Here is a 67,400-nt window from a genome sequence, read left to right as displayed (position 1 = left end):
ACTTTTGTAACCCAAGAAAATCTTTTTTTATATATAAAAACGAAATAAAGGCCTTGGTCTCCTTCCATCAGACTTCCCTTTAAGCAATGCAGCCCCTGTATCTCAGGTCTCTGAGCAGCTTAGGATGCCTACTTGCTGTGTCTCTCCATGTCGAGAAGGAGACACAGGCGGCTTCCACAGAAGGGTGTGTGAGGAAGACTTAAAACACTTCAGCTGCCCAAACAGCTTTGTCCCCACTGACCCTCACCATGGGGTCCATAACTGCATCTTCCATACCACTGGGAAACTGACCATTCCTGTGCTGTTCATAAATGTGCTTGAAATACTATATTGTTAGTGGATAGGCTATGATTAGTCCATCTTAAGACCTCTTATGGGATGCGGGTGGTGCTGTGGTTAAACCACACTGCCTAGGGCTTGCCATCAGTTCGGCAGTTTGAATCCCTGTGATGGGGTGAGTTTCCGTTGCTCGGTCCCTGCTCCTGCCAACCTAGCAGTTCGAAAGCACATCAAAGTGCAAGTACATAATTTAATTTAATTTAAATTAATTTTTTTCCCTTACCTGCACTGATGATAGCCATTGTTTGGATGGGGGGCTTTTATACATTTCCGCAATAACACAATCAATCAAAAATGAAGAACAAGCCACAGTCACAAAAACGAAAAAATAGAAGGACCATATAAGCTCCAAATATAAACTCAGAATACTGCAATCGGAAATGGAAGGCTTTGATTACAATGGGAGGATGCAAATTAGCATCACAACAGGAAAAATGTGAGGAAAAAGGCTTTGAGTAAAAACAGAAGCTCAGGAGCATGTTCGCCTTCCAAAGCAAAGTTTGCAAACCGGAACACCAACTTCCAGGTTTGCAGCGTTCGAGTTCAAAGTTGTTCGGGAACTAAGCTGTTTGAAAACTGAGGTATCAATGTAGATAGATATGGTTGCCATACATCCAGAATTGTAAGCAGTGTCTGGGTGGAAATTGCTGGAATGTCTGGGAAAATCCGGACGTATGGCAGTCCTTGTCGGAAGTGTAGATTTCTGCAAACTTCACTTAAAATAGATACCCCGCCCCCAGTTCCTTCAAGCACTCCTCATAAGGCTTGGTTTCAGACCCTTCATCATCTTGGTTGACCTCCTCTGCATCATCTTCATGACGTTTTCCCTTAGCATGTAGCAAGCTGTAAACCTTAAATTTACTTTCCACAGTTGTTCCCATAAAGCAAAGTCAATGTTGTGCCCTACATCTCTGGCCCAGCTTATCATTGATGATTCCATCATTTCATTCTTTGTATCCCACTCAAGTAATATGTTATACATTTTAGATAATATTTTAAACCTGGAGCCTAATAACTCCTTTCACACTGTGAGTTTTGTTCTGCAAATCCATTTTTAAAAATCTAACTTAAATGTTGCATTCAACAGGTGGTAACTTGACCAGTCTCCCTCCCACCTACAGGAAGAAGTTCCCTTTATACGGACCCCACATACAACACGACCCTAAACCTAACCTCCCAATACATCTACCTAAGCGGGTAAACTATTTTTTTTTTTAAGATATTTTATTATTTTCACATTAAACAACAGAAACACAATACACAAACAAATACATAATAAAGAGAACATAATAAACACATTAGAAAAAACAACAACAAAAAAAGAAAACTTATACATACCTACATACACAGGAACTATCATTATTCAATTCTAGTTTCTCTCTTCTTTAGAGGGGGGACTTCCCCCGTACCCTTAAACTGCGTTCAATATTAATATACTTTAGTAACTTTGTATCTATTTTCTTAACATTAACCACACTTCTTAATAGTTTTCAAGATATTAATTAATCAAATATAATTCATTACTTAAACTACATATCCTAAAACATTCCTTAACATTTATATTATTCATAACAATACTTCTTATATACTCTTTTTATCTAACATCAACTAGCTAAAGCCAATTCAACAAGCTAATTCTGCTCAAATATCCAATTTTACACAATTCTTTAAATAATCCTTACATTTCTTCCAATCCTGTTGCACCTTCTCCTCCCTCTGGTCTCGGAGTCTCGCGGTCAGTTCAGCGCGTTCCATAAAATCCATTAGCTTCATCTGCCATTCTTCCACTGTCGGGATCTCTTCACCTTTCCAGTTTCTTGCAAGTAAAATTCTAGCAGCTGTTGTGGCATACATAAAAAACACTCTGTCTTGACTGGGTATCTCATGATTGGTCATGCTCAAAAGGCAGGCCTCTGGCTTCTTACTAAAAGTAATTTTCATTACCTTCTTAAGTTCATTATAAATCTTCTCCCAGAACGCCTTGACCTTTGGGCATGTCCACCACATATGGTAAAAGGTACCTTCCGCAGTTTTACATTTCCAACACACATTACTTGTGACATGATATATCTTAGCTATCTTCACTGGTGTCAAATACCACCTATATATCATTTTCATAATATTTTCTCTTAATGCATTACAAGCAGTAAATTTAATACCTTCCTTCCACAACCTCTCCCAGTCATCCATCATAATATGTCCAACATCTTTTGCCCAGTCTATCATTGCAGATTTAACCAGTTCGTCTTTTGTATGCCACTCTAGCAACAAATTGTACATTCTGGAAAGGTTTTTAGAGTTCGGTTCAATTAACTCTGTTTCCAGCTTTGATTTTTCTATTTGAAAACCAATCTTTTTGTCTAATCTAAAAGTTTCATAAATTTGATGATACTGCAGCCAGTCGGTGACTTCTTATTTCATTTGATCGTAACTTTTCAACTTAAACGTCTCACCTTCTTGCTGCAGTATATCTACGTATCTTGGCCATTTTGCAGACATATTAGGTCTTTTATAGGCCTTGGCCTCTACAGGTGAAATCCATCTAGGAATCTTTCTCTCCAATAAATCTTTATTTCTCATCCAAACCTGAAAAAGGGCTTTTCTAACTATATGATTCTTAACAGCTTTGTGGGCCTTTACCTTATCATACCAAAGATACGCATGCTATCCAAACACATTGTCAAAACCTTCCAAGTCTAACACATCGGTATTGTCTAATTTAAACCAGTCCTTCAACCAGCAAAAGGCTTAAGCGGGTAAACTATTGGTCTGCTGTGTCAAAGTTTTACTGGACGTTTGGAAAATATTGGCGAGAGCACCTGTAATTTCACAGTCACCACTTCCCCTGGAATAAGAATCACTTCCGTCCAAACCAGTAAGTATGTCTATAATTATGACAATCTGACCCATGATTTAAGCCCTATATCGGACTCTTTTCCACGGGTTTCCCCCGAATATATATATCTATATATATATAAAATGCAAGTGTCTCTGCGTCCAGTCTGTGTGTCTCTGGGTTTGCGCTACTGCGCATGTGCCCCAGGGACACAGGGATTGGATGGAGAGACATGGCTGGGAGCAGCAGCGACAGTTGAAGCGGGGCGGTTCATTTAGAACGCTGGCTCTCCAGTGGCCCGGGGAGGCCGAGAAAGGAGGCCACGCTGCTGCTCCTGCCGCGACGAGAGCCTGTTGCTGCTGACCCCCTCCTGCCCCATTGGCCTGCATGGCGCTGCTGCTGCTGCCGCTGGCTCTGAGGGGGTTGGCAGCAGGGGGGGCGAGCCTGGCGGAGAGCGAGGGGGATGGGGAAGAGTTGAGGCCTGCTCTGCCCGCGGAAGCCCCGGGCTCTCCTGCTCCCTCCGCCCACACGAGCCCACTGTCATGGAGACATGGCCGGCGGAGAGGTGAGGCCAGGCAGCAGGAGCACTGGCAGCAAGTCAGCAGCCCCACAGCGGAGGCGCCTCTTGCGCCGGGGATCCCGGACGGAGGAGGGCAAGGCGCGCGCACAGAGGGTGGCTGGCTCCGGATTTGTCCACCCCCCACCTCCCGCTAAAGCAGGCTTTGGCGGGGCGGGCAAGCAGGGCTTCTCCGTTAAAGCGGAGAAAGCACTGTTTGCCTCCTCCACCCCCGACCTCCCGCTAAAGCAGGCTTTGGCGGGGGGGGCGGGGGGGGCAAGCAGGGCTTCTCCGTTAAAGCGGAGAAAGCACTGTTTGCCTCCTCCACCCCGACCTCCCGCTAAAGCAGGCTTTGGCGGGGGGGGCGGGGGGGCAAGCAGGGCTTCTCCGTTAAAGCGGAGAAAGCCCTGTTTGCCTCCTCCACCCCCCGACCTCCCGCTAAAGCAGGCTTTGGCAGGGGGTGGGGGGCCAGCCGCCTCCACAAATGTTCTAGCGCCCGTTATTGTAACGGGCTTAAACCACTAGTGTATATATATATATATATATATATATATATATATATATATATATATATATATATATATATTCCGATACAAATCTCCAATTACCAATCAAATTACAATCCAAATTAATTATACAATTCCTAATTAAAGCAATTCCAATTATGCCAATTTTTAAACAATTTTTTGGACTCCCCATGACTTGGACTCCGGAGCGATCTTCACCTCTCTTTCAGTTGCATTCATAGTCCTAGTACTTTCACAGCCTCTGATATATGCCAGCAAGCAGACGAAATTATAATGAATAATGTCTCTGTATGGATAAGGTCACTCTTCTTCCAAATGCCACATTCCGGCCGTCACCATCTTCTCCTCCTGCTGCAAACCAAACTTCTTCGCACAGCCTCTCTCCCCCGCTCGCATTGCATCCACTCCTTTCCAGGAGAGCCAGACACCTCTATAAAATCCAATATCAATCATCCACCAGAGCTGGCTTCTCCCTTTGAAGTGGTGTTCAGCTTCATGGGCTCTCCACAACAATCAATCTTTGCTACGCCATTACCAGCCGGAAGTCCTCCATTACTATTGATTCATTCCAAATCTTGTTTCAAGTCCACACAGTTTGTATAGATAACGTCCAATGCTGCCTAATTCACTCTCAGTCTTTAAAGTCTGCTTGCTATTTCCCCATGAAAGTGGATTTTCTGGGGGAGGTTTCGCCCATGTTAAGTAAAATATTGAGGCAAAACAAACATAAGAGTCCAGGGCTCCCCCCTTCCTTTCCCTCTTTCACATACCAGTGAAAAGTCCATATCTTCTTCCGATTTTCATTCTTAACAGCTCAGGTATGAATCTGTTAGCAACATTCTTTCCACCCCTTTGTCCGAGGCATGCCCAAAACCTTTAACCAAATTTATATTTCCAGTTCTGGGAGTCGTGCACAAACAGGGCCAGTATCCAGGAGCTCTGATCCTCCATGAGCCCTTTGCGCCCAGGCCCCCCCATTCGGTCCCGAAGGATCAAAGTGGGTTGAGGGATGTCTGTGGGTGAGGCAGCCCTCCCAGTCATCCCGGGGAGGTAAGGGAGGCTGCTTACTCCCATCGCAGCCGCCAAATTCGCTCGTGATGGATGGCACAGATGTTACGGGTAAGCCATTCTCCGATCATGCACGACCGGAGGTCCAGTGTTTCCCCGAATATAGAGAATGGTCCCATCCCCTGGACAATCTCAGACTTACAGAAGTCCTTCTCAAGGTCATGAAGGAATCTGAAGAGGTGATTCAAGCAACACAAAAGGAGATTCCTCCTAAAGATCAGGAAGAACTTTCTGATAGTAAGAGCTGCCAGTGAAAAGGAACTCCCTCAAAAGGGGGTGGAATCTCGTTCATTGGAGGTATTTAAGAAGAAGTTGGATGGCCATCTGTCATGGATGCTTGAAATTAGATTTCTGCATTTGAGGGGGTTGGAATAGATTCCGAATCTGCCTTTCTATTATATACCCTGCTGTGAGTTCTTCAATTGACTTTTTGATGAGTGAAATTCTATCCACATTCCATGCGCTGATATGCTTTCAACCCTGTATGAATTATTTGGTGGGCCGTGAGAGTGGCACTCTGACTGAAGCTTTTCCCACATTCCAAACACTAAGGAGTTTTCTCTCTTGTATGAATTTTTTCATGGGATGTCAGATGATGGCTGCGACTAAAGCTCTTTCCACAGTCTAAGCAATGATAGGGTTTCTCCCCTGTATGAATTTTTCGATGGGAAGCGAGACCCCCACTCTGACGAAAGCTCTTTCCACATTCCAAGCACTGATAGGGTTTCTCCCCTGTATGAATTCTTTGATGGAAAGTGAGAGACGTGCTTTGACTGAAGTTCTTTCCACATTCCAAGCACTGATAGGGTTTCTCCCCTGTATGAATTTTTCGATGGGAAGCGAGACCCCCACTCTGGCGAAAGCTCTTTCCACATTCCAAGCACTGGTAGGGTTTCTCCCCTGTATGAATTCTTTGATGGGAAGTGAGAGCTTGGCTTTGACTGAAGCTCTTCCCACATTCAAAGCACTGATAGGGTTTCTCCCCTGTATGAACTTTTTGATGGGAAGTGAGACTCTGTCTGTCACTGAAGCGCTTTTCACATTCGAAGCACTGATAGGGTTTCTGCCCTGTATGAATTCTTTGGTGGGAAGTGAGACTCTGCCTGTGACTGAAGCTCTTCCCACATTCCAAGCACTGATAGGGTTTCTGCCCTGTATGAATTCTTTGATGGGAATTGAGAATCTGCCTGAGACTGAAGCTTTTTCCACATTCCAAGCACTGATAGGGTTTCTGCCCTGTATGAACTTTTTGATGGGAAGTGAGACTCTGCTGGTAACTGAAGCTCTTCCCACATTCCAAGCACTGATAGGGTTTCTCCCCTGTATGAATTCTTTGATGGACAGTGAGTTGTTGTCTGACACTGAAGCTCTTTCCACATTCCAAGCACTGAAATGGTTTTTCCTCTTTATGAATTCGTTTATGGGTCGTGAGATGGGAGTTTTGACTGAAGCTCTTTCCACATTGCAAGCACTGAAAGGGTTTTTCTCCTCTATGAACTATTTTATGGGTCGTGAGACAGGAGCTTTGACTGAAGCTCTTTCCACATTCCAAGCACTGATAGGGTTTCTGCCCTGTATGAATTCTTTTATGGGAAGTGAGAGAGGTTCTTTGACTGAAGCTCTTTCCACATTCTAAGCACTGATAGGGTTTCTCCCCTGTATGAACTTTTCGATGGGATAAGAGACTCCGGCTGTGACTGAAGCTCTTTCCACATTCCAAGCACTGATATGGTTTCTCCCCTGTATGAATTCTTTTATGGGAAGTGAGATTATCCTTCTGCCTGAAGCTCTTTCCACATTCCAAGCACTGATAGGGTTTCTCACCTGTATGAATTCTTTGATGGGAAGTGAGAGAGTTGCTTTGACTGAAGCTCTTTCCACATTCGAAGCACTGATATGGTTTCTCCCCTGTATGAACTTTTCGATGGGATAACAGACTCCCCCTGTGACTGAAGCTCTTCCCACATTCCAAGCACTGATAGGGTTTCTCCCTTGTATGGATTTTTTGATGGGAAGTGAGAAGGTCCTTTCGACTGAAGCTCTTCCCGCATTCCAAGCACTCATAGGGTTTCTCCCCAGTATGAATTCTTTGGTGGTAAGTGAGTTTCTGACTGTGCTTGAAGCTCTTCCCACATTCGAAGCACTGATAGGGTTTCTCCCCTGTATGAACTTTTTGATGGGAAGTGAGACTTGGCCTCTGACTGAAGCTCTTCCCACATTCGAAGCACTGATATGGTTTCTCTCCTGTATGAATTCTTTGATGCAAAGTGAGATTCCTACTGCAACTGAAGCTCTTTCCACATTCCAAGCACTGGTAGGGTTTCTCTCCTGTATGAATTCGTTGATGGTAAGTGAGGCTATCCCTCTGAATGAAGCCCTTTCTTTGATGGGAGGTGGACTGGGAGCTCTGACGGATGTTCTCTCCATACTTTGAATATTTATCTGACTTCTCCACTATGTGGATTCTGTTGTGGTCCTCCTTGTTCTTCTCTTCCATTTCATCACCATCTGCAATGAAGAGAGAAGCTGATTAGAGCCTCGGGAAGAAATGTAGCTCTATATTAGTGAACAATGTTAATGAATGCTTGTTAAAGAGGAAGAGTTGAAGAGAGTTAGAGGTGAGGCCTTACTATAGTTTTCACTGCCTTTGTTGGTGGTATTAATTGACATATTGCTTGGCTTTTATCCAGGATAGATTTTGTTTGGCTCAGTCATGGAGCCCACTCCATCTCAAAGGTCAGTCATCTCTTTGGTCAACCAAATGCAGACAGAAGCCAAAGCAAAAACAACAAACCTGACAGAAGTTACTTAAACTTCCCAAAAAAAACTCTGAAACCGACATTTAAGAAGGTCTGGACAGTTTAGACAAGTTTGGTCATTGTTTAAAAAGGCATGACTAGACAAAGAATATTCACAGAGAACAGAGTTGATATCCCTCCACTCAGGGCTCAAAGTGGGGATGTTAGAATCCCAGATGCTGTTGGTCTCCTCCAAAATAGTGGAGGTTCATCACATAGAGGTATGTATGGAATTTCAAAACTGATCTTATAATCCAACTGGGAGTTTTACCGAGAGGGTCCATGATCCCACGATTCTCCTCCTTGACTTCCTTATGCAGATTTCTTTGCAGATTCAGCAACGTCCACGCCTCGTCTGTGAAAGAAACAGCAACATCTTCACTTGCACACTCCCCACCATCAGTTACCTCAATCTGGTTATTCTCAATTTAAATGTATACACAAATCATTTTCTTCAGTCTCTTTAGACCTGCTCTGTATTTTTTCATTGCTAACAGAAGAGGGAAAATGACTATTACTCACACTTAATCTAAGCACAACAACCACAACAGCTCCTGAATAGACATCATGTGAAGTTGAATGCTCTCTGTTCTCTCCTGTTTCCCCTTGTTGTTTTCCAGTTTAATCCGACTCATGAACCCAGAACTCATACACTGACCATTAATAATGAACCATATGTTATAGACATTCCTGCAAATTTATTCTGCTAGTTTTGAGATATACAAATGACATGAGAAGACCTGGTCTACATGTTTGTATCATTTACAGGTGAAACTCAAAAAATTAGAATATCGTGGGAAAGTCCATTTATGTAAGCAATTGTTTTCATTAGCTACTGGAGTTTAATATATGAGATAGACTCATGACATGCAAAGCGAGATATGTCAAGCCTTTGCTTGTTATAATTGTGATGATTATGGCATACAGCTGATGAAAACCCCAAAGGTGAAATTGTTCAGTTGGGGTTCTCACCAGCTGTACGCCATAATCATCACAATTATCCTCTATAATAAAGTGCAAGTGTCTCTGCGTCCAGTCCCTGTGTACGTGGGATCGCGCTACTGCGTATGTGCCCCACGGACAGCCATTGGGACTTGGAGCGCAGAGACTTCAGGCGGCCGGGCAAAACTGTTGAAGCGGCAGGTGTGCACGGGTACGCGGCAGGTGCGCGCTCGCGTGGACTTACTTCTAAGCGGCAGTAGCCATTACAAGTGGCGGCGGGCGAGCGATGTCAAGCGAGAGCTGCTCGGTTGTTAGGGAAAAAAAACGAGAGCCGCTCAGTCAGCTCTGCGCATGTCCCTGACGTTGCTAGGGCAACAGTTTGACCACATATGTTCTAGCGCCCGTTAATTTAACGGGGTTAATGTACTAGTAACAAATAAAGGCTTGACATATCTCGCTTTGCATGTCATGAGTCTACCTCATATATTAGTTTCACCTTTTAAATTGAAATTACTGAAAGAAATGAACCTTTTCACGATATTCTAATTTTTCGAGTTTCACCTGTATTATTCATATGTTCCTTGTTTTCAGAAGCAAATAAAAATTTATTCCAAAACGAAAAGAAAAAGGCAACACACAGAGGCCCTGTCTGCATTCCAACTGCAAAGCAGGATCATGTTACTAAAAGAGTCGTTGCTTCTACTGCTGTGTGATGGAGCGGTAAGTTGTCTGACATGTCAGTATTGTAATGTCTCATTCTCACATTGCATAATGTTGCGGGTTGCCTTTAATTACTTAATTGATGCATGAGTATGGGAACTATTTAAATGTCTCCTCCCTTTCTTTCTTTTTGCCCCTCTGCTGAAGAAGATGGATGTGAGAGTTGTCTTGTTGTTTTATTTGCTTTATAAATAAAACCTTAGATGTTACTTTCCAACCACAGTTGCTTCTGCTGCACTTTGCTGTAAAAGATTGAGTTTGCTATCTACAAATGGGCTTTTAATGCTCACATGAAATTGGTAAGGCATTCAGATCACGGCACTGGTATGAGACATTTTGAGCTGCCAATACGTTGTGGTGGCTGGGCAGCTGTGATGTATTCCTAGCTCCAATTGCCTGCAGGTGACAAAGGCGCAGGGAGGCAGGTGGAGGAGCCCGAAGGAGTGCCCCCCTTCTCCATCTTCATCCGCCTGTCTCCCCCAACCCCCAAAGTGAGCAAGCCCCAATACCTCTCTGGCTCCATCCCTCCATGTCCCCATCTCCACTCCTGTGGAACTCACCAGATCTCTCTGAGAACCCTAGAGGGGAACACTCAGAGGTTGTGGGGAGGGATGCAGGAGACAACCTGACCAGGTCAACTGTCCATCTTCCCCCTTCCATCCTCACTAGCTTTGCAGGATCCATCTCTTTCATCCTTCCTGAAGAGTCAAGGAGCCATGACAAGCTGCAGGGTCCTGGGAGAGAGGAAGAAGCAAAGGGAGTCTCAGAGGCCCTGCAGGGATTCTCCTGCCCTAGATATTCCCCTGCTCCTGGAGAAGCACAAATGGGGCAGCCCCTTCCCAACAGAAACCCCATTTTAAACATCTCCAGTGATTCCAATTTCATCTGTTTGCGCCTCACCCCACTTTGTAAGGCTGCCATGGTATGCACAGTAGTGACCCCATTGAACTCAGTGTCACTTATGGATAGAACCTGGTGCAAAAACCAGTCACCATTCTGTCCCCAATCCTGAAAAGTGCAACCCCAGAGTGTGGGCAGAAAATAGCTGATTACCATATTTTTCGCACCACAAGGCACACTTTTTTCCTCCTAAAAAGCAAGGAAAAATGTCTGTGCACCTTATGGAGCGAATGCATGGTCCCTGGAGCTGAATTGCCCAGGGGTGAAAGCAGATCGTGCTCTTTTTTTTATAGAAAGAGATAAGGGGATGTTGAAAGAAAGCGGCAGAGAAGCTGATCGGCAAGCAATCGGGGAGAGAGACAAGGGAGGCTACCAATAAAGGAGGCCGGGGGGGGGGGGGGGGTAGAGACAGCAAGGAGAGGAGACAGGAATAGTAAAACAAGCAGCCCAAAAAAATCACGCATCCACCGTTTCATGGGGCTGCAATGGCGCAAAAATGTGGTTACAAAGCACGGATCCACATGGATCCACAGGATTTTTGCATTGGGCTACCCCAAACTCAATGTCAAATCGCTCATCATGTCTGTGGCCACAGCATGAACCACAAAAATCATACACCCACAGTTTCGTTCAGAATATTTCCCCCCCCCATTTCCCTCCTCTAAAAACTAGGTGTGCCTTACGGTCAGGTGCGCCTTATGGAGCGAAAAATATGGTAGCTATAACATGTAGGTGCCCCCACGTCTCAATGCAAGAGATGACTTAGCAGTTGAGCTGGCTGGGCCCAAAACCTATTTCTGCTCATCATTATAGCTGCTGAGAGACCCTGTAAGGTTGGTAATTCAGTGAGGGGGGAAAGTATTTGATCCCCTGCTAAATTTACCCGTTTCTCCTCTGACGAAGAAATGGCCAGCCCATAATTTTAATGGTAGGTTTATTGTAGCTGGGGGACCCAGGTGGCGCTGTGGGTTAAACCACAGAGTCTAGGGCTTGCTGATCAGAAGGTCGGCGGTTCAAATCCCTGCCACGGGGTGAGCTCCCGTTGCTCGGTCCCAGCTCCTGCCCACCTAGCAGTTCGAAAGCACATCAAAGTGCAAGTAGATAAATAGGGACCGCTCCAGCGGGAAGGTAAACGGCGTTTCCGTGCGCTGCTCTGGTTCGCCAGAAGCGGCTTAGTCATGCTGGCCACATGACCCAGAAGCTGTCTGCGGACAAACGCTGGCTCCCTTGGCCTATAAAGCCGCAACCCCAGAGTCGGACACGACTGGACCTGATGGTCAGGGGTCCCTTTACCTTTACCTTTTATTGTAGCTGTGAGAGACGGAATAACAACAGGAAAAACCCCAGAAACCCAGAAAGACAAAAGTCAGAGATTGATGTGCATTATAATGAGTGAAATAAGTATTTGATCCCCTATCAACCAGCCAGATGTCAGGCTACCTGGTAACTTTACTGTATGTAACGAGCTGAGATTAGAAGCACCTGCTGTAAGGGAGAAGTCTTACCTGTAATCCCAGCTAGTTACAGTACCTGTACAAAAGACAGCTGTCGACAGAAGCAATCAATCTAGCAGATTCCAAAGTAGCCACCATGACCAAGACCAAAGAGCTGTCCAAGGATGTCAGGAACAAGATTGTAGACCTGCACAAGCCTGGACTCCTGGACTGGGCTACAAGACTATTGCCAAGCAGCTTGGTGAGAAGGTGACAACAGCTGGTGCAATAATTCGCAAATGGAAGAATCACAAAATAACTGCCAACCTCCCTCGGACTGGGGCTCCATTCAAGATCTCATCTCACGGAGTTGCAATAATCAGGAGAACGGTGGTGAAGCAGCCCAGAACTACATGGGGGGAACTTGTCAATGATCTCTTTTTTTAAATAAGAGTTTATTAGTTTTTAACAATAAAAATACACAAAAAACAAATACAAACACTACATAAACTACACAAAATAGACACAAACAAAACAATTATTTACTTCACCTCATCTTCTTTATAATCCTAAACTTGGGACTTCCTCACATCCTCTCTTTTGCGTTCATTTCTAAACTTCTTTAGTAACTTTGTAACATTGTAAAATCTACTTTCTTACTTCTAATCTTAATTTAACAATCATAATCAAAATATCTTAAATTTTAAATGTTATTCTTATCTAATAAAACATCAAGTTCCACATCTTAACTTCTTTTATCCTCTCTTCACTTAACTTTGTTATGCTGTAACCTATACCTTTTCTGATTCCAATTTCAGATTATATATATATATATATCAATCACATCTTAACAAATATCTATATATTTCTTCCATTCTCATAAACCGTTTTCCCTCTGGTGTCGGAGTCCATAGTCAGCCTTCCTAATATCCCCATTAATTCCTACTTTATCCCACCCTCCTCCTGGCTATCTTCACCCTTCCCATCTCCCACCGGTCTCCCCTCCCACCTTCCACCAGTCCAATTTCTTCTGATTCTTGTCAATGATCTCAAGGCAGCTGGGACCATAGTCACCATGAAAACAGTTGGTAACACACTACACCGCGAAGGACTGAGATCTTGCAGAGCCTGCAAGGTCCCCTTGCTCAAGGCAGCACATGTGCAGGCCCGTCTGCTATTTGCCAATGCACATCTGAATGACCCAAAGGAGAACTAGGTGAAAGTGTTGTGGTCAGATGAGACCAAATTCGAGCTCTTTGGCACCTCCTCATTTTCCTTAGTCATGTAAAATTGAGTGATTTTTGCTTGTGCTTTCCTTAGAGAAGCTCTCTTTGGAGGAGGGCCCGTGGAACTCGGGGAGAGACCAGAAATTCTGTAACCCCTCCAGGTCAACACCATCTTTCCCCTTAATTCCTTATCATGTTTCCTTATACCATTTGTAGCAATTAAAGCTTTTCTAACTTTAGTCTGCAGCAACTTCTGTGTCCTTCACTTACTGTTCTGCAGAATGCGGAGGCCAGACTGGTGGCTGGGAGTGGCTGTTGGGACCATGTCAGACCGATCCTAAAGGATCTACATTGGCTCCCAGTACGTTTCCAAGCACAATTCAAAGTGTTGGTGCTGACCTTTAAAACCCAAAACGGCCTCGGCCCAGTATACGCGAAGGAGCGTCTCCACCCCCATTGTTCAGCCCAGACACTGAGTTCCAGGGCCGGGGGCCTTCTGGCGGTTCCCTCCCTGCAAGAAGTGAGGTTATAACCAGGCAGAGGGCCTTCTCGGTAGTGGCACCCGCCCTGTGGAACACCCTCCCATCAGATGTCAAGGAAATAAGGAACCACACAATTTTTAGGAGACATCTGAACGCAGCCCTGTATTGGATAGTTTTTAATGTTTGATGTTTTATTATGTTTTTATATGTGCTGGAAGCTGCCCTGAGTGTCTGGGGAAACCCATTCAGATGGGTGGCAGGTAAATATTATTATTATTATTATTATTATTCACACAGGATGCTGAAGGCGGTGACAGCTTCACCCCAATGCCTTGCCAGCGCACGAGGGGCATAGGTCTTCCTAAAAATATTTAGCTGAGCAAGACTGGATGCGGTCTGTGCACTTGCTCAGTTGGGAGGGGGCAGGTATTTATCTGCTGATCCATCAGAAGGTTGGAAACCAGATCTCACCCGGCCCTAGTGACTCCTTCTGTGCAGAATCCTGGGAAGCAGAATTGGTTCAGGGCGCTGAGAGTTGCAAGGAGACACCTTCAGTCCTGCTGCCCAAAGACTGCAATTCTCAGAGTGGTCAGCAATCCACACTTCTTGCCAGGGAACGCTGGGAATTGTAGTGGATGGGCAGATGGTGGGAGAGGGTCTCCCATCCAGTCTCCACACTTGGGGGAGGGGGCTGTAACTCCACAGGGCTTCTCCTTCCTCGGATCCCTTGGATGCTTACCTCTGTTATGAAATGCGACTTTCCCCCTAAATCTGAAGGGGGCTTATTTGCATGCCCTGTTTCTGTTGCCCCAAAGACCCCTCCCCAAAAAGGAAGGCAGCACCTCGATCCAAAGGAAGAACAGAGTTGCAGACCTGCTGGACACTCAGCCCCTCCCTGGCTTGGCAGAGAGGAATTGGGGGCAAGACCCTCTGCTCCCTGACTTGGGGGTCTTCCCCCCCATTGCATGAGCTGAACCGGGGGGGGGGTTGACTCCTCCCTTGCAGCCCTGGGACCCCCTCCTCCCAGTTGCACCCTAAGGGGGAAGAGAGAAGAGACTCACCAGATTCCAGGAGGGGCACCGAGGAAGTTTTTGCAAAGCAGAGAGAAGAAAACAGCTTCCTCTTTACTTGCAGGAAAGGGCTTCTGCTCTGGAGGACCTTGCCCCCCCCACGCCCTCCTCTTCCTGTCTTCTCTAGGAATCCAGCTCTGCTCCTTTTAACCCTTGGCAAGCCAAGGGCACCCGGACCGCCCCTCCCTCTCCCTGCCTGCCGTGTTCCTGCTTCTGCGCCTGCGCTCTAGGCGAGGCTGCCCTCCTTTCTCCATCTGTGCCAAGGACCCCCCCAATCTTATGCAGACTAACTACAAGGGAGATTGTGGAGGTTCCCCGTTTCTACTCTGCATTGTACACCTGGATCCCTACTTTGAATGACTAAATAACTGAATACAGGTAGGTAGCCGTGTTGGTCTGCCATAGTCAAAAACTAATAATAATAATAATAATAATAATAATAATAATAATAATAATAATAATAATAATAATAATAATAATAATAATAATAAATTCCTTCCACTAGCTCCTTAGAGACCAACTAAGTTTGTTCTTGGTATGAGCTTTTGTGTGCATGCACACTTCTTCAGATGTTCTTCTTGTTGTTGTTGTTCAGTCGTGTCTGACTCTTCGTGACCCCCTGGACCAGAGCACGCCAGGCACGCCAATCCTTCACTGCCTAGTTAGTTCTTGGTATGAGTAGAGTAGTAGTAATGTACTGGACCATCAAGAAGGCTGATCGCTGAAGAATTGATGCTTTTGAATTATGGTGCTGGAGGAGACTCTTGAGAGTCCCATGGACTGCAAGAAGACCAAACCTATCCATTCTCAAAGAAATCAGCCCTGAGTGCTCACTAGAAGGACAGATCCTGAAGTTGAGGCTCCAGTACTTTTGGCCACCTCATGAGAAGAGAAGACTCCCTAGAAAAGACCCTGATGTTGGGAAAGATGGAGGGCACAAGGAGAAGGGGACGACAGAGGATGAGATGGTTGGACAGTGTTCTTGAAGCTACTAACATGAGTTTGGCCAAACTGCGAGAGGCAGTGAAGGATAGGCGTGCCTGGCGTGCTCTGGTCCATGGGGTCACGAATAGTCAGACACGACTGAACGACTGAACAACAATGAGTTTTCGTGTGCATGCACACTTCTTAGTTAGTCTCTAAGGTGCTACTGGAAGGATTTTTTAATTTTTTAATTTGTTTTAACTTTCTGACACAGCAAGAGCTATTTTTGACAGTGGAATGGTCCCCCCTTGGGAGGTTGTGGTCTCTTCCTTCCTTAGAGGTTTTTAAGCAGAGCATCTGTCATGGATACTTCTGCTGAGATCCCTGCATTGCAGGAGGGGGCAGGTCTGGGTGACCCTTGGGGGTCCCTTCCAACTCCGCGATTCTCTTGATTCTAAGAAATCACTTGTGTTACAATGCCTGCCTTCGTTCTTGGCTACGTGAAGGGGTGGGGAATTCTCCCCACATCAATTGCAATCCTTCTCTCTCCCCCCCCGCCATCCAACATATTGCAAATGTCTCCTTCTTCCAGCTGTTCTGCTTGGTTCTTTTCCGGGGCTCCCATTCATTTCGTGCCCCCTGCTTCCTCCCCGGAGAGGCGCTGATCTTTTGATGCTTTTTAAATTAAATATACTCTTTTTCCCGCCCTTGTGGCGCCACCTCCGAACACAAGGAAGGCGCTGCTCCTCTAAAGACCCTTGCCTTTTTTTTTTTGCATGCGGAAAGCAACCCGAAGTGTCGCCGTTTCGCCAAAATTGTCGGAGGTTTTCTGGCCCGGGAGGAAAAAGGACGCCCTGGAGCAGCGGGAGGCTTGAGAAGGAGGAGGAGGAGGGACGTCAGTGGCCAAAGCGCCCCCCCCCCAAAAAAAAATCCGATAGGAAATCGGAATAGCGAGCAAGAGGAAGCGGATGGGCAGAAAGAGCAAACAGGTAAAAATGTGCAGCGTGGGGGGTTGAGAGGGGGGAGGGACCGGAAGGAAAAGCGTGAAGACAACCCCCCCCAAAAAAACCCGGCTTTCCTGCGACCCTTCGCAGGGTCCATGCGATCCTGCTGCCAAGTTGGGGACCGGCTGGGTTTCCTTGAATGGCTTTCCCCCCCCCCCCACGTTTCTCTTTTCCTGGAGGGCCAAGAGATGCTCACCTGCCCTGCATCCCCAGGGGCCCCTTTGCAGGAACTGAAATGCGATGCGCACCAAAGGTAAGGTGAAGGACCCCTGGACCTTTGTCCGCAGGGAGCCCCCCCCCTTCCCGCCTTTCTTACCCGTTTTCCCCACACCAAACATAAACCACAGTTTTGAAAATCCTTCATACTCTGGGCATGTGCAGATTTTGCAGCTTTCTGTAAACCAGAGGCAAAGAACCGCCTTGCAGGCTTGGTTGTAACCACAGGATCCATGAGCCTTCAGTAGAGAAAGAACTGAACAGGGAAGAACTGCCCCCCCCCAATTATAGAGGGGGGGCACCCCCGCCTGACTCGCAGAAAAAGACTTCCGGAAGAGCGAGCAAGGGAGGCGGATGGGCAGAGAGGACAAAGAGATAAAGATGCAGTGATGTGGAAGGGAGGGGCCCCAAAAAGGGCCCTTACTGGGACCCGGATCTGTGCAATCCAGCTGCAAAGTGGGAACCCAACACCTGCGGGGCTTGCATGGCACGATGAAGCCCCTCCCCCACAAGAGATTACCCTCCCCCCCCCGCACAATAACACTATGGGGTATTCAAAATGTAAAGGGCCCCTGGACATTTACATCCAGTTAAAGACGGCTGTGGGGTTGGGGCGCTCATCTCCGCTGTCAGGCCGAGGGGGGGGGCTGGCGTTTGCCCACAGACAGCTTTTCCGGGTCACGTGGCCAGCAGGAGTAAAAAACGCTTCTGGCGCAACGGGGCACACTGACGAAAACCAAGAGTGCACAGAAATGCCACAACTACTTGTACTTGAGAGCCAGTGTGGTGTAGTGGTTAAGAGCGGTAGACTCGTAATCTGGGGAACCGGGTTCGTGTCTCCGCTCCTCCACATGCAGCTGCTGGGTGACCTTGGGCTAGTCACACTTCTCTGAAGTCTCTCAGCCCCACTCACCTCACAGAGTGTTTGTTGTGGTGGAGGAAGGGAAAGGAGAATGTTAGCCGCTTTGAGACTCCTTCGGGTAGTGATAAAGCGGGATATCAAATCCAAACTCTTCTTCTTCTTCTTCTTCTTCTACTGGTATGCTTTTGAACTGCTAGGTTGGCAGAAGCTGGGACAGAGCAACGGGAGCTCACCCCATCGTGCGGATTCGAACTCCGACCTTACTTGTCCTTCAGATGAGGGTCCTCATCGCCATACAGGGCCCTCAGGGTTCAGGGAAGACTCCCCAGGGAGCGGGTGGAAAGAGACACAGGAGCCAACTCCTAGGGTCCAAGGTTCCATTGCCCCCTACCGAAATAAAATATTTGAGCCCCTCCCCCCAATAAAGTTGATGATGGATCATGGATGAGATGATGCCACACACCACACACCATTTTAATGTCAAATGGTGTGGGGTGTGTGGCATCATCTCATCCATTAGACTGGGAGGAAGAGGGTGTGGGGAGGGAAGCCCTGCCAAGCATTGCCAGGGGACGGTTGGGGGCACTGGCAGAGAATTTCCTGGAGGGTCTGTGGAGCTGCCTTGTATGCCCCGTGTATGACCTTAAGGTCCTCAAATAATAATCTTTTGGAGGTCCCGAGCAACAAAGATGCTAGGTTGGCCTCAACTAGGGCCAGGGCCTTCTCAGTAGTGGCCCCAACTTGGTGGAACAGTCTATCACAAGAGACCAGGGCCCTGCGGGATTTGGCATCTTTCCGCAGGGCCTGCAAGACGGAGCTGTTCCACCTGACCTTTGGGTTGGTTTCTGTTTGATATTTATGCTTCATTCTTTTATTGGTGGGTTATTCGAAAATGAGACTGTAGTTTTAATATTAAATTTTTAAATTTGTATTTTAAATTGATTGTGTTTATGTTTTTGCTGTGATTTTAATTAGTGTTAGCCGCCCTGAGCCCGGTTTTTTGGCTGGGAAGGGTGGGGTATAAATAAAAATTTATTATTATTATTATTATTATTATTATTATTATTATTATTATTATTATGCTGGAAAATGAGGATCTGTGTACCCTGATGCTCCCTGCAAGGACTGTAATAGACTATGCCTGAATCTGTGGACTTACAAGAAAAGAGGACATTCTGGAAAATGGTTGGGGTGTAAGATGGAGGAATATCTGGGGGGAAGCCCCGAGATGGCGTAAGAAAATGGTTAGAAAAGGGATAGGGTGAAATTTATTAAGGATAAAATTAGGATGGTTTATTATGGTACCCTGAAGTCGGCGTGTTAAGATTTTAAGCTTTTGAACTAGAGAAGAGATATTTGAATTTTTGTTTGATTAGCAGCAGTCTAAGTGAAAGAAGATGTTTGATATGATTTGATATAAGAAGTAATATGTTACGTTATAAAGTTGTATTATTAGTTATTATGAAGTAATATTTGGAATAGATTTGATGTAAAATAAGAAGTGACAGATTATTTTGGAGTAAAAATAAGATCTTAAGAAGTATGTTTAGCTTAGATTTTTAAATGATTTAATTTTAGAGATGATAAGTTACTAAAGTAAATCAGATTCAGAACCAAAGGGGAGAAAACGGGGGAAGTCATTAAGTAGTGATGTGAACAAGAAAAGTTTTTTTTTTGTGTAAACAAGAATAAGAATTTTTGGTGTATTTTGTTTTGTTGTGGTTTGATTGTGGGGTTTGTGTTTGGGTGTGATGTGTATGGGTATGTGTTATATTGTTCTTTGTTTTGAAAAAACCAATAAATTCTTCTTTAAAAAAAATAAAAAATTAAAATTAAAAAATATTATTATTATTATTATTATTATTATTATTATTATTATTATTATTATTATTATCTTCCTTCTGCTCAGGGATCCGCTTGAAGTAAAGCAGGGGGTGTCCTATTCCCACTGCACCCCCTTCCTCCAGGGAGGTTGGATTCATGGAATCCTAGAGAGCCAGCCAGCGAAAATCACAGAGAGCATGTGAAGTTAACTCTTGACTAGCAGAAACGAGGACTGCTCCAGGGAGCCAGGAATAGTCAGCACAGCGACTCTTCTCAGTAGGTCTTCCCCTATGAGGCAGTTGCAGAGATCCGGGCAGAAGAATCTGCAGCCCAGCCCTTTGCGGTTCTACTGAGAACCACAAGAGCCAACTCCTAGCTGATCGGCTTTGCCAATAAAATATTTGTGTGGTCCTGGCACCCCTAAAGTTAATGGGCATTGCCATTCAAATAGAGTGTGTGCACTGCATCATATGATCAATTATGCTGGACAGTGATTGCCTGGGCCCTCCCAATATTTTATTCAAGTGGGCACATCTGCTGAGAAGTAAGCCAGGTCAGATCAAGGTGCTTTTGGAAAAAACTGATTTTCTGGATCCATTTCAATTGGGTTTTAGGCCCAGTTTGGGCATCAAAACTGCTTTGGTCGCCCTGTATGATGATGACCTCTGTCGAGAGAGAGATAGGAGAAACTTGTCCCTGTTAATTCTTCTCGACCTGTCAGCGGCTTTTGATACCATCAACCGTGGTATCCTTCTGGAGCGACTCTCCAAACTAAGAGAGTTTGGCACGACTTTGCGATGGTTCCAGTCCTAGTTGGATGGTTGTTCCCAGAGGGTGGTACATTGTTGTTGTTCAGTCGTTCAGTTGTGTCCGACTCTTCATGACCCCATGGATCAGAGCACGCCAGGCACGCCTATCCTTCACTGCCTCTCGCAGTTTGGCCAAACTCGTGTTAGTAGCTTCGAGAACACTGTCCAACCATCTCATCCTCTGTCGTCCCCTTCTCCTTGTGCCCTCCATCTTTCCCAACATCAGGGTCTTTTCTAGGGAGTCTTCTCTTCTCATGAGGTGGCCAAAGTACTGGAGCCTCAACTTCAGGATCTGTCCTTCCAGTGAGCACTCAGGGCTGATTTCTTTAAGAATGGATAGGTTTGATCTTCTTGCAGTCCATGGGACTCTCAAGAGTCTCCTCCAGCACCATAATTCAAAAGCATCAATTCTTCAGCGATCAGTATTCCAGCTATCTACCTCTGTCAATTAACTGTTGGCTGAAAGCCAAGATCTACTCTCTCTCTAGACCCTTAGCAATGACCTTGTGATTGGTTGAGGAGTTCCTAAAGAGATGAGCTCTGTGTGGGGGTTTTCTGTGGTGTTGTGTAGTTTTGGTTAATGAAGGTTGAGAAAGAGAGAGAGAGACAGAGAGGAGAGGTTTTACTTTTGTTTCTTTTATTTCTTAAGTCTGTATATAGTAACTTATGGATACTTGTTGCATTCAATAAATGCTGTATATAGTTATCCAAAGTGTAGTTGCTGAGTTCCTGTGTTGTGCTGTCCAGTCAATGATTTACAGCCAGAACCTTCCAGAAAACCTGCGTTCACTCTGCTGTGTCCAGGGCTACGTTATTCCTGACACTAAATCTTAATAGTTTTTTAATACTGATGTGAAGAAGATCCTGTTTCAGGTATGACTCTACTTTCCTTGCAAGGTGGGGTTCAGGAGGAAGGCACCCCTCTTCTACCATGGAAGCTGCGGGTGGGAGAAGCACAAAGGAAATGTACAAGTTAGTTTTGACATGCAGCAGCGCTCCTAGATAAAATTATTTGCGCTTTAGTTTTAGTTTGCAAGCAATCAACTTGCAGTTACACGTGAGGCATGACAATAGGAAACTTTTGTTCCATAGCTTGCAGACAGCTTCACCCTTAGTTCAGGCCAACTTGCTTTTAATTTTAACTGTGGCAGAGTTCACACCTTTAAATCCTGAACCAAACTTACTGATTTAGCAAGCAGGACTGAGATATCCAACACGGTTTCTTAATTGCTGGTGTTTTCACTGTCCTTGCAGCGTCACCCTTTCCTAAGAGAAGTCCAAAGTTCAAACAATTCCATGGGCGGACCGTCTGTGGATGAGAATGGGGAGCAGGCAGGCAACTATGACATTGAGAACTGGTTACAGGTGGGTAGCCGTGTTGGCCTGCCATAGTCGAAACAAAATAGAAAATTCTTTCCAGTAGCACCTTAGAGACCAACTAAGTCATGCACACGAAAGCTCATACCAAGAACAAACTCAGTTGGTCTCTAAGGTGCTACTGGAAAGAATTTTCTATTTTGTTTCGATTGAGAACTGGGTGATGTTTCCCAATGCGTCCAGCACTTGAGTGAAAATTTGGAGTGTTGAGAGAGAGGCGTCCACTGGCATAAAATTCACCATTAACCCAGGAGCCATTGAGTGGCCCAAACAGTTCAACAAGGTAGTGAACGTAACAAGTGTGGAGAGCTAGGAAAGTTCGTGCTCTTCTTTCGCACAACTGTTACAAAACAGCCTTGTGTGGCCGTCACCTGGGGATTATGACTGAGGAATTATGTAATATGAATCATATCATTACTGGGCCTGGTTCATAAGCATAAGGTTCTGATAAAATCCCACAAGGCTGTGTGTCTTCCCATAGGGTTTTTACTCTCCATTTTCCTCTAAGCTGTCAGTCACGTTTACCATGAGAGCAAGAGTCTCTGCTAAACCAAATGGTATCCCCAATCCTCAGAAGGGAGATTGCCTGGGCAAACTCATAAAGAGTTCTGACAACAGGATGCTAGTCTCACTTCCTTGCTATCTCTTGCTATCTTTATATAACTCCCTGTTCCTGGTAATCTATCTCATCCTTCACATGGTTGGTATCAGGTAGCAATGACCTTAACAGATTAGAGAACTGGGCCAGAGCAAACAAGATGAATTTTAACAGGAAGAAATGCAAAGTACTACACTTGGGCAAAAAAAATGAAAGGCACAAATACAGGATGGGTGACACGTGGCTTGAGAGCAGTACATGTGAAAAGGATCGAGGAGTCTTGGTAGACCCTAAACTTGACATGAGTCAACAGTGTGATGCAGCAGCTAAAAAAGCCAATGCAATTCTGGGCTGCATCAATAGTAGTATAGCGTCTAGATCAAGGGAGGTAATGGTACCACTATATTCTGCTCTGGTAAGGCCTCACCTGGAATACTGTGTCCAGTTCTGGGCACCACAGTTCAAGAAGGATACTGACAAGCTGGAACGTGTCCAGAAGAGGGCAACCAAAATGGTCAAAGGCCTGGAAACAATGCCTTATGAGGAACGGCTTAGGGAGCTGGGTATGTTTAGCCTGGAGAAGAGAAGGTTAAGGGGTGATATGATAGCCATGTTCAAATATATGTCATATAGAGGAGGGAGAAAGGTTGTTTTCTGCTGCTCCAGAGAAGCGGACACGGAGCAATGGATTCAAACTACAAGAAAGAAGATTCCACCTAAACATTAGGAAGAACTTCCTGACAGTGAGAGCTGTTCGGCAGTGGAATTTGCTACCAAGGAGTGTGGTGGAGTCTCCTTCTTTGGAGGTCTTTAAGCAGAGGCTTGACAGCCATCTGTCAGGAATGCTTTGATAGTGTTTCCTGCTTGGCAGGGGGTTGGACTGGATGGCCCCTGTGGTCTCTTCCAACTCTATGATTCTTTGATGTAGAAATGTGGTAGTCAGGCAGGGGAGAAGGGTTTCCCATGAGGTCATTGCTACCTGATACCAACCATGTGAAGACTGCTGGCTGAATGTGATTGGCTGATTTGAATTCTGTACGTTCTCCCTTTGTTTGAATAAAAGAGCCTGGGTGGAGGAGGAGAAAAGAAACTTATTGGTTCTCTCTCTCTCTCTCTCACCCAGAGCCTTGCTGGTCAAGAGCTCAGTCTCTCTGTTTTTTTTCTTTCTAAATCTCTTTCTCACTTGCACACTGTGAGGGATCCTATTCCCTCCCCTTCAATACTTCCCCAACAGTGACTCTCCCTAAGTTTCACTGACAACTAGGATGAATCCTTCAGTGTTCATATGGGAGTTGTCTCTGGGGTGCCTCAGGGCTCTACGTTTGAAAACCTCTTGCCACCTGTGGGATCTCCCTACCAGGGTTCCCAACTACTGCAGTTTGCCTTCCCTTTAGGCAAATAAGTGGCACACTTGGCTTCACTGTCCAGCCCTCTGTATGACAGGAGAATAAGCAAACAGTTTCCTCTTCCCCAGGAAAGCTCTGTTCTCTCCTCTTAGTCACACCTCTTAAGGTACTGATACACTGCCAGAGTCAACGAACGTTTAAGCACATTTAACTTTATTAGGTAACTTGAAAACATGGATATCTCGGGTTATTACTGGTACAAATCTTCTTCTCATGTAATTCAGCTTAGTTATAATATTTCCTGCATCCCTTTAGCAATGGTAATGACCTTTCCTCCCATTCCCCAAAACCTAACCTCGCAGTTTCTCTCTCTAACCCTCCACCCCCAACTGCCAAACCCCCAACTGCCTTTCAACCTTGTTCCCCTCCTTTTAGAATGCCCACTAGCTCCGCCCCCCAGGGAACACCTACCTAACATGGGAGTGATAGGTTAACCCATGATGAACCTGAATCGTCAGCAGGCATTATTCCGCCACACACACATTCAAACCTGACATGGTGATTGTTGCATTTGGAACGCAACAGCCTTGTAAGGTGGACCAATTGTATCTTAACTACCCAGCAGTAGTTGCCTCCACGACTCCCTCTTGCCACAGGCAGCAGCCCAGATGGGAGGGGAGTCCAGGATATTCAAAGAAATCCTAGAGACCAGGGATCCTGAGAAAACACACCCTGTGTTCCTCAGTTCACTTGGGGAGTAAAGCCAGCAGCAGCCAGGTCTCCCAGAGGGTGGAAGAAGCACACATGGGGAGGGGGCTTCCCCTCTGGCAGGAAAATCCCTACAAGGGCTCTGAGTCTCCCTTTGCTTCTCTCTCCCAGGAATCTGCATCCTGTTTTGGCCTCTGAGCTACTCAGGAAGAATTCAAGAGGCTGATCCTGCAATCCTATCAAGAATGGAAGGAGGAAGATGGACAGTTGACCTTACCAGACTGTCTCCTGCATCCCTCCCCATAACTTCTGGGCATTTTCTCCCAGAGACATCTGGTGAGTTCCAGGGGCGTGGAGATGAGGACATGGGTGGGTGGGTGGGTGGATGTTAGAAATGGGGAAACTCCCTGACAATAGGAAAAGTGGGAGAGGAGAGAAAAGGCAGGAGGTTCATGACAGGAAGAAAACAGTGAAATTTAGATTTTACAAGTTTTTTTGTACTGCATGATTATTATTAGTGACGAATCCAGTAATTATTTATAATTTTTTTCAAGCATTTCTACCACTATTGTCCCCCCCAGATAATAATCATAATCATTTATTGAATTTTTCTTACTCCTCATCTGAAGATCACAAGGCGGATTATACAATGTAGCGAATAAGTTACAAGACAATATACAATCTATCAGCATCAAAGGATAACAAACCCTTGTAACTTCCCAATTTAGTTTGGAAGGCCAAACTGAAATCTAGCAGGTGTTAAAGTAAGATAAAGTGTGGATTGGGCTTTGCGTATGTTAAGTTCCTTTCTTCTCCTCCTTGAAAACCCTAAAAGGATTTTCTTTCCCCCTCACTTTGCAGCAGGTGGAGGAGACGACAGACAGAACTCGGCAGGACCACCTGCAAGTTCACCAGTAATAACAACGAAACCGTTGGAATGTGCAAGGAGCTTTATGGATACTGGAAAGCTTAGGAATCAACTACAAACTCACACAGAGTGGGAAAGATATAAATGTTTGAAGTGTGGAAAGAGCTTCACTAGATATAGAATGCTTAGAATGCATCATCAAACTCACATTGGAGAAAAGACATTTAAATGCATGGACTGTGGCAAGAGCTTTCGCAAGAACTATGATTTTACTGTGCATCAGAGAACCCACACAGGAGAGGAACCATTTAAATGCACGGAGTGTGGAAAGAGCTACAAAGTTCATCAAAGATTTAAAATACATCAGCGAACTCACACAGGGGAAAGACCATATAAATGTATGGAGTGTGGAAAAAGCTACAGAGATGGCCGATACTTGAAAATACATCAGCAAACGCACACAGGGGAGAAACCATTTAAATGCATGGAGTGTGGAAAGTGTTTTGCTGTAAAGGGAAGCCTTAGAAAACATAAACAAATCCATACAGGGGGAACTCCATTCAAATGTATGGAGTGTGGAAAGAGCTTCAGGCAGAGTAGAGCACTTATAATTCACCAACAAACTCATACAGGAGAAAAGACATTTAAATGTACAGAGTGTGGAAAGAGCTTTAGTTTTAAAAGTAGCCTTAGAAAACATCAACGAACTCACACAGGAGAAAAACCATATAAATGTATGGAGTGTGGAGAGAGCTTCAGTCATCATGGAAAACTTACAAGACATCAACAAACTCACACAGGAGAAAAACCATATAAATGTACGGAGTGTGGAAAGAGCTTTAGTTGTAATAGTAGCCTTAGAATACACCAACGAAATCACACAGGAGAAAAACCATATAAATGTATGAAGTGTGGAAAGAGCTTTAGTTGTAATAGTAGCCTTAGAAGACACCAACGAACTCACACAGTAGACAAACCATATAAATGTATGGAGTGTGGAGAGAGCTTCAGTCATAATGGAAAACTTACAAGACATCAACAAACTCACACAGGGGGAAAACCCTATCAATGTATGGAGTGTGGAAAGAGCTTTAGTTTTAATAGTAACCTTAAAAGACATCAATCTACTCACTCAAAGGAAAAACCATTTGAATGTATGCAGTGTGGAAAGAGCTTCACTGATAGGGGATACCTCAGAAAACATGAGCTGATTCACACAGCGGAAAAGCTATTTAAATGTATGGAGTGTGGAAAGAGCTTCAGTGCAAGCGGAAAACTTACAAGACATCAACGAATTCACACAAGAGGAAAACCATATCAGTGTAAGAAGTGTGGGAAAAACTTCAAATTTAGCAGAACACTTAATATTCACCATCAAATTCACAATGGGGAAAATCCATATAAATGTATGGTATGTGGAAAGGGCTTCAGTCATCCAAACCTTACTGTACACCTACGAACTCACACAGGAGAAAAACCATTTAAATGCATGGAGTGTGGAAGTTGCTTCTATGAAAATGCAAAGCTTAAAGTACATCAACGAACTCACACAGGGGAAAAACCATATCAATGTATGGAGTGTGGAAAGAACTTCCGGGAGAGTGGACACCTCAAAAGTCATCAACTAGTTCACACAGGAGAAAAGCCATTTACATGTATGGACTGTGGAAAGAGCTTTAGTCATAATAGTGCCCTTAGAAAACACCAACGAACTCACACAGGGGAAAAACCATATCAATGTATGGAGTGTGGAAGGAGTTTCAGTTGTGGCTCAAAACTTACTTTGCATCATCAAACTCACACAGGAGAAAAACCATATCAATGTATGGAGTGTGGAAGGAGTTTCAGTTGTGGCTCAAAACTTACTTTGCATCATCAAACTCACACAGGAGAAAAACCATTTAAATGTATGGAGTGTGGAAAAAGCTTCAGTTTTAGAAGGGACCTTAGAATACATCAATGGACTCACACAGGAGAAAAACCATTTAAATGTATGGAGTGTGGAAAAAGCTTCAGTTTTAGAAGGAACCTTAGAATACATCAATGGACTCACACAGGGGGGAAACCATTTAAATGTATGGAGTGTGGGAAAAGCTTCAGTCAGAGTGGGAACCTTAGAATACATCAATGGACTCACACAGGAGAAAAACCATTTAAATGTATGGAGTGTGGAAAAAGCTTCAGTTTTAGAAGGAGCCTTAGAATACATCAATGGACTCACACAGGAGAAAAACCATTTAAATGTATGGAGTGTGGAAAAAGCTTCAGTTTTAGAAGGAACCTTAAAATACATCAATGGACTCACACAGGAGAAAAACCATTTAAATGTATGGAGTGTGGGAAAAGCTTCAGTTTTAGAAGGAAGCTTAGAATACATCAATGGACTCACACAGGAGAAAATCCATTTAAATGTATGGAGTGTGGAAAAAGCTTCTGTGATAGTAGTAGCCTAAAGATACATCATCGAATTCACACAGGAGAAAAACCATTTAAATGTATGGAGTGTGGAAAGCGCTTTGTTCAGAGTTCACAACTTAATGCACACCATCAAATTCACACAGGAGAAAAACCATTTAAATGTATGGAGTGTGGAAAAAGCTTCAGTATTGGATATAAGCTTAGAATGCATCAACAGACTCACAGAAGGAAAAAGCCATTTAAATGTATGGAGTGTGGAAAAAGCTATAGTTCCAAATATACCCTTAGAATACATGAACAAAACCACACAGTTGAAAAACCAGGTTATTGTATGGTGTGGAAAGACTTTCAGTAGGGTTGCCATAGTTCAAGAAGTAAAAAATCTGGATGCAAAAACCTTTTGGGGGCACACTTCCTGGTTTTGTCTGCAGAAATCTGGACATTTTGCCAATTTTTTTAAAAAAATTCCCCAGGATGGTGATTTCGCCTTTGGAATTCTGGACATTTCCAGAGGGAAACACACATATCGCAACTTACGTTAACTTGTAGTGGAATGCAGAAAAACCATATAAATAGCAGCAAAGTTGCTAGAGTTTCAGCCATAGTGGAAGCCTTAGAAACCATCAATGGACTCTCACAGGAACAAATGTATAGGTAATGGTAAGAGTGGCAACCTTATAAGCAATCAACAAACTCAAAAAGGAGGAGCGGTTTGAGTGGAAAGAGCTTCAGTTATAATCAAGTGTTTAATCTACGGACTCACATGGGAGAAACCATTTAGATGTCTGGAGTGTAGAAAACGATGTTGATGATACTTTATTTAAATCCCACTCATCTGACTGGGTTGCTCCAGGGACTGTGGGCAGCTCCCAACAAAAACTAGTAAAGACACAATACCACGTCACACACTAAAAACTTCCCTGAACATCCCTTGCCTTTCCCTGCAAGACTAATTGCAGCCGTTAAGAGTCGTCAACAGGTTTTCCACACTTATCAGCCTATCACCCATTCCCACCACCCTTCTGAGTAATACCCCTCCCCACTCCCCCACTATATTTAAGGATCTGGTGACTTCTGTTTCAGTGTATCTGAAGAAGTGTGCATGCACACGAAAGCTCATACCAGGAACAAACTCAGTTGGTCTCTAAGGTGCTACTAGAAAGAATTTTCGATTTTGTTTTGACTATGGCAGACCAACACGGCTACCCACCTGTAACTGATAATTTTGAAAGTTAACTTTTCAACTGAAACCAGAACTCTTCCTCTTGGGACTTATGGATATACAGTTAGAAAAAGACTATGGAACTTCGTTTCAATATATGATTACAGTGGCAAGACTTTTACCTGCACAAAAATGGAAAGACTCATCGTTACCAACAATGGAAGAATGGTTATTAACATCATTAGACTTAGCTGAGATGGTGAAATAGACATGTTTAATCAATGAAAATTCATTGTTAACATTTACTAAAGTTTGGAAACCTCTCGTAGACTTTTTGCGCGAAAAAGAAAATGGCATAATGATGGGTTTGAAGACTGAAGATAATGTTGGCTTATAAAAAATAGTCATGTGAGTGTTTTATTGGAATGGATGAGTTGAATAATATGACAGACAAACCAGAATTGGAATTTATTTTACTTTATTATTATTTTTCTCTTTCTCCCTTTTACTCCTTCTTCTATCTATCTCTCTTTTTCTGTTGCCCTTCCTTCCTTCCTTCCTTCCTCTCTTTTATTCTTTTCTCCTTTGGATATATGCTTTTATTTTATCTAGATTAACATTTTAATTTGGACAATGTTTTTCTAATCTTCTTTGTATCTCTTTATAAAATATAATAAAATTTATTCAAAAATAATAATAATCAAAAAACATAAACATTGTTAGAGTTAAAACTATGTATCTACATATAATGTTATCAAAACCATGCAAATGATTACAATAAAAGCAGCATGGCACCTGCCTTTTAATTAAAAGCAGTCTGTATCCCAAAGCCTGTTGGAATAAGGTCTTCAGTTGCCGGCAGGACGACAAAAAGGAGGAAGCCAATCTTTCTCTAGGGAGGGAGTCTGAGAGCAGCCACAAATAAGTCTTTCTCCCACATCCCCACCCAGTGTGCCTGTGATGGTGGCAGGATCAACACAACACAAGGGCCTCCCCCAGTGAGCTCAGAACCTGTGCGGATTTGTATGAGGGAATATGGCCTTTCGGGCATCTTCAGCCTAATTTGTGTTTAGGGCTTTATAGGTCATAACCAGCATTCTGCACTCTGCCCGGAAACAGCCAATGGAGCTGTTCTAGTAAGTAAAGTGTATGCTCCCCAAAAGGGACCCAGGTGGCGCTGTGGGTTAAACCACAGAGCTTAGGGCTTGCTGATCAGAAGGTCGGCGGTTTGAATCCCTGCGACGGGGTGAGCTCCCGCTGCTTGGTCCCAGCTCCTGCCAACCTAGCAGTTTGAAAGCACGTCAAAGTGCGAGTACATAAATAGGGACCACTCTGGCGGGAAGGTAAACGGCGTTTCTGTGCGCTGCTCTGGTTCGCCAGAAGTGGCTTAGTCATACTGGCCACATGACCCAGAAGCTGTCTGTGGACAAACGCCGGCTCCCTCAGCCTATAGAGCGAGATGAGCACCGCAACCCCAGAGTCGGACACGATTGGACCTGATGGTCAGGGGTCCCTTTACCTTTACCTTTATGCTCCCCAAAAGCAGCTCCAGTCAGCAATTGGGCTGCATCTCCTTGAGCCAGTTGAATTCCCTGGGCGGTTTTCAAAGGCAGCTCCACGCAGGGCGTCTTACAGCAATCCAAACAGGATATAACTTAAAGCATGCATCACTGTGCCCAAATTGGACATTTTAAGGGTGCAGTTGGGTGGACCGGCTAGACGCAGAGGAGTTGTGGGTGACCCCAGCTGGGGAACCCCCAAGGGAGGCTCCAGGGGAAAGATTGGAACCAGGTGGTTGGTGATGGACAACAATGCGTGGTCCAAGGTAGAAGGGGCAGTCTGGGAGGAGGAGGTGTTAGACACAGGAGAGCTCGCAGGTCTTAGTCAACAGGAAGAGTTGGTGGCAAGGACAGCTCAGACTGTGGGGCAGGAGAGGTGTAGGGCCAGGAGGCAGGCAGGAGATTGAAGAAGCCAAGGAGTCTCTTCCCCCCTCCTGCTGCATCCAGCTCCCCTCACCCCTTGGCCTACTGGAACACACAGGGAGATGCAGTGCACCAAACAGGGTGCTGTCATGTGCAGGCCCAGTTTGATACTGCTTGGGGAAGACCCTGGGGTGGAAGGTGGGGATTCTCAGTCTTCCCAACTGTGCCATCAAAAGCAGGACCTGTAGAGTAGGGTTTGCTTCTGTTTCACTTTTTGAATTGAGAGTGGTTGCTGGTACATGTTATCTCCTTGGCTGATCTATAATAATTTATAATAATAATAATAATTTATTATTTATACCACGCCCATCTGGCTGGGTTTCCCAAAACAGGGTTGCCTTCAGATGTCTTCTAAAAGTCAGATAGTTGTTTATTTCCTTGACATCTCATGGGAGAGCGTTCCACAGGGAGGGTGCCACTACCAACAAGGCTCTGTCTCTGGTTCCCTGTAAACTCACTTCTCGCAGTGAGGGAACCGCCAGAAGGCCCTCATTGCTGGACCTCAATGGGGGTGAAGACACTCCTTCAGGTGTATTGGGCTGAAGCCATTTAGGGCTTTAAAGGTCAGCACCAACACTTTGAATTGAGCTCGGAAACGTCCTGGCAGCCAATGTAGGTCTTTCAAGACCGGTGTTATATAATTCATCTGAGGCCCACATTCCTTCAGGTTATCTCACACACACCCCTTCCTGCTCAGTGGTCAAGGCAGCACCAGCAAAATGCTGGTTGCAAAGACTGGAGCTGGATGAGGGCAAAGCAGGGCGGAGGGGGTAGAATCATAGTCCATCGCAATCCGTTCTCACTGCAGCTGACCAGATGTCACAGAGGGGAGGCCACAAGCAAGCCAGGCCTAGATGCAAGAGCAGCAGAACTGTCCCTGCTTCATGGTATGGTGGTGTGGTAGAGTTGGAAAGGACCCCCAGATATCATCTAGTCCAGCCTTTCTCAACCTTGGGTCCCCAGATGTTTTTGGCCTACAACTCCCATCATCCCTAGGTAGCAGGACCGGTGGTCAGAGATGATGGGAGTTGTAGGACAAAAACATCTGGGGACCCAAGGTTGAGAAAGGCTGATCTAGTCCTATCCCCTGCAATGCAAAAATGGCAGCCGAAGAATCCCTTCTTGAAAATCTCCCATCAAGGAGAGTCCACCACCACCTGAGAGAGTCCAATCCACTGCCAAAGAGGAAAGTTATTTCCCCTAACGCTCTTAGGCTTCAGTGAGCCAACCAGCTACAAATCAGTTTCCTATTCATGCCTTTCTTAAATCTCTGCTCATATGTAAGCTCGATGCACACCTGAACCTCTCAGCAAGAGAAGACCCTGTTTGGCAATACCTTTGGCCCATCTCTCCTCTGAAGAGGAGACTTTTATAATGTGCATCCAAAACGATTGCTTATCTTTACAATTTCCCAGAGGGAAATTTCTTTTAGATCAAAGGAAAACTGATTTCTAGGGATACCTGTACAGGTGAAAAAGCAATATAGGTGAAAAAGCAATAGTTCTTTCTTCTTTCTTAAATTAATAAATGATCATACATTAATAGGAATAAAAATGTGTACCCCACCACCAAGACCATTCCATTATAACTATCCAACCTCCCAAAGTTTCAACACATCTTGTGATGGTTTAACCCCTTTCCGTTTTAGCATTACAAATTATACAAAGACCCTAAAAGCAATAGTTCTAAGATGAAGGCTATACATTCTGCTGTTTTGATCTAGACATCCTTTACGTTGAGTTGATATTTGATGTGCTTGTGAGCAGACTAAACGTCGGTACTCAAAAGAGTTTCAGTGACAGGACAAACTGAAGAGCTGTTCAGATTGTGAAGGTAGTAGGCAAAAAAAGCCCCTCCCCCCAAAAACACCACCACTCCAGGCTAAACAGATTTCAAAATAAAGCAGAATGCTTGTAGCTCTATACCTGGATTAACCATAGCCTATTCACAAGTTCAGGGACCCAGGTGGCGCTGTGGGTTAAACCACAGAAAATAGGGACCGCTCCAGCGGGAAGGTAAACGGCGTTTCCGTGCGCTGCTCTGGTTCGCCAGAAGTGGCTTTGTCATGCTGGCCACATGACCCGGAAGCTGTCTGCGGACAAACGCCGGCTCCCTTGGCCTATAGAGCGAGATGAGCGCCGCAACCCCAGAGTCGGACAGGACTGGACCTGATGGTCAGGGGTCCCTTTACCTTTACCTTTTATTCACAAGTTCAAATCCGCCGAGTCCCCACGACAGGGCGAGCTCCTGTTGTTTGGTCCCAGCTCCTGACCACCTAGCAGTTCGAAAGCACATCAAGTGCAAGTAGATAAATAGGTACCACTCCGGCAGGAAGGTAAACGGTGTTTTCGTGCGCTGCTCTGGTTCGCCAGAAGCGGCTTAGTCATGCTGTCCACATGACCCGGAAGCTGTCTTTTATTCACAAGTAATATAGTATTTCTAGTGTACTACCAATCAGTAACTTGGGGGGTGGTCAGTTTCCCAGTGGTACGCAAGATTCAGTACGGACCCTGTGTTGAAGGGGGATGGGACAAAGCTCAGCTTTTAAGGACTTGCCCTTCTCTCCTTGTGGAAGGGGCCTGTGGCTCATTATCTACATGGAGAGTGACAGTTATATCACATTCCCCAAGTAGACATCCTAAGCCACCTGGGGACTCTGAATACTTGATGCGTGATACCTGAGGCACATGACTGTTTTGCTTTGTCTTTTCTCCTTCCGCTTCTCTTAGATTCACATTGAATCTGTCTCACATTCCAAAATACAACCAGGACCGGTCCGGCCCCCAAAATTAGGCAGAATGGGGAGACTGCCTCAGGCACTTAACATAGCACGGAATTTCTGCTTTCTCTTATAATCAATTATGACTGCTGTGATAATTGACTTCTTTGCATAAGTCTAAGCTGAAACAGAGTTATCATACAGTTGTTGTTGTTGTTGTTGTTGTTGTTGTTGTTGTTGTTGTTTTGCAGTTCAGTTCCAATAGACCTCACTGTTGACAGTTTTTATCTCCACGCGGGAATATATAAATTATTGTGCACAATCTGATGAAGGAGACTCTAGGCAACGAAGCCAAGTTACATCATAATACAATTTTAGGCGCCACAAGATTCTTGTTTCTACACTCTAGCAAGGGAATTGGCCCCTTATGGATGCCCCTTTCCCAGCGTGGGAGCCTAGCTGAGCGTTGCCGACTCATGTCCTGAATCTAGCGCGGGATCTCAGGGCGGGATCCGGATCCCTCCCGGACCTGCCTCGCCCACTTTCTCCCTGAGCAGGAATCCTCGAGCGGCGAGGCCATGTAAGGGTTAAAGGGAGCGAGAGAGCCCAGCTGCCTAGAGCGGCCTGGGAAATGCCCCTCTACCCTTCCCGCCACCTCTTCTCGTCTCCTCTTCCGCTTGTCTTTGGAGGCCTCTGGGACGGTGGGTCCTTTGGGTGAAGGGGAGGCTCTGGGGCGACGGGGGGGGTACAGAGGGGGCTGTTGGGGGGCTGAGGGATGACGGGGAGGATCCCCTGGGTGGGTGGAGGGAAGGGAAGCCATGGGACCCAAGGCCTCTGAGGTCCCAGCATCTCCCGCCCACCGACGACCCCCGGGGGGGAGCGGGCTCTTTGGGGGGGGGCTCAGAAGTGGGCACCCCTTGAGAAGGGGGGGACTCCAAGTGGGGAAAGAGGGTGGGCACCCATCTTTGGCAGATGCTTTCCTTGCGACCCCTGCATTACGGGGGGGGTGGACTAGATGACCCTCGAGATCCCTTCCATTTCCACAATTCTATGGTTCTGTGGGGTGGAGCATAGCAGCCAAGTCCATGGGGCCGTGAGCGGTTTGCCCCACCCCCCAAACAGTAAAACACTTAAGGGGGCTTGGGTGGGTGGGTGGGTGTCTGTGCACTGTATCATGTGATCAATATTTCAAGTTAGCACTCCTGGGGTGGAGAGAGAGAGAGAGAAGTGGCCTTTGGGAGAAAGGGCTCCATCGTCGGTGCTGGCAGGGAAATCTCCAGAGAGGCTGCCTTGGCTTCTCCCTCCTGCCCAGCAGTCTCCTTAAAGTCACATCCGAAAACAAGGGAAAGGGGGGGTCCCCCTTTCTCCCCCTTCCTACTTGGAAACTGCATCTCCCTATGGGACTGGAGGCTCCCAAGGTAGGATGCAGCATGACACCGAGTTAGACCAGTGGTCCACCTGGGTCAATATTGCTGACACAGACTGGCTGAGGCACCAGGCCAGCCTAGTCCTGAACACAAGAGAGCCGGACACTGGCTTAGAGTGAGAGATGGACACTGGCTTAGAGTGAGAACCTCATTTTAGACTTAAGCACAGTATTATAGTTAAAATGCAGGCAGCTTCGCAGAAGGAAGGAACACACCACAGACGTGCAAGAGGAAGTTGCTAGCTACGGTTGCCGAGAAATGTCCCGACCGCAAAAGGCACGACCACAAGAAATGAGGAAATGGTGGTCAGGGTAACTTTATTTGTGTCATATATGGAAAGCACCAAGGCCAAGCTAAAATAGGTCAGGTGCAGCAAAAGGTCAATTGACAGATAGTTAGATAATAGCTATGCGGCACCCACTAGCGGCCAGTAAAACATTTCTAATTAGAAGCCAATGGCTGTGTGTATGGTTGGCTGATCTAATAAATAGGACATTATGCTATGTACTGCTGCTTATGGGGTGGAGGGCACTGTGCATATGTATGAACACCATTGATTGCATCCCCCGCCCCCCGGTTGTGTGGCTAGGATGAACTCCTGCATTTCAGGACCAAACTGGGCTTTGCCCAATTCTGATTCGCTGAGGGAATACTGCAAGAAGGCTGGGCTTAGCGATGACGTCAAGTGTCTGTGAAGAGTATAAAGCACCCCTGCATTTGCTCAATAAAGAATGCTTTGAGGAAAAGCTGCTTGGAGTCTTTCCTTTTGGTCAATAATAGTCATGGGTGCAACATGGCAGCAATGTTTTTTGTGGTTTCACAGACATGGAGTTCCTCTCAGCCCTACCTGGCTGGGGATTGATCCTGGGAATTTTATGCATGCAAAGAAGCTTCCCACCTAAATCTGGTTGGCCACCCTGAGGTCAGGAGGCTGGACTAGGTGAGCCATTTGACCTGATCCAGCAGGACTCTGGTGATGTTCTTAAGAGTTGCATGCCCTTCCCCTAAATGGGAGGGGGTGGCAAAGGAGGGAGACTGCAGTGCCAGAGAGAGAAAAGGTAGTTCGGAAAGGAGTGTTTTTTAATGGTGGAGTGAAGAAGATCCTCTTTAAGGCATAACTCTGCTGGGGTTCAGGCAGAAGTCACCCTTCTTTTCCACTAAGGGAAATCTCTGCAGAGGTCTGGGGCTGCCTTTGCTTCTCCCTCCCTCACAGGACGCCACAGCTTGTTTAAACTTTGAGCTCTGCAAAATAGTTTAAAAGAGGCTGCATCAGCAATCCTAGATATCATCATCACTATCCAAGGCTGGGAGTGGTGTGCTGAATTCCAGGGGGTTGTGGGTGGAGAAGGAGAAAATGGATGCGAGCTGGAGGGGTGAATGACCTCTCCCCCCCCAAGCACAAAATTCAAAAAAGCCCTGGCTGGAGGGAGGGAGGGGAGCAGTCTTCTCCAAAGTCTCTCACCTGGTGCATGTTTCTGGGTGTCAGAAGAGGAGCAATATGCAGAGCAGACCTGTGCAGATTTACTCATAAGGCAGAGAGAGGACAGATTGAATTGGTATCACAAAAAACCTTTAAAAATGGGGCTCATGTTGGGAAGGGGGTACCCCATTTGGGCTTCTTTAGGGGCAGCAGAATGTTTTGGGCAGGAGAATCCATGCAGGGCCTCTGAGGCTCCCTTTCCTTCTTCCTCCCTCCCAGGAACCTGCATCTTCTGAGCTCCTCAGGAAGGACGAAACCGGCTGAACCTGCAAACCTAGCAAGGATGGAAGGAGGAAGATGGACAGTTGACCTTATCAGACTGCCTCCTGCACCCCTCCCCAAAACCTCTGGACTTTCCCCCCCCGGGCCCTCAGAGACATCTGGTGAGTTCCAGGGGAGTGGAGATGGGGACATAGATGTGTTATGATGCGTCCCACGGGGGCAAGTTGTGAGACTGACCCCCAGGTAGGGACGAAGCCTGCGTGCCCTCCTGGCTACTCGAGTCCAGGGGCATGCAGATAATATGCAATCACTAAATGGATGGTAAAGAGGAAAACCACCGCCCAGGCTTTTGAATTTTAGGTGCTATTTCCACTGCAGGAGTCCTGGCTAGTAGCTAATCTCCCCTTCTTGGGCAAGGTTCCAGGTGGTCTTGGAGGAAGCTGATTTTCCAGATCCATTTTAATTGGATTTGGCACAGAAACTGCTTTGGTTGCCCTGTATGATGACCTCTGTTGGGGGAGAGAGACAGCAGAAATTTGTCCCTACTAATTCTCCTTGACCTCTCAGCGGCTTTCGATTCCATCTACCTCGGTATCCTTCTGGAGCAGCTGTTTGAGTTAGGGGTGGGTGACACTGCTTTGTGAAGGTTCCCATTTTACTTGGATGGATGTTTCCAGAGGTGTGGGAAATAGCCATTAATGAGAAATTAACATGTGCCATTAAGGTAAGAAAGGAAAATTCAAAAGAAATGATTTTGAGGACATATGGAAGGTGTTTGTAGAATTTGTACTGTTAAAATGGATAGGAGTCAAACCATCGCAAGAGTGTGTTGAAATTTTGGGAGATTGGATAGTCTTGGTGGTGGGGTGCACATTTTTATTCTTATTTATTTATGATTATTACTTTGTCAAAATAAAATCATAAAAAAGAGAAATGGATGAAAGGGGAAATCATAAAGGAAGAGTATAAACCGGTAAAGGTAAAGGGAACCCTGACCGTTAAGTTCAGTTACGGACGACTCTGGGTTTGCGGCACTCATCTCGCTTTACTGGCCATGGGAGCCAGCGTACAGCTACCGGGTCATGGGGCCAGCATGACTAAGCTGCTTCTGGCGAACCAGAGCAGCGCACAGAAATACCGTTTACCTTCCCGCCGGAGCGGTACCTATTTATCTACTTGGACTTTGTGCTTTTGAACTTCTAGGTTGGCAGGAGCAAGGACCGAGCAATGGGAGCTCACCCCGTCGTGGGGATTCGAACTGCTGATATACTGATCGGCAAGCCCTAGACTCTGTGGTTTAACCCACGGCACCAACCGCGTCCCTTTTATGAACCAGTAGCCAGCAGTAACAAGGATAAGATCATGCAGACAAAAGTTCCGAATGAGTTTAGGCATACCAGAGAGGTAAATAATAATAATAAAATTCCGGACTCCGTTGTTGTTCGACACCGTAGATGAAGGAATTGAGGGGATGCTCATTCAATGTGTGAGATTCAATATTACCAAAACAGATTGGAGTACTGGGCTTAAATGAATTTCAGTGGGGGGAAATGTCAGGTTCTACAATGAGGCCAGAAGAACCAGCTGCACATATCTAAGATGGAGGACACCTGGCTTGCCAGTAGTACCTTCTCAGGGCCTTAGTAGACCACAAGCTTAACATGATCAAGGGTCTGGAAACCAAGCCTTATGAGGAATGGCTGAGGAAGCTGGGTATGCTTAGCCTGGATAAAAGGAGACTGAAAAGAGATGTGCCATCTTTAGGTATCTATGTTCAGATATCTAAAGTGCTGTCACATAAAGATGGAGCAAGCTTGTTTTCTTCATCTGGAGGATAGGACCTGAACAAATGGATTCAAATTACAAGAAATGTGAATCCAACTAAACATCAGGAAGAATTTTCTGATGGTAAAAGTTGTTTGATAGTGAAACAGACAGATACAGTGGTGCCCCGCTAGACGAATGCCTCGCTAGACGAAAAACTCACTAGACGAACGGCATTCGCTAGCGGAAGGCTGCCCCGCAAGACGAAAATGTCAATGGGGCTGCCTCGCAAGACGGATTTTTTTTTAAAGCGAAAAGTAGCGGTTTTGCATTGGTGCTTCGCTAGATGAAAAAGTCGCTCTACGAAGACACTCGCAGAACGAATTATTTTCGTCTAGCGGGGCACCACTGTAGTGGTTAAGAGCGGTAGACTCGTAATCCGGTGAACTGGGTTTATGTCACCGCTCCTTCACATGCAGCTGCTGGGTGACCTTGGGCTAGTCACACTTCTCTGAAGTCTCTCAGCCTCACTCACCTCACAGAGGGTTTGTTGTGGGGGAGGAAGGGAAAGGAGATTGTTAGCCACTTTGAGACTCTTTAGGGTAGTGATAAAGTGGGATATCAAATCCAATTCCAAAACCCAAACCCTCTGAAGGTGGTGGACTCTCCTTCCTTGGAGGCTTTTAAGCAGAGATTGGAGGCTGGAGTCAAGATTGCTGCATTGCAGAAGTTTGGACTAGATGGTCATATACCACCCTTCATCTAAGCATCACTGTGCTGTTTACAATATAAAAAAGAAAAATACATAACATCCTAACCAAAACAGTACCCACACACATAATTTAAAGAGACAGAAATGGTTTAATTAGGCAAAGGCCAGGGAAAATAGGAAAATTTTCATTTGCTGCCTAAGTTGTAACACCTGGCATTACCATAATTTGACATTATCATAGCTGCAATCCTAAAAAATTGGAACATAAAAAGGAAAAAGGAGAATGTAAGGGATATTGAAATAAGAGATGCTATTTTCACTAGATGATCGTTATGTTACTTAATCCTTTTCCTTGGAAGCCTAACAGGATTTTCTTTCCTCCCCAGCAGGTGATGGAAACAATAGTCAGAATTCCAAGAAGTCACCTGGAAATTTATTGAAGGAACCATTTAAATGCATGGAGTGCGGAAAGTGCTTCATCCAGAACACAGAGTTTACTTCTCACAAGCAAACTCACACAGAGGAGAAACCATTTCAGTGTATGAAATGTGGAAAGTCGTTCAGGTGGAAACAACACCTTACAACACACCAGCGAACTCACACAGGGGAGAAGCCATTTCAATGTATGGAGTGTGGAAAGAGCTTTGGTCAGAAAGTAACCCTTCTAAGACATCAAAGAACTCACACAGGGGAGAAACCATTTCAATGTTTGGAATGTGGAAAGAGCTTTATTCGGAAAGGAACCCTTCTAAGTCATCAAAGAACTCACACAGGGGAGAAACCATTTAAATGTATGGAGTGTGGAAAGAGCTTCAGTGACTGTGGAACATTTAGAATTCATCTTCGAATTCACACAGGAGAAAAACCATTTAAATGTATGGAGTGTGGAAAGAGCTTCAGTCGTAATGATACGCTTAGAAAACATCAGCTAACTCACACAGGGGAGAAACCGCTGGAATGTGTGGAATGTGTGGAATGTGGGAAGTGGTTCAGGATGAAGTCAGACCTTACTTCTCACCAACGAACTCACACAGGGGAGAAACCCTTTAAATGCATGGAGTGTGGAAAGTGTTTCAGCCATAAGACAAACCTTCGTTCACACCAGAGAACTCACTCAGGGGAGAAGCCATTTCATTGTATGGAGTGTGGAAAGAGCTACAGTCGTAATGATATGCTTAAAATACATCAGCTAACTCACACAGGAGAGAAACCATTTAAATGCATGGAGTGTGGAAAGAGCTTCAGCGAAGGTGGAAGCCTTGAAAAACATCTACGAACTCACACAGGGGAGAAACCATTTCAATAAATGGAATGTGGAAAGTTATACAGCCAGAAACAATACCTTAGGAAACATCAAAGAATTCACACAGGTGAGAAGCCATTCAAATGTATGGAGTGTGGAAAGAGCTTCAGTCAGAGTGGAAGCTTCAGTAAACATCAGCGAACTCACACAGGGGAGAAGCCATTTAAATGTATAGAGTGTGGAAAGAGCTTCAGTCAAAGTGGAAGCCTTCGAATACACCAGCAAAGCCACTAAAAGAAACCATTTAAATGTATGGAATGTGGAAAAAGCTTCAGTGTAAGTGGTAAGCTTAGACTACACCAAATGACTCATACAGGGGAGAAGCCATTTGAATGTATGGAATGTGGAAAGTCGTTCAGTCGGAAGGAACACCTTAGGAGACACCAAACAATTCACACAGGTGAGAAGCCCTTCAAATGTATGGAGTGCAGAAAGTGGTTTAGGTGGCATAGTCAACTTACTTCACATCTGCGAACTCACACAGGAGAAACCATTTAAATGTATGGAGTGTGGGAAGACTTTCACTGATAGTCATATGCGGTGTGGAGCTTTTAAATATGAAGTGTGGGAAAAGATTTGGCCAGACATTAACTCAGAGCTTCAGTGTGAGCAAGGCAATATGGGTGAAGGTTTTGAGGTCAAAATGGTCCAGTGAAGATGGGTAAAGGCTTTCGGAGATCTTAACTTTTATCTCCTGTCTGTTGAGTGGTTACAGTTTAAGGGTCATTACCGTTCCACAGAAATGTGTATCTCTTTAAAAGAAAGAAGGAAATGAACTGACCTAGTTTTGCAGCTGTGGGGCAGTACAGCAGGTGATGTTAAGTTTGTACTGATTTAAGGCGTATCAGCAATTGGATACAGTATATAAGGAGGTCTGCGTACCTCTCAGTACCCTGGGTGGTGGGTCACAGGATGGGTCATGTTTCTGTAATGTTCTTGTAGTTAATGTAACTTCTGTTATTTTTCTTTAATTAAAACAACTCCTGATTATACTTTGCAGTCTCCTCAGAATGACTTTTGTTGCGCAGTTACTCAGTTTAAATGCGCCAACACTGTCTACCTCACCTAAGGACGCGGGTGGCACTGTGGGTTAAACCGCAGAGCCTAGGGTTTGCTGATCAGAAGGTTGATGGTTTGAATCCCCGCAACGGGGTGAGCTCCCATTGCTCGGTCCCAGCTCTTGCCCACCTAGCAGTTCGAAAGCACATCAAGTGCAAGTAGATAAATAGGTACCACTCCGGCAGGAAGGTAAATGGCATTTCCGTGCACTGCTCTGGTTTGCCAGAAGCGGCTTTGACATGCTGGCCACATGACCCGGAAGCTGTACGCCAGCTCCCTCGGCCAGTAACATGAAATGAGCGCTGCAACCCCAGAGTCAGACACGACTGGACCTAATGGTCAGGGGTCCCTTTACCTTTAAGACCTTGATTAGATTTAATTCCTGTCATCCATGGGCCCATTTCCCTTACCAAGTAGGAGGGAAACTGATGAGGTGCTTTTTCATGCTTCAGGAAATCTGAAAAGAGCCTCTTCCCTCCAGTATTGGGACACAAATACCTCCCCAACTGCACCACACAATTTGGGAAACCCAACAAAACAACCTCAAGCTGCCAGACTAGGATTTCTGAAAGAGGAGCTGGGGGGGGGCTCCCCCTTCCTTCTCACATCAGGAAGCTCCGGAGGCCGATTTCCCTTGACATTGTCCATCTCTCACCCCCCACCCAACTCGAAATCTCCTCCCTCTCTCCCAATCCAGACATGACTCTGTTCTCCAGCTGCTTCCACTTCCTCTCCCCTGCTTGCCCTCCCGATCTCCGCCCCATTGAGGCAGGGGCTTCAGCAGCAGATTTCGGAGGGGGGGTAGATCAGGGTCCTGGAGGAGTTCAGCCCTGCCCTGATGCAGGAGGCAGAGCCTGGGGGGGGGCAGGAGTGAGAAGGGAGATGGAAGCTGTTAAGCAGAGAGGAGCATCACTAGGTGAAATGGGGCTGCCACTCTGAGAAGGACTGACTTCTGAGTCAACATGCACAGGGTGGGGCTGCAAATCCCTTTGTAGTTAAGTTGCACTGGGGGGCACCCTTTTGTTGTTTGTCTGAAGTGTCTTCGCCCCCCCTCCTCTCCCCCCACCATGGGAGCCTCGCTTGATCTCTGCGCTTCAAATGCAAGCCCTCCTGGGGGAGGAGGACCCCACTTTGCAAAAGCATGGCCTGCATCCAGCCCCCCCTCCCCACTGATTCCCACAGTTAAAGGACGGAGCCCCTCCCTGCTTTCCCTCCCCCCCTCCAATCCTCCCGCCTCCTTTCCCAGCCGCCCTGTTTGTAGATTCAGGAAGAGGGAAAGCAAATCCTTCTCCCACCCCCAACTCCAAATAACCCCCCAATATGCGGCACCTCTTTCTCCTCTTCTCCAAGTCCGCTTCTCTTCCGGGAATGGGGGTGGAGCTCCCTCCCCTCCAAATAGTCTTCCCCACCCCCACCCCCCAAAAAACAAATTTCCTGCCTCTCTAGGAAGCGGAGCTCATTGACCCAGAGGGAGGGGGAGAGGGAGGAAATCCCCCTCCCCCTCCCTGCAAACAGAAATTCCCAGCCAGCAAACTCTGTACACTATTCCCATTTATTTAGTGATTAATTCATGGGTTCAATTCCTGGCAGCGGTAGCAAAAGACGACCCCCCCACCCCCCAATTTCTGAAAAGCCTCTTCCCGGGAAGGGGTTTAGAGCAGGAACTTAAGACAACCCTAAAGGCTGGTCCCTTGTCATTACATTGCTTTCCTCCCAAGAAGCAGGCGTCTTTTAATATGGGGACAGCAGTCACGAAATTAAGAGGCGCCTGCTTCTTGGGAGGAAAGCAATGCCAAACCTAGACAGCATCTTAAAAAACAGAGACATCACCTTGCCGACAAAGGTCCGTATAGTTAAAGCTATGGTTTTCCCAGTAGTAAAGTACGGAAGTGAGAGCTGGACCATCAAGAAGAATGATCACCGAAGAATTGATGCTTTTGAATTATGGTGCTGGAGGAGACTCTTGAGAGTCCCATGGACTGCAAAAAGATCAAACATATCCAATCTCAAGGAAATTGGACCTGAGTGCTCACTAGAAGGACAGATCCTGAAGTTGAGGCTCCAGTACTTTGGCCACCTCATGAGAAGAGAAGACTCCCTGGGAAAGACCCTGATGTTGGGAAAGATGGAGGGCACAAGGAGAAGGGGACGACAGAGGATGAGATGCTGCGGGAGGCAGTGAAAGATAGGTGTGCCTGGCATGCTCTGGTCCATGGGGTCACAAGGAGTCGCACACGACTGAACAACAACAACAAAACCATTTGTAAAAAGAGGGAGCTGATGGAGAAAGTTATGGGGTGGGGGAGTGCAGCTCAGTGGTAGAGTAGTTGCTTTGCATGCAGACGGTCTCGGATTCCTATTTTCACGTTTGGTGGGAGTGTACCGTGGTCCACACCTTCTGGGGGAAAGTTTTTTATCTGACCGCTAAAATCACTCAACAATCTATCCGCCCTCATCCAGCATTTGCCTTAATATAACAATATTTGACCCCATATTCTAGGCTTCAATCTAAAGAATTAATTTGCTCTCTGTTCACAAACAATAGAGGCTTGGATTAATAACATATGGACCATTGCTTTATCTATCAGAATGCCTCACATTCCATTGGTGTCTAATCAAATGCATCTCTTAAAAAAAAGGATACCTTTGACACAATCTTAATGCCATCATCATCATCATCATCATCACGGAGGTATTTGTTGAGTAATTCTCCTCCATGTCTTCCTTTAGCAGTTGTGCATTTTAGATAAAAGTTTTTCTTTATTTTTTATAATATTTTTATTCAATTTTCTACAAGAGTAACAAAAGTAAAAGCAATTAACAAAAACAAAAAAAGAAAAACATACACAAAAACAATATCAAATCCATAACATAGGATTCTCTGAATCCTGTGACTTCCCTCCCTGCCCCTCCCCTGGTTCTTCACTATAGAATTCACAAAATAAAAGGATGTGAGTAACGGATTCTACCTTGTTAGACACGCAGGGGCAGAGACGCACATGCATTGGGACCTTCGTAAATTTGCCATACAGCACTGCTGAAGGCATTGTCTCGAAACGGGCTCTAGAGAAGGCCCATCTATAGGCTTCAGTAGTGATATTAGTTAGATAAGGGGCCGCTGCAAAGTTAGGCCAAGATTTTAAACATCTATACTTCTCCGGGAGTAAGGCAGTTTCTTGTTGTAATTCGATATCATGAAGTCTCTGAGTAATAGTAATTTTTGCCTTATTTAAAGTTCCGTTAAGAAGATATTCTGGGTTTAGGCCAATTTGTTTGATCTTATTAGTTATTTGCATAAGCCAGGGGGGATAGGGGACTGTGGCCAGGAAGTGAGGTAACAATCCCTTTGGGTTGTAATGGATTTTCAGCCAGAGGGATATTGCTTGTTCCCATACCTTTAATTCCACTCTGGGGAGTCCTGCCTCTTGCCTTAACACTGAATTAGGTGTACTCTTTGGGGTACCAAATAAGGATCTTAAGAATTTTGATTGTACGATTTCGAGGATCTTGAAATTAGCAGAAGGGTTAATTTGAGAGCCATACAAGAGTTGGGCTAGAGATTTTGTCTGGAAGACTCTTAGGGCCATCGGGAGGAAGCCAGCGCCTTTCCTTCTGAAAAGCCTAAGGATGGCATTTGTGTTGTAATTCCCATTCCACCTTAACAACAGACTGAGGATGGGAGCTTATCACATGTCTGTATAGTGTTCCAGTGTGCTGCTGGGAACTTCCGTTCCTCAGTCTGTACTTTCTCTTTCGTTTTCCGAACATGGAGGTGACTGCACGCATGCTTTCTTTTGTCCTCATGTTCGCCTAATAAATGCTTAACTATAATGCTCATGCCAGCCTCTGTGGTGCATCTTCTGCTGCTAAATGGATAGAAAGAGTGCCTGGCTTTCTGAAGCTAGGTCTCTGGTTTCTGCTGCTGTTCCAGGGCTTTGAAGTTCGACCGGCAGTTCGGCCGGGGGTGTTTGGGCCAGCAGGGAGCATGCCCGTTGTTCCCGTTTCCCTGGACAACTGGGTTATCGGGCCCAGATTCACAGCACTGAAACAGAGGTATGTGGAGGAGCGAAACAAGCATGAATCCCGGTCGGCGGCTAGAAGACTTTGATGTCTGTGCCAAGCGTAATTAAGGCCGGAGGAAGGCAGGTCGTAAATCTGCTGAGATAGTGAAGCTGTAAAATAGCCTCTAGCTGGCTGAAGTGTGCAGTGAAAGCAGGAATAGATAGAGCGATGGGGGAAAACCACTGTCCACAATTAAACGGACAGAATTACCAGACTTGGGCAGTCTATTGTGAAGCTCAATTAAGACGGCATGCAGTATGGCACACTGTGAAAGACACAGCCCCTACTCCTGTAACTGCTGCATGGTCATCAGCTGACTCGAAGGCAATGGGGTTGATTGTCTTATCACTATCTCCGGAGGAGCTAATAACAATAAATGGCAAAGTGTCTGCTCGAGAGATGTGGGAAGCCTTAAGGACCACCCATATGAGGAAGGAGGCGGGGTCTGTGCTTCTCTACTTCAGAAAGCTGCACACTAAAAAGCTTGACCCAGGGGGTGATGTGAAAGCCCATATCTTGGAGTTATTAAGACTGAGACAGGAAGTGGTGCACAGAGGGTTCAATGTGCCAGAAGATTTATTTTCTGTATTGATTTTGGACTCTTTGGATCAAAGCTACAGTGCGATAGCCAGCCAGTTGGCAACCCTTCCTGCACAAGAGCTAACTGCAGCCAAAGTAACTGCAGTCCTGCAGAATGAATTTGATCGACGCAACGCAGCAGCTCCTGATTGCCCACTTGAGGGGGAGCAAGCAGCCACGTCGTCTGGTACAGCGTTGCAGCCACCAGGGGGCGCTAAGGCCTTATCAGCTGTGAGATGCTGGAACTGTGGAATTCAAGGCCATGTCCAACGATTTTGTCCCAAGGCAAAGGGCAAGCAAAAGCGAAAGTCTGCAGATGGCAAGAAGACGGGGACCTGAAGGTCAAAGAATGTGCAAAACAAGGTTTTTGTTGCACGAACAGATACTGCAAAGACTGAAGGCAGATTTGTTGTGGATTCTGCAGCGACACGCCACATCTGCAAAGATCGGCAACTGTTTGTTTCCTGCAAGCCACAGGATGGCAAGATACATCAGGCCGATGGATCTTCGATCCGGATTGCTGGAGGCCAGGTGGAACTCCGGAGTTTGCAGTCAACTATCACCAATGTACTGTATGTTCCTGACTCAGCTGAGAACCTACTGAGTGTTCCCCAGCTCACAGAGAAGAATTTCGACGTTCTCTTTAGGAAGGGCCTCTGCGTCATCAGCAAGGACGATGAGGAACTCTTGCGTGCTGACTATATGAACAATTTATTTCAAATTGCTTATGATGTTGACAATGTGCAGAATGATGATTCTTGTTGTGTGGCGAGTGCTAACAAAGTTCTCCATGCAGATTGTATACACACTCACCACAGGAGATTTGGTCACATGTCCTGGCAGACGCTGACCAAAATGCCAGAAGTAGTTGAGGGTCTAACCATTAAGCCCTGTAAATTCTACATGAAGTGCAAATCGTGTGCAGAGCACAAAGTGAGGGTGGCTCCTAAGGGCAAGGTATCTGGTAGGCAGGCTTCAAAACCCTACCAGATTGTCCATGCAGACCTAGTTGGTCCACTAGCGCCCTCTCTTGGTGGAGCAAAGTACTTTATGGTTTTGATTGATTCTTACTCTAGATTCATTCATGTGTACTTGCTCAAACAAAAGTCAGATGCATTTTCCAAGTTCAAGGAATTCTATGCTTGGTTGAGAAATGCCCATGGAAAGCAAATACAATGTCTTTTTACTGACAGAGGAGGGGAATTCACTTCTCAGCAGTTTGAAGCTTTTCTGACTGAGAAGGGAATCCAACATGATCTCGCTTGTCCACGATCCCCATGGGAAAATGGAATTTGCGAAAGAGCAAACCAGACGTTGCTACAGGGTATGAAGACTCAGTTGCATGATGCAAATCTTTCAGAAGCGTATTGGGCAGAGTCTCTAGCACATTTTGTTTATTCCTACAACAGGAGGCTGTCTACACCCATAGGATGTACCCCTTATGAAAGGATGTTTGGCAAGAAGCCTTTTGTCAAGCACATGAGAATCTTTGGTTCTGATATGTGGGTACATACTCCACAGAGCAGCAAGCTCGGAAAGCGTGGTGTACATGGGATATTTGTAGGGTATGAGAAAGGTGCATACCGAGTTTACATGCCCGACACAAAAACAGTGCGATTCACCAGGAGTGTGGAGTATTGTGCCAAGTGGGGGGACAATGTGGGGATTTTTCAGAGTCATCCTGACACTGAGAAAGCAGAGGAAACTGAGAATGATGATCAGGTTTCAGATTCCGATTCAGTGGGAGGTGCTGGTGCTGCTGATAGTGACAGCGATACAGCAGATTACCAGAGTGCCAAAGCCTCGATTAGACCATCAGATGAGTCTGATGCTGAATTGGAAGAACCACTGTTCACCACTGGCAGTGTTTCTCCTAAGAAGGAGAAGGAGAAGGTGAAGGTTGAAGACTTGCGTCTGATGCGCCGATCAGAAAGAGCCACGAAGGGCAAACAGCCTAAAAGGTTTGATGAGGAGTTTGCCAGCACAGCTACTGCTGTAGTTGGTAGCTCAAAGAAGGTATGGGAACCTTCGAGTTTTCAGGAGGTAAAAGAACTCTCCCCTGAGAATGCTGAGCCATGGCTTAAGGCCATAGATGATGAGCTTAACTCTTTGGATAGGAATCAAACTTGGGAACTGGTTCCAGTAGTTCCAGGGATGCGACTGGTTGGGAGTAAATGGGTTTTTAAGGCGAAGACCGATCAAAATGGAAAGATTGTGCGGCATAAAGCCAGGTTGGTTGCCAGGGGTTTTTCCCAAGTACCAGGTCAAGATTATAATGAAACCTATTCCCCCACAGTCAAATATGAGAGTATAAGACTCATGCTCAAAATTGCTGCAGAGGAGAAACTTCACGTTTCCCACCATGACGTGAATACAGCATTTTTGTATGGGATTCTAGACGAAGAATTGTACTTACTTCCACCAGATGGAGTGCAAGTTCAGAAAGGGATGGTCTGTAAACTTAAGAAGTCCCTGTATGGTTTGAAGCAGAGTGCCAGATGTTGGAACACCAAACTTACAGAGACATTGCTCTCTCTTGGTTTTCACCAGGGAAAGGCAGATCCGTGTGTGTTCGTGAAAGGGGAGGGGCAACACAAACTGTATTGTGTATGTTTTGTCGACGATCTTTTGTTGTTTTGGAAAGATCAAAAGGTATATCATAACACTCTAGCACAACTTAAACAACACTTTGAGATGAAGGATCTTGGCCAGGTATCCAACTACCTTTCTCTGCAGGTTGAAAAGGACCAGACAGGTAATTTTCTGGTTCACCAAACTCAGAAAATCACCGATGTGCTAAACAAACTTAAATTGACTGATGCAAATCCTGTGGATACCCCAATGGTAACAGGTTTTCAAAGAGATGAAAAGGCTGAGATGTTTCCTGACATAACGCTGTATAGATGCATTCTGGGCAAACTAAATTTCATTGCCAGGTGCACTAGACCTGATATTGCTGCGAGCACTAACCTGCTCAGCAGACATGCTAACAATCCGTCAGTCCAGGATTGGAAAGCTTTGAAACGCGTAGCTCGCTACTTAAAAGGGACAATGCATTACAGATTGAGATTCACCAGTCAGAAGACTGGAGGACTTGAAATTTTTGCAGATGCCAGTTTCGGAAGTGACACCACAGATGGTACAAGCACTTCTGGAGTATGCTATGTGTACAACCACTGTCTGTTTGACTGGCTGTGCAAGAAGCAGTCGACAGTAAGTTTAAGTTCTTGTGAGGCAGAACTAAATGCACTGTCATTTTCACTCATGGACTGTGAATGGGTAATACAACTGTTCAAGGACATCGGAGTCAATGTGACTTGTCCTGTACAAGTATACCAAGACAACAGGTCTTGTTTGGCTTTGCTTAATTCAGAGAGTTGCAAACAAAGAACCAAGTACTTGCAGATTAAGTTACATCGTGCAAGGGAGTGTATCCGAAAAGGAATCATTCAGGTGTCGTACATGCCAGGTAATGAGATACCTGCAGACTTGTTGTCTAAGGTAGTTAATAGAGAACAACTTCAGGTGTATGTTCGGAAATTACAATTGGTGTTGAATGCCAAAGATTAAGGTTACATGGAAAGGGGGAGAATGTTGTAATTCCCATTCCACCTTAACAACAGACTGAGGATGGGAGCTTATCACATGTCTGTATAGTGTTCCAGTGTGCTGCTGGGAACTTCCGTTCCTCAGTCTGTACTTTCTCTTTCGTTTTCCGAACATGGAGGTGACTGCACGCATGCTTTCTTTTGTCCTCATGTTCGCCTAATAAATGCTTAACTATAATGCTCATGCCAGCCTCTGTGGTGCATCTTCTGCTGCTAAATGGATAGAAAGAGTGCCTGGCTTTCTGAAGCTAGGTCTCTGGTTTCTGCTGCTGTTCCAGGGCTTTGAAGTTCGACCGGCAGTTCGGCCGGGGGTGTTTGGGCCAGCAGGGAGCATGCCCGTTGTTCCCGTTTCCCTGGACAAATTACAACAACTTGCGCTTCTCTCTGCTGAGATAGCTGATGTAGTCAAGTGTGTTGTCAATTTGGCATTATAAGAAAAAGTTATGCCCAAATATTGGAAGATCTTAGTTTGTTCAATGTCATTTCCCTTCATACTCCAATTGTCTTTCTTAAAGGAGCGATAGAAATGTACAATTTTGGTTTTGGCAAAGTTAATTGTTAACAATTCAGTGTTACATTGGTCGCTAAACTTCCCTAAGGCGCGTTTCAAGCCCACTTTGGTTTGCGAGAGAAGGACGGCGTCATCCGCATACATTAAAACTGGTACTTTTCTACCACTGGAAAACACGGGGGGATGGGTGTCAATTTCATGGCAGCATGTGATTAGGGAATTAACATAGATGTTGAACAAAAATGGGGCTAATAAACATCCTTGTCTAACTCCTCTTTGCACTGGGATTTCTCTGGAGAGTCTGCCATCCTGTGCGAGTCTTACCTGGAGGGTATTGTTTTCATGAAGTTTAATCATCAGAAGTAACAGCCTTCTGTTAATACCCATATTGGCCAATTTGGCCCAGAGCCTACCCCTAGATACAGAATCAAATGCTGCTTTTAAGTCCACAAAGGCCGCATACAATGATTTTTTCCAATATTTCACATATTTGTAAACAAAGTAATCTAACACTAGGCAGTGGTCAATGGTGGAACGTCCGGGTGTAAATCCTGCTTGTTCAATTTCTAATAAGTCATTGAGGTCTAACCATTCACACAGTTTTAGACATAGATGTTTTGTGTAAAGTTTGCAGATCACATTCAGCAGACTAATTGGTCTATAGTTAGATGGATCAGAGGGATTGCCCTTTTTAAATATAGGAACAATTATGGCCAGGCCCCAATCTTTAGGGATTTGCGTTGTTGTGTCTATATATGAGAATAGGTTTGCAAGGATCGGGGCCCACCAATTTATTTGCGCTTTCAAAAGTTCAACCACAATGAAATCACTTCCTGGAGCTTTACCAGATTTCATTTGTAGAATTAGTGAAGTGATTTCAGCTTCAGATATAGGGGGCCATGGCGCATCATTATCTAAGGAAATGTCAAGGGGTGCGGGATACCATTGGTCCCTGAACAACCTATTATAATGCTCTTCCCATATATCAGCAGGGATTGTTGTGCCCTCGTTAGTTGCTGTCACCAAATATATCTAACACACAAAGATCGTAACCGGCTGATAAAGTAATCTCAATTTCCCATCATTTTTACATATAAACAGATATAATGTAGAACTCAAACATAATAATACATGGGTACAAATATTCGACTGCAAATGTATGACATCAACATGTGTCAATATGTATCACAAGATCCACATAAAACAGATAAAGGTCCCAAGGCAGACAAAATTCAAGCATAGATGTGAAAATTATAGTCTTGCCAGTCTGCAACATGAAAGTTGCCACAGAGGGGTTTGATAGATATTGTGGAGCATGATGCAGGTTGTAGAGGCTGGCAAGACTATAATTTTCACATCTATGCTTGAATTTTGGTGGAGCAGGGTCAAGATATTAACGAATATGCATGAAATTTCATATATAATCCCTAGTATAGTAGGGCAGTAATTGTTCCTTGATAATTTGTCACCCCCTCCATTATAGAACCTGGGTCGGAAAGCCCACTACGCCCCCCCTTGCTACGCCCCTGCTCAGACACTCCTCCTCCCTTTCAACAGTACATTAAATATTATATTATGCTTACGATGGTGAAATGTTACCTTCATTACTTTAAATACATGTCTAGACAACATTACATACAAACAACAAAAGCTCACATACGCTGCATGCATTTAAGATTGATTTCCTGTTTCTGATGTGAAAGAAAGTGTCAACTTGGAGAGAAACAGGTTCTACACTCTAAAAAGCGTTTCACAATAACCAAAGCAGATTCCACCCTCCTTCTAAAACATTTCTCTTCTTTCAGTTAATTGATGGCCAGTAGAGTATCCACTCTTACAGCTCTTACCCCTCAGAGTCTTTTGATGGTTTTTATGACTTCAGCTACAACTGAAACTCTATCCCAGGTGTCGGCAAGGTTATCCGGTCATGGGCCGGATCAAGCCCACGGAGAGTGTCCGTGGGCTGGACATGCACAGCGCAATGCCGGAAATTGCTTCTGAGCATGCCGTGGCGCCGGAAACCACTTCTGTGCATGCCCAGACGCCAAAAATGCTGCCTGCGCAGAAGCGATTTTCTGCATCTACAGATGCAATTTCCGGCGCTGCTTGGAAAGTCCCCACAGCATGGACAGGGGGCTTGCTGAGAGGACGGCTCAGTTGGCGAACAGCTCGTGGGCCGGTAAAACGGCATTCGTGGGCCACATCTGGCCCATGGGCCAGAGGTTGCCAACCTCTCCTCTATCCACTTCCCTAGCACTTATGGTATATCCCCTGAATGAGTTTGTCAATGTTTTGTAAGATGTCCACTCTGAAGCTCTTTCCACACTACATGCTGTGGCGTTTGCCCTTCATAGGGAATACATATGAGCAGGAGTGAGTAAGGGGTTAAGTGGCTGACCCTAGGCTGTCCAATAAACAGAGGGGGGGAGGAGCTAGGGGCAGCTGAAGGAGTCAGTTAGAGTTAGAGAGTGGGGAGTTAAGAGGGAGGTTGATGAAGGGCAGTTGATTGAGGGAGTTGGTTGGTGGGTGGTTGTTGATTGTGAGGGTTGGTGGTGAGGTAGAGTGGTGAGCGTAGGATTAGGACAGGGTTGTAACCAATATCTTAAGTTGTTGAAGTTTTTAAATAAACACTTGTTATTTTGTTTACAATTGCACCCTGACTGTGACAGTTATTACCAGGGAGGCGATCCTGGTTGGTGGCAGCGAAGCGCCGTGGTGGCACAGGGATCAATAGTCCGTTAAACGACCGGGGACCCTGTGTGATCGCCACACATGCATTTAAATGGTTTCTCTCCTGTGTGAGTCTGATGATGTTTTCTTAGTGCTCCAATCTGACTGTAGCACTTTCCACACTCCATGCATTTAAATGGTTTCTCCGCTGTGTGAGTCCGTTCATGAATTCTAAGTGTTCTACTGTCAATGAAGCTCTTTCCACACTCCATACATTTAAATGGTTTCTCACCTGTGTGAATCCGTTGATGAATTCTAAGGTGTCCACTCTGACTGTAGCTCTTTCCACACTCCATGCATTTAAATGGTTTCTCCCCTGTGTGAGTCCGTTGATGAATTCTAAGGTGTCCACTCTCACTGTAGCTCTTTCCACATTCCATGCATTTAAATGGTTTCTCACCTGTGTGAGTCCGTTGATGTAAACTCAGCTTTCCACTCCTATTGAAGCATTTTCCACACTCCATGCATTTAAATGGTTTCTCCCCCGTGTGAGTCCGTTGATGAATTCTAAAGTCTCCACTATAAGTGAAGTGCTTTCCACATTCCATGCATTTAAATGGTTTCTCCCCTGTGTGAGTCCGTTGATGAATTCTAAGCTGTCTACTCTCAATGAAGCTCTTTCCACACTCCATGCATTTAAATGATTTCTCCCCTGTGTGAGTCCGTTGATGAATTCTAAGGTATCCACTCCGTGTGAAGCTCTTTCCACACTCCATGCATTTAAATGGTTTCTCCCTTGTGTGAGTCCGTTGATGTTTTCTAAGGTCTCCACTCTGACGAAAGCGCTTTCCACACTCCATGCATTTAAATGGTTTCTCCCCTGTGTGAGTCCGTTGATGAATTCTAAGTGTTCCACTCGCAGTGAAGCTCTTTCCACACTCCATGCATTTAAATGGTTTCTCCCCAGTGTGAGTCCGTTGATGAATTCTAAGGTCTCCACTGCGAATGAAGCTCTTTCCACACTCCATACATTTAAATGGTTTCTCCCCTGTGTGAGTCCGTTGATGAATTCTAAGGTCTCCATTCTCACGAAAGTGCTTTCCACACTTCATGCATTTAAATGGTTTCTCCCCCGTGTGAGTCCGTTGATGAATTGCAAGTTTTCCTCTTTCAGTGAAGCTCTTTCCACACTCCATGCATTTAAATGGTTTCTCCCCCGTGTGAGTCCGTTGATGAATTCTAAGTGTTCCACTGTGAATGAAGCTCTTTCCACACTCAATACATTTAAATGGTTTCTCTCCTGTGTGAGTCTGTTGATGTTTTCTAAGTGTTCCTCTCTCAGTGAATCTCTTTCCACACTCCATGCTATCAAATGGTTTAGCCTCTCTATTTTCACATTCCATGTATTTCAATGGTTTATTCGTTATTTCTATTGAACATGGCCCACCAGAATTCTGACTGCCTTCTGCATTGTCTTCTTTCGACCAGGGGAACAGGGAGAAAATCCTATTTGTTTTCTAGGAAGAGAACAGAGGAATATTACACACATCAATCATCTCATACATTCTCTCCTGTCCTCCATATGTTCCAAATCTTTAGGAAAGGCAAATGAAATAATGTTAAATAATGGTAATGCATCACCAGCCTTTCATAACCCTTAATAATCGTTAATGAACCAGCATTATCTCAGGATACGGTTGAACTGTGCGGTTTACTTTTTATAAAAAGTGGTTTCTCAGAGGAAAGGGAGCTGCTCTATGTCCCTGAACCTGCTCACTATTCATCAGGGTCCTAAGTTCATCATGAAGTTCTTCAGCCTCTGCACAATAACCCTCGACCCCTGCTGAGTGTGGGCACCTTGCATTTATACAGTTAGGGTCTGGATCCCAATCATAATCCCTGGGAAATTTCTCAAGAGCCCTTAAGATCCACCAACCCCCAAATAACACTGAGCCCTAGAGCAGCGGTGGCGAACCTATGGCACGCGTGCACAGTGGGCACACAGAACCCTCACTGCTGGCACTTGCACTATCGGCACTGTGTTTTTGTTGTTTTTTCCATTTGTGCTCCCGTTCCTCCCCATGCCACTGCAGGCATCCAGAACTTATTTTTACTTTTTTTTTTTTTTTTTTTTGCTGGTAGCCAGCGATTGTGTTCTGCGATTGGTCTCTTTCCGATTGGGTGTAACAGCGTTCGTTATTTGACCCTCATGATTTTTTTTCCTGCACTTTTTCAGTGCCGTGTGGTAGTTCCCAGCTCCCCCCCCCAACTCCAATCCTCCGCAGGCCTCACCTGCCTGGGCTAGGGGTGTACCTGGGCTAGGAGGGCACGCCAGGCCCAACCCAGCCTCACCCATTTGCCATGGTGACGTTGCTGGAGGGAAGGAGGGAAGAAGATGGGAGGACCACGCCAGGATCAGATCATGGGCAGGGCAGGCAGGCAGCAGTGGCTGTTGGGTTGGCTGGCTGGGGGGTGCACTCCCTCTCCTCCTGGCCGCCGCCGCTCACCTGGCCTCAGGGCTGCTCCATCCTCCTCATTGCAGGAGCCCGAGTGCGAGCGAGCCAGCAAGCTAGGGAGCACGCCTGGCGAGAGTAGGGAAGAGGGAGGGGAGAGAGACGGCAAGAACTGCAGCGACCCCCACCACCAAAAAGCTCAAAAACATTCGACACTTTGTGATAAATAAGTGGGTTTTGGTATCCAGTTTGGGCACTAGGTCTCTAAAAGGTTGACCACCACTGCCCTTGAGGAACCTTCTATGCTGAGGTGAGGCATCTCTGACCCTTCAGATGTGGTGGGACACAAAGTACCATCGGCCCAAGCAAGGATGGCCCATGGCCAGGGATTATGGGAGTCCAATCTAGTGGGACGCGCTTTCCCCTTCTTCCCCCTCTTCTGAAAATGCTAAATATCTGTATTTCGTTTCCTCCTCCTTCCATGATCTCCAACATCTTCCTGATGCACTCCAGCCAACTGCTCACATTCCCAAATCACCCTGCACCATTGACTTCCAGAGGCTGCTGTATTGAGTCTTGGACACTGGCAATGGGACAGCACCTTCCACTGGAGGAGAGGATAGAGGGTTAAATCAGGACTGGCCAAGTGACACTCAGCTCAGTCCCCTCCTTGCCCCTCTCTGCATCTGCTGCCCGAGGGTGGAGCTGGCCCTGAGAACAGCCTTCTCTCTGCCCCCAAAATACAGGAAACATGGCTAATAAGACCTTGGAGTCTCACTGTGGAACATAACAACAACAACAACAGGTTGTAAGTCAAAGCAAAATAAAAAATAAGAAATTCCTTCAAGTAGCACCTTAGAGACCATCTGAGTTTGTTCTTGGTATGAGCTTTCGTGTGCATGCACACTTCTTCAGATACACTGAAACAGAAGTCACCAGATCCTTAAATATGGTGAGGGAGTGGGGAGGGGTATTACTCAGAAGGTGGGAATGGGTGATCAGCTGATAGGTGTGGAAAACCTGTTGACAGTTACCTGTAACTGGTTATAAGAGAAAGTTTGGGCTGCCCTGGACAATAGAAAGCGACTAATAGATTCAAAAATAAATAAAAACAACAATTGTAGTAATAATTACACAGGCTGGGAGGAAGGGAACCCCACACATTTCCATAACAATCTTCCCAATCCCTTAAATCCCACAGATTTAAGAGATCTGATATAGTGGCAATAATCCTGAATGAATGGAGAGAAGGAGTTGGGCACAGTTATCTCTGGGCAGGAACCCTTTCGATGCTTCTCCACAGAAACACAGGCATGTGAGTAAGACTGTAGATGACAAAAGCCTCAGAGGGCGGAAATAATAAAGTGGGCATCCTCCCTGTCCTCTTTCCCCCAATGGTTAGACTGGCTATAACAGCCCCCAGCGCCCCATGCAGCAGCTGATCTGGGATTTAAGGCAGGGCAAGGACTGAGCTTCAAGGGAGGAGAGGGTGGGTGGGTGGGTGGATCGGGCCTCCTGTTCAGGGATCTCCCTGGTCCACTTGAAGTCATGGCAGATTCCTGGGCAGGAGGGAGAAGTCAAGGCAGGCAGCCCCCAAGTCTCTCTCTCTTTCTCCAAGATGGCTTCCCTCCCTCCCTCCGTCCCCCCACTTCCTCTGCCCTCCTCCCTTTGTCCAGAGGGCCCCCCCCCCCCCGTGGCTGGCGCACCCTCCCAAGGGCTCCCACCTCTCCACCCGGAGGGGCCTCGCCAGGTGAGCAGGGAGGGGGCGAGGAGGGAGAGGGGGGGTCCCTATCCAGGCCTCTCTCGCCTCCTTTAACCCTTCCATGGCCTCCCTCTCTCCGGTTCTCCATACAAAGGGGACCCTCCAAGGCACAACTGGGCGCGAAGCCAGGATCGCGGCGCCCCAGGGATTCCTGCCAGGGGGAACCCGGGACTCGCAGAGGGGCGCGGAACTGGGGCCTGGGTTCAAGTCCAGCCCTTGGGGGAGGGCCTCCCATTTCATTCCCGCAAAAGCGCCGGGGGGGGGGGAAGAGAAGGGCAGCTGAGCATCTCATGACTCTTCTATTCCGATCTCCTTTCCTGCAATACAAAGGGCTGGGGGGTCTCCAAGGACGCGCCCCCTCTGCGGGAGGGGCTCCTTTGTCCCAGCAGCGCCTGAATCAGCCCCTCCCCCGCTCGACTGACCCACAGAAAGAAGGGGGAAGGGGAGCACTCCCCTACTTCCTTTCACCCCCCCTCGCCCCAAATCCTGCCCTCCCTTCCCAGCTGCCCCGTTTACAGATTAAGGGTGGGAAAAGCGCATCCTTCTCTCTCTCCCCCCCCCCACATTATATAGATATATTTTGCACCTTTTCCCCTCCTCCTCCTCCTCCTCCTCCGCAGACCCGCTCCTCTTCTGGGAATGTGGATGGAGGCCCCTCCCCCTCCAACCTTGGATCCCCCCTCCCAACTTTCCTGCCTCTCTAGGAAGCGGAGCTCACTGACCCTTGGGGAGGAATGAGTGACGCCTCCCTCCCAGAAGACACAAATCCTCCTCCTTCCAAACCAGTTATCCTGTTTCTTTCCTGAGAAGGTCCCAGGTTCGATCCCCGGAGACGGCAGGGAAAGAGACGCCCCCCCCCTCCGACCTCCGAAAAAGTCCACCGGGGCACGAAGGTGTCACAGCTTAAATCCCCCCCTTTTATCTCTATAAATCCCTTCCTGGGAGGTGGGGGTCCGGTTATTTTCACACCCATTTCCCAATGGTGGGGAGGGGGCAGGTCCGTGGAGTAGGGTGTCCCCGTTACAACAGCCCTGCAAAGTAGACCGGAGTTGTGGGGCTTGGAAGAGTGATTTACGACAACCTTAAAGGGTAGTCCACTGTCGTCATTACGGGTGCCTTTTAAAAATAGGGGCTGGTGTTTGAACTTGAGCTTGCTAATAATAATTTATTTATTATTTGTATCCCAGCCACTCTGGGGCGGGAGGGGCGCAGCTCAGTTGCAGAGCAGTTGTACCCCTTTTTTTGGCTCCCAGCTATGAGAGGGAGACCCCCTCCTGACTCGAACCAGGATCCTGCAATGCAGGTCAGGTAGAGGCACCAGTTTGGTGGCGGAGAGAAAGAGACAGAGGTTCTTCGACAGAGGTTCAAGTCAGCTGTTGCCTCGGAGATCATAAAATCATAGAATCCTAGAGTTGGAAGAGACCCCAAGGGCCATCCAGTCCAACCCCCTGCCAAGCAGGAAACACCATCAAAGCATTCCTGACAGATGGCTGTCAAGCCTCCGCTTACAGACCTCCAAAGAAGGAGACTCCACCACACTCCTTGGCAGCAAATTCCACTGCTGAACAGCTCTCACTGTCAGGAAGTTCTTCCTAATGTTTAGGTGGAATCTTCTTTCTTGTAGTTTGAATCCATTGCTCCGTGTCCGCTTCTCTGGAGCAACAGAAAACAACCTTTCACCCTCCTCTATATTACATCCTTTTATATATTTGAACATGGCTATCATATCACCCCTTAACCTTCTCTTCTGCAGGCTAAACATACCCAGCTCCCTAAGCCGTTCCTCATAAGGCATCGTTTCTAGGCCTTTGACCATTTTGGTTGCCCTCTTCTGGACACGTTCCAGCTCGTCAGTATCCTTCTTGAACTGTGGTGCCCAGAACTGGACACAGTATTCCAGGTGAGGTCTGACCAGAGCGGAATACAGTGGTACTATTACTTCCCTTGATCTAGATGGATCCCGTTTGCATCTAGAGGTACCACTGTACTTTATTTTTCTTTTTGTGTGTAAAAACCAATAAAAGTATTTCAGAAAAAAATAAACGCATTAGTCTTTTAAGTTGTGACAATACTTTTCTTCTCACCACCAGTCGATGCTTTTCCAAGTTCTGCTTTCCTGTTACAGGAATATAGGAAGCTGTAAAATACCAAGACAGACCATAGATCCATCTAGCTCAATAGTAGTCACTGCTGATTGACAGCAGTTGCCCAGGGTTTTCCTGGTCCTCCTCTGGAGACAGCAGGGTCAACCCCAGGACCTTTTGCATGCAAGGGAAGAGCTCCATCACAAATCTTTCCCCTTTGGCCATCTAAGAGGAAAACCAAGCCACACACACACACACACAATCAAAATAGCAGTTTACAAACTCACATAGAATCATAGAATTGGAAGAGACCACAAGGGCCATCCAGTCCAACCCCCTGCCAAACATCTTAAAACAAGAAATAGTCCGAGTATGTGTATGGGACTTGAGAGTCCCATGGACTGCGAGAAGATCAAACCTATCCATTCTGAAGGAAATCAGCCCTGAGTGCTCACTGGAAGGACAGATCCTGAAGCTGAGGCTCCAGTACTCTGGCCACCTCATGAGAAGAGAAGACTCCCTGGAAAAGATCCTGATGTTGGGAAAGATGGAGGGCACAAGGAGAAGGGGAGGACAGAGGACGAGATGGTTGGACAGTGTATTCGAAGCTACCAACATGAGTCTGACCAAACTACGGGAGGCAGGAGAAGACAGGAGTGCCTGGCGTGCTCTGGTCCATAGGGTCACGAAGAGTCGGACATGTCTAAACAACAACATGTGCTGTTTTGCATTTTGAAGTTAAATTTCATGATTAATACAATTCATTGGTGTACATTCTGCTGCTTTCCCAGTGAGACATAGTGGTTTGAGTGCCAGACTAAGGTTTGGAAGACCAAGGTTAAATCTGTACTGGGTGAACTGGGGTATGTCATCATCGCTCAGCTTGACCCAGGTCTCAGGGTGCATCTAGAATTCCCCCTGGCAAGGGGTGAGCCATGTCAAGAGGGGCTCTGGGTACACGGTGACTCTGGGGGAGGAGGGAGTGGAGTCCCCAGAGAGAGAGACCCTTGGTCCTGGTTTCCAGGAGGAAGGGAGCAGAAAGACCTTCTCCAAAGTGGGTCTTTGTTCCTGGGATCCCCTTCCACCAATCATTTCACCAGAAGCCTCCTTAACTCTCCCAGCCTTCTAGTTTCCACTGATTGGGTAGAATGTAGGTGCTATGCAAATGCTTTCAGGATTTATACAGTGGTACCTCGGGTTACTTACGCTTCACGTTACATACGCTTCAGGTTACATACTCCGCTTTAAGAACTTTGCTTCAGGATAAGAACAGAAATTGTGCTCTGGCAGTGCAGCAGCAGTGGGAGGCCCCATCAGCTAAAGTGGTGCTTCAGGTTAAGAACAGTTTCAGGTTAAGAACGGACCTCTGGAATGAATTAAGTACGTAACCAGAGGTACCACCGTATATGATTTGTATCTCGAAAGCATTTTTATTACTTTTGTTTTTCACTAGGCAATTTCAGAGTGAGTTACAAGCCATAAGCATATGCAGAGTTAGCCAGGAGTTTATGGCCCTGGGTGAAGACTCCAGAGGGACCCCATTGAGGCTGTTAGGCTGCCAGCTATTTGCTGTCTGGGCTTCAGGTGTTTGCTTGCAAGCCCAGCTTTTCTCAGTTCCTAAGTGAGATCCTCTTTCTCCATGAAGTGGTAGAAGGGATGCTCCTTTGTAAGAGGAAACAGGGAGAGGGACACAACAGCTGGAAAACCTGGAGAGGCAAAAGTGAGTGATCAAGAATTGTATCCATTATGCAGGGTGGGGCTAACCTGAGTCTTCCAAAATCTTATTTGAGTTGGCACCCCTGGGCGCTCGTGGTGTGGCTGCATGGGTCCCTTTAGGAGGGAGAGGGAGAGCCGGGACCCTATGTAAAGGCTGAACAAAGCGAGAGAGAGCCTGGCTGCCTAGAGAGGCCTGGAAAGGGACCCTCCCTTTGTTCCCTTCTCCTCAGTGCTACACAGTCACAGCTTCTCTAAGCCTCTCTTCACTCAAAAAACAGTTGTTATACTTCAAATTTCTGTTACTTAGTTATGAGAGGTGGTTCAGTAAATAATACAACACAGCTTCCTTCCCCGATCAATGCCCTGGTTCATGAGCGAGGGGCACTTTTCCTCAGCCCCCACACTCTCTAAGCAATCCCACTCCTGAGGTAATTCCAAAATGGTATAACAGAACCAGGGGGTTCCCTCCCCCCTTGTGGGGGGGAGTCTTCTATCCCTACACGAACTGCCCCCTCCAGACTAGAAAGAGACCCAGTTGGAGCCTGAATGCTCCCAGGATCTGCTTCTCCTGCCTCAGAGTCAGCCTTCCCGGGACAATCCTTTCGGTAGACCTTCCCCAGACCATCAACTAGGTCTCCCTCTCCAAGCTGGGAGGGTCTTTCCACTTGCTATGGACAGTCCCATCAGCAGTGGCGTAGGAAGGTGGGGGCGATGGGGGCAGTGCGCCCCGGGTTCCAGCCTGGATGGGGTGACACTCGGCGCACCACCCACCCTGCCCCGCGACTCCCAAGCCAAGCCCCACCGCCCGGCACCCCATCCGTGCAGCGGTGGCTCGCGCCCGGCAGCCCGGACGGACTGCAGGTGAGCGGCAGCCCTGGACGGAGTGGGCATGCATGGAATGTCACACATGCGCACTCCATCTGGGCCTGCGCTGCTGCTCCCGCGATGTCCTTGCGAGCTGCTGATTGAGTGGCGGCTTGTGGGGCTGCCCCATCTGTGCTGCTTTTCGCACGCGCCGGCCTTGCGAATTTCCGCTCGCTCGGTGGCTTGCAAGGTCTTCTGCATATCTTCTGCATATCCAAATTGACTTAAATTTCTCATTTATTCATCCACTTTACATATAGACTCTTATAATAATGCAGGTTATTACAATAATCCTACGAATGTTCTTAACTGTTTATAGTTTATCTGTCAATATTTGATAAAAAAGTTTGTTACCTTGATTTCTTATTCTTCTGGTAAGTTTCACCATTTCTGCATATTCCATAAGTTTTTGTTTCCATTCTTCCTTTGGAAACTTTGGACTTCTTTCCATTTTGGGGCAAGTAAAATTCTATACAATTTCTATAGAGTTTAGGTAGTTCTATCTTTATAATTCCCCCCCCCCAAAAAAAGCTTCAGGGTTTTTTTTATTTTTATAAATGTTATTTTAAACATCCTTTTCAAGTAATTATGTATCATTTCCCAGTTAGCTTTAAACTTACTACAAGGGGTTTTCCACTGTGTGAATTCGCTCATGTTTCCGAAGTGCTCCACTAGAAATGAAGCCCTTTCCACAATCCATACATTTAAAGGGTTTCTCCCCTGTGTGAGTCCGTTGATGTATAGTAAGTCTTCCATTTTCACTGAAGCTTTTTCCACACTCCATACATTTAAAAGGTTTCTCCCCTGTGTGAATACGCAAATGCACACGAAATGCTGAACCTTCTCGGAAGCTCTTCCCACACTCCATACATTTCAATGGTTTCTCCCCTGTATGAATACGTTGATGTATAGTAAGGTGTCCACTCTGATTAAAGCCCTTTCCGCATTCCATACATTTAAATGGTTTCTCCCCTGTGTGAGTTCGTTGATGTATCTTAAGCTTTGCATTTTCTTTGAAGCAGTTTCCGCACTCCATGCATTTAAAGGGTCTCTCCCCTGTGTGAGTTCGCTGGTGTGTAGTAAGGTGTGATTTCAGGCTGAACGACTTTCCACACTCCATACACTGCCATGCCTTCTCCCCTGTGTGAGTTCCTTGATGTCCTGCAAGGTTTCCTTCATCACTGAAGCATTTCCCACACACCATACATTTAAAGGGTTTCTCCCTTGTGTGTGTTTGTAGATGTCTTGAAAGGTCTCTACCTTCGCTGAAGCACTTTCCGCATTCCATGCATTTAAAAGGCTTCTCCCCTGTGTGAGTTCGCTGGTGTGCAGTAAGGTTTGATTTCCAGCCGAATGACTTTCCACACTCATTGCATTGAAATAGTTTTACCCCTGTGTGAGTTCGTTGGTGCTGTTTAAGCGTATGTTTCTGACCAAAGCTCTTTCCACACACAGTACAATTAAATGGTTTTCCCCCTGTGTGAGTTTGTTGATGGTTTGTAAGGTTTCCACTATCAATAAAGCTCATTCCACATTCTGCAGAGTTCTGCTGATATTCTGCACCACCTGCTTTGGAGCAAAGGGGGAAATGCTTTTAGGGTTTCAAGGAAGAGTTTTGATTTGATATCCTGCTTTATCACTACCCGAAGGAGTCTCAAAGCGGCTAACATTCTCCTTTCCCTTCCTCTCCCACAACAAACACTGTGAGGTGAGTGGGGCTGAGAGACTTCAGAGAAGTGTGACTAGCCCAAGGTCACCTGGCAACTGCATGTGGAGGAGTGGAGACACGAACCCGGTTCACCAGATTACGAGTCTACCGCTCTTAACAACTACACCATTACAAAGAGTCTCCTTCTTTGGAGGTCTTTAAGCGGAGGCTTGACAGCCATCTGTCAGGAATGCTTTGATGGTGTTTCCTGCTTGCCAGGGGGTTGGACTGGATGGCCCTTGTGGTCTCTTCCAACTCTATGATACTATGATTCTACCACACTGGCTCTCCAGTGGAACATGTATGAAGGGTAATATATAAATTACATAAAGAATTATAATTGTCTAGGAAAAAAATAAAAGTGGTAGAAATGCTTCAAATAAATAAATAATCTATAATTACTGAAAGCATTCCCATAACACCCTTTACCCATATTTCTGTATTAGTTTAGGTCATCATCATTTAATCATGTAGTGGAGGGGAAACATGCAGAATCAAAACCCTGTGAGAGGGAAAAGGTTTCTGGCTACTCTATGAAAGCAGATTCTAGAAACAAAGAGGAGCATGGGAAAAGGTCTCTCTGCTTCCATCTTTGGGCCTTTTCTCTCCTCTCCATCTTCTCCCCTTGCCAATGTGTTTCCCCACTCCTGTCTCTATCCACCCCTGCCCCCATCTCTCATCCCCTGCAACTCACCAGATCTCTCTGATAACCCTGGGAGGGAATGCTCAAAGGTTTTGGGGAGGGATGCAGGAGGCAGCCTGACCAAGTCAACCGTCCATCTTCCACCATCCATGCTCACTAGGTTTGCAGGACCAGGCTCTTTCATCCTTCCTAGGGAGCTCAGAAGCGAAAAAGAGCTGCAGGTTCCTGAGGGAAGAAGAAACAAAGGGAGCCTCACATTCAGCTGTTGAAGGATAAGTCTTTCACTGTTTCCATGGTGAAAGTGGGGTGCCTTCCTCCTGAAACCCACCATAAAAGAAAACCCAGCTGCCTAGATGGCTGGGATATAAATAATAACATTATTGTTATTGTTGTGATGATGATGACGACTAGAGTCATGCCTGAAAGAGAATCTTCTTGAGAAAACTAAGACGATAAGAACTTTAAAAAAGAATGGGGGGAAATCATAATTGATCTAGGAGACCATTGTAAACAGATGAAAACATTAGCAGGATTTTAACCACACTTGCAAGGTCTTAAAGATCATGGATAATTCAGATGGAAAGAAAAATATGGACAACGGACTGATATGCAGTTGTAGATGGTAATACCGGTATTATGACCCACGGAGGGGATAGGGGGAAGTCACGAGATTCAGAGTAATCTCTGTTTATGGATTTGTTACTTTAAAATATATATATTTTAAAAGAACCTTTCCCAAGAAGGGGAGATTAGCAACAAGTCAGGAGTCCTGCAGTGGAAATAGCACCTTAAATTCAAAAGCCTGAGAGAAGGTTTTCCTCTTCACCATCCATCTATCATTCAATCAATCTATGTCCCCATCTCCACTCCCCTGGAACTCACCAGATGTCTCTGAGGGCCCTGGAACAAAATGCCCAGAGGTTATGGGGAGCGATGCAGGAGACAGTCTGATAAGGTCAACTGTCCATCTTCCTCCTTCCATCCTTGCTAGGTTTGCAGGTTCAGCTGGTTTCGTCCTTCCTGAGGAACTCAGAACCTGCAGGTTCCTGGGAGGGAGGAAGAAGGAAAGGGAGCCTCAGAGGCCCTGCAGGGATTCTGCTGCCCCTAGAGAAGCCCAAATTGGGTACACCTATCCTCCTCCCTAACTGCTCATTCCCTCTGGTGGAATATCTGGGGGACTGAATGGCCAGACTCTGGTCCAGCTCTGCTTTCAGTCACACTTCTGCCAGTGTGGTGTAGTGGTTAAAAGCGGTAGTCTCGTAATCTGGGGAACCGGGTTCGTGTCTCCGCTCCTCCACATGCAGCTGCTGGGTGACCTTGGGCTAGTCCCACTTCTCTGAAGTCTCTCAGCCCCACTCACCTCACAGTGTTTGTTGTGGGGGAGGAAGGGAAAGGAGAATGTGAGCCGCTTTGAGACTCCTTCGGGTAGTGATAAAGCGGGATATCAAATCCAAACTCTTCTTCTTCTTCTTCTTCTTCTTCTTCTTCTTCTTCTTCAGACAACAACCAGTGCAGGTCAGCTGTAGGGAATTTCTGTCCCTGACCACAACCCCCAGACCTACTAAAGGCCAGTACTTTCACAGGAAAACCTCCGGATTCGGGAATCCCCGCACACTGTATCTACATCGCCTTGGGCTTCACAATATGGCAGCATAGCTGTCAAGTTCTCCCTTATTTTAAGGGAAATTCCATTATGCCGAATAGGCTTCCTTGTGAGAAAAGGTAGAACTCGACAGCTATGTATGGCAGTTCCAAGAGGAGCAGAGGTGGCAAAATCAGGAGTTTGCCTCCCAGAGGAAGAGAGCTTTGGGCTCCCATGTGGAAGTTCATTCCAGGAACTAGGAGCCTCTTTGGAGAAGCAACGGGGTGAGGGAAATCTGACAGCCTCTTTAGAAACAAAATAGAAAATTCTTTCCAGTAGCACCTTAGAGACCAACTGAGTTTTCAGTTGGTCTCTAAGGTGCTACTGGAAAGAATTTTCTATTTTGTTTCGACTATGGCAGACCAACACGGCTACCCACCTGTGTCTTTAGAAACAGTTCATTTCAGGCTTGAGGGCACGTGGTAGGGATTGGCTTCCTCTTCATAGCCGACCAAGTCTGTCTTCCATGAACAAGGTCTTAACGGTGTGCCCGTAGCTGACACTGGAGGCCAATTCTGGATCCACACGTCCTTCAACAGTGGGGACGAGGAGCATAGTTAGGGGGCAGGGGGCACCGAGAGCCACACGTATTTCCTGGGATACAGCAGGCTCTGCGCTGCCCGGAAAAGCAACGCTGGATTGTCTGGTTTTGCCTGAGCTGGTGTCAGACTCCTTGGACCCCTGGGAGTTGGCCCCTTTCCCAGCGTGGGAGCCTAGCCGAGCGTTGCCATGCCCGGGATCCGGCGGGATCCAGATCCCTCCCGGACCTGCCTCGCCCACTTTCTCCCTGGACAGCAATCCCCGAGTGGCGAGGCCACGTAAGGGTTAAAGGGAGCGAGAGAGCCCAGCTGCCTAGAGCGGCCTGGGAAATGCCCCTCTTCCCTCCCCGTCACCTCCTCTCTTCCCTTTCCGCTTGTCTTGGGAGGCCCCTGGGGCGGTGAGTCCGTTGGGGAAGGGGAACCTGGGGGCGATGCGGGATGCAGAGGGGGCTGTTGGGGGGCTGCCTCTTCCTTGAACCTAGGGGGATCTCACGGCGGGATCCGGATCCCTCCCGCACCTGCCTCGCCCACTTTCTCCCTGGGCAACAATCCCCGAGTGGCGAGGCCATGTAAGGGTTAAAGGGAACGAGAGAGCCCAGCTGCCTAGAGCGGCCTGGGAAATGCCCCTCTTCCCTCCCCGTGACCTCCTCTCTTCCCTTTCCGCTTGTCTTGGGAGGCCCCTGGGGCGGTGAGTCCGTTGGGGAAGGGGAACCTGGGGGCGATGCGGGATGCAGAGGGGGCTGTTGGGGGGCTGCCTCTTCCCTGAACCTAGGGGGATCTCACGGCGGGATCCGGATCCCTCCCGCACCTGCCTCGCCCACTTTCTCCCTGGACAGCAATCCCCGAGTGGCGAGGCCACGTAAGAGTTAAAGGGAGCG

The 67,400-nt window shown here is 46.3% G+C and overlaps 2 protein-coding genes and 2 pseudogenes across 2 annotated transcripts; 2 read left to right on the top strand and 2 right to left on the bottom strand.

Annotated features, from left to right (window-relative positions):
* Nucleotides 1-5,761: 5,761 nt before the first annotated feature.
* LOC117042204 lies at nt 5,762-14,945 on the bottom strand (annotated as a pseudogene).
* Nucleotides 14,946-25,441: 10,496 nt separating this feature from the next.
* LOC117042577 (zinc finger protein 850-like) lies at nt 25,442-28,251 on the top strand. Its single transcript, XM_033142117.1, has 2 exons — nt 25,442-26,844; nt 26,929-28,251. Exons 1-2 carry the CDS (start codon nt 25,519-25,521, stop codon nt 28,204-28,206), a joined length of 2,604 nt encoding a protein of 867 aa, XP_032998008.1. The 5' UTR covers nt 25,442-25,518; the 3' UTR covers nt 28,207-28,251.
* Nucleotides 28,252-34,391: 6,140 nt separating this feature from the next.
* LOC117042218 lies at nt 34,392-41,407 on the top strand (annotated as a pseudogene).
* Nucleotides 41,408-52,358: 10,951 nt separating this feature from the next.
* LOC117042576 (oocyte zinc finger protein XlCOF6-like) lies at nt 52,359-63,437 on the bottom strand (the record flags this gene model as incomplete). Its single annotated transcript, XM_033142116.1, has 3 exons — nt 52,359-52,404; nt 53,184-54,429; nt 62,813-63,437. Coding segments are annotated over 3 exons (1,917 nt in total), but the record flags the coding sequence as incomplete, so codon positions are not given.
* Nucleotides 63,438-67,400: the final 3,963 nt, after the last annotated feature.

The sequence above is a fragment of the Lacerta agilis genome, chromosome 2 (genome assembly GCF_009819535.1).
Source record: "Lacerta agilis isolate rLacAgi1 chromosome 2, rLacAgi1.pri, whole genome shotgun sequence".
Taxonomy (NCBI): Eukaryota; Metazoa; Chordata; class Lepidosauria; order Squamata; family Lacertidae; genus Lacerta; species Lacerta agilis.
Note: the sequence above shows the minus strand (reverse complement) of the source record. Positions and strands in the feature narration are given on the sequence as shown.

Bases quoted from the DNA above. Each gene is read 5' to 3' on its own strand.
- LOC117042577 (XM_033142117.1), top strand. From the start codon at position 25,519: ATGGATACTGGAAAGCTTAGGAATCAACTACAAACTCACACAGAGTGG. The intron at 26,845-26,928 runs GTATGTGGAAAG...AAATGCATGGAG, and splicing joins AAAATCCATATAAATGTATG to TGTGGAAGTTGCTTCTATGA.